This window comes from Nelumbo lutea, chromosome 2, assembly GCF_056320005.1.
Source record: "Nelumbo lutea isolate HS-2025 chromosome 2, American lotus-T2T, whole genome shotgun sequence".
Taxonomy (NCBI): Eukaryota; Viridiplantae; Streptophyta; class Magnoliopsida; order Proteales; family Nelumbonaceae; genus Nelumbo; species Nelumbo lutea.
This window is the reverse complement of record NC_142685.1, coordinates 74,237,608-74,302,514: the sequence shown is the minus strand read 5'-3', so window position 1 is coordinate 74,302,514 and position 64,907 is coordinate 74,237,608. Positions and strand designations below refer to the sequence as shown.

The following is a 64,907-nucleotide window of genomic DNA, read 5'->3' as shown; positions in this document are numbered from 1 at the left end:
AGCAGACAAGAGGTGCAACTTCTGGGCTGGAAGATGAAAAGACTCTGTAACTTTTGGGTCGAACTGATTACACTAGATTAGGAGTTCGATTGGAGACAGCTCTGGGAGATGAAAGGTCACTATAACTTCTGGGTCGAACTGCATGCAACAACAGTTTGCTTGACACCACCCTTCAGGCCTGGACGACTTGCTCTGATACCATGTTGAGCAAGAGCAAGAGAAGAGAGGAGAGGAGAAGGGAGAAGAGAGGGAGTCGAGTGGACTAAAAGCCCTCCAGAATACAGGGGGGCGAGTGAAATACCAATTCACATGTTTGTTGGGGAGCTCCACCTGCACCCAAACAAAGAAGCAAACCATTCCCAAATATTTTTTGTCAAAACACAAGATATTAGTAAGTAGTAACCAGACTCACTAGCAGCTTTGCAAAGAACACACCAGTGTGGAGATAAACAGCTATTGGGTCTTTTTCTTTGAAGTAAATCACCTGTGTCAACTCTTTCCAGGAAAGCTTCCCAACAGAAACTCCCAACCCTCAAAGGTATAGGTTGACACCACACTTCCTTGACAGAGAATGACAAGCCAATAGGAATTTCCTATTGTATTAGAGCTTTAAAGAAGGAGGCACAAGTAAAGGATCCGAAAGGAGACAAAGTCCAAATCCTACTATCTATTTTTGTAGGGTCCAAGAAGACCCCATCAAGAATGGACAAGAGAGTTGAGGTACTATCCAACTATATAGAAGCTTTCTAGACACTTGATAATCTAAAGCATTATTCTTTTTTTTTTTTTTGATAAATGAGAGTAGTTTTATTAATTCAAAAAACAACAGTACAGTTAGCCTAGGAGGAGGCACGAGGTGTTACCTCCCCCAAGGACTGAGCCATAAACACTAAACATACACAAGCCTGAAGCACAGTTACAAAGTGGCCCAAAACAGATCTCCCCTTAACACCCCTTGCTTAGCCAGAGAATCAGCCATTGCATTTGCTGATCTGCTGACCCACTGAAACCTGACTGACATATTTTTTGTCAGCCATTTAACTTTCTTTAACAGATCCCTGTAGCCCCAACAAGCTGTCTCTGGACTTGTCAACCAGCCCACTACTATATTGGAATCCCCTTCTACTATCAAATTATCCACTCCAAGTTGACTGGCCATTTGTATACCTTGTACCGCTGCTAGTATCTCTGCCCTTACAGAATCACCAACAACCACTGGTCCTGAAAATAAAGACAACATGTTGCTATCTAAAGAATTATTCATTTATGAACTGATAAAGAAAATTTTGGGGCCAAATCAGGATTTTCCCTTCAGTTCACAAAAGATTTGGTGAACGCATTCTAGATATTATGATTAAGAATAAGTTTCTTCACTCTTTCTTTATCTTCTTAGGATTTATTAGAAGTTCTCCCATTGCTGCTCATATAGTAGTGCATAAATCCTTACTGTACTTTGATCTACTACTTGGGAGAAAGAATTACTGGCAAGATAAGCTGAAATGCCTTTCATGAAAACTATTTATAAATAGATGAACTTGTGAAGGGATTCAAGGTTCAAAGTATCAGAAATGCAACGAGTTTCGAAAAGGTGATTTTAAGAAACATATTGCTCTGGACACGCATGAATATGGACAAAAAATCAAGATATGCATGGATGTGCTATGGAGACACATAAATTTTAAAAATATATCAATAAAACTAAGTTCAGGACTCAAATTTTAATATCAGAAAACATATATTTTAATACTTTTATGTAAGAATGCTAGAAATGGCAAATGAATTAAAATTCATATGAATTTCATATGAAATTTATAAAGTGGGTAGCTTAAAATTTTAAGCTGTTACAAGTCATGGCTTTAGCTCAGTGGTTTGATCGGTATCTGTATTCTGGTAGTAACTTTTAATGCCATTAAATTTTAAATTTAAGGGTAAAATACTTAAACCTCCCTTCAAGTTTCTCCTAAATGCTAAAACCGCCCCTTTTCAAAATGGACTAAGACCTCTCCTATGGGGTGACGTCATACCTCCCCACAATTAGCAAGATCCATTTGCATATGACATCATAGGAGATGTAAATTTTCTAAAAACCCAAATTTTCCCTAATTTCTCATGAATTTCTTCTACCTCTGTATTAATGAATGGTAAGGCTTCCTTAGATCACCTCCACTCAAAGTTTGAATCACACGAGATGAAGACTGTTGGTTAAGCCATGGAACATGGAAGGATAGACACCATGTGGCTTGGTTTTTTAGTTCTCATATTTTACTCTAAGTCACATTTAGTTGTGATGTAAATGCCAGATTGGTGCTTTAATGCACTTTGGTTCAGTTTTATATGCATTTAGTTAGATTGTAAAACTATATCGTGAATCAAGGTAAAAGTGGAGATTACCTTGAGAATCGAATGTAATGTTCAATAAACATTCTTCTTCCATCAAATAGGACCACCCAATAATGGCTGGTTGAAGGGTGACGATGACGATCTAGGCAACAACGATCAGGAAGGGACAACCAAACAAGATTTTTTTTTTTTTTTATGGTGACAAGAAGGGTATTGCCATTGTTGATGGTGACAATCTAGGCATTGAAGCATCTATCAAAGAAAAAAAAAATCAGCATTGAAGCTTTTGTTCTAACCATCGGTTTGCTCAGATTTATTGGTTAAAGAGTCTTCGAGTCCAAAATTTGAACTTCTTTCTAGTTTTCACTTCCTCTGTCTGAAAGTATGCAAGAAATGGCAATTGATCTTTACTTGGACCAATGTAATATCTGGTGAGAAACACCATATCTTCCTCTTTGCTAATGTAGATGCTAAAATGGTGAGAAACACCATTTCTCCCTTTGATCTGAGAGATCTACTTATTTTGTTGTTTTAGCCATAACAAACCATTGAAAGAGGTGCTCTCAGGAAAGATCAATGTTTGAAGTTGAGGAAATTTCGCTAAGAAGTTGGCAGAGTATAGGCCTACTAAACAATAAATGTCCACTCCCTCTAAGAATAGCCCCAAGAACCCGGTGAATAAGATTGTGCCACAGTTGCATGAGATAAGGAAATAGACGAGACAAACACGACACCCATATGCACTAAGCATGAATTTAGCAGTGGCAATTGGGCGAGTGGGGTCAGATTTGGTTTGGGTTGAGCTTCAACCCAACCCATCTAACCCGTCAACCCATTAATGACCCAGTTATATAAAATTAAATGGGTTGGGCTCAACCCAAACCCATTAATCTTATATTTATGGACTTAAAAAATAAACTCTCTTAACAAATAAGTTGATCATAGTTTGGTGGTAATAGTACTTACTATTTACACAAGTGGTGAAGGTTCAAATCACATTACATGCATACTATTTTTACACAAGAGATGAAGCCATTTGACTATGTTCGGATTTCAGGTTTGACCGAACCACTTAGGTTCAAATCAGTCAAACCAATTTGAACTATCTAATTGAATTATCTTCGAGCTAATCACATCAAGGGTGGTTGAACCTTTTAGATCTAGATTAATCCGGTTGGACCGGATTAGACCAGTTCAATCAGTGGTGGATTGACTTGGGTCAGCCATATCAGGTTTGTGCACGGGTTTGGGACCAAACCAACTGACCCGAAGTAGGTCAACATAAGTAAATCGGGTTGGTCTGGATTCGGATCAGGTTGTGTGGATATTGGTCGAACCAGATGGTCCAGACCGAACAAAGCATGTAGACACCAAATCATCCCGCCCGGAACTGTTTCAGATTTGGGTCAACCCAGATCATCTTGTGTCGGGTCAGGTCGTGCTATGTGAATACTGGTTGGACCGGATGACCCAAACTGGGCAAAGCAAGCGATACCGAACCATCTCGCTTGGGGTTTATTTCGGATTCGGGTCGACCCGGATCTATATATGCTGGATCGGGTCAGACCGTATTGAACTAGTCCGGACTCGGGTCAAATTGATTTGGATTTATGTTGGGTGAAGTGTGTTGATTCAAGACAAAACTAAATTTAGTCAATAATTAATAGAAAATTAATGCATTAATTATAAATTATTTAATTCAAATGAAAAAAATTAAAAAAAAAAGGCCAAGAAATTAATACTTATGCATATAATGGTTAACCCAATGGTTATCCACAACTCAACCCATTTAAAAATGGGCAGGTTGGGTGATGGGTTGATCACACAACCCACCAAGTAAATGGGGAGGTTAGATACTAGGTGAGTTGGGTGGGTTTAGCGGGTTGGGTGAAAAATTGCCACCCCTAAGCATGATGACCGAGTAAATATGTCCTTGGGATTCCTAGGGGGGGCACACAAGAACTCCATTTAGTTGTAAATCGAGTTGTGGCTAGGAGGAGGTTTCTAAGTTGACAAAGGTGGTAACCTTCATTGGCATTATGCCTCGATAGTCCCCAAAGCATGACTACATACTATAACTTGTGCACTTGATCCCCTCAAAAACCTCTGGATTTCCCATGTGGCCAGGAGTAGCCAAGGCCTCTTTGTGAGAAGGGAACAAAGGGCTCTAGGATTGAAAGTATTCATTGTCTCCCCTAGGAATAAGTGTAATCCACAACAAGGAAGGACCGGTCATATAACTATATCCTAGTTCGTGGATATAGCTACAAACCGATTCCCTAACAACTAGTGGGTGATGAACCACAAGGTATGAGGCCTTACATAACTTCGGTTTGGGAATGGTGCTTCTCTTTGTTTGGGTGCAGGTGGATTCCTCCTATGAAGTACAAAGCATATTTGATACAACTACTTTCTCTTGGCCAAAAAAGAAAAGGAGAATTATGTGGAGATGCTTAAGATCCGCTACCCTTTCAACGATTTGGAAGGAGCAAAACTCAAGAATCTTCATGGATAAAGAAAGAAGCAAAGAAGTTTTTGAAGCAATTAAAATAAAAGTGGTGCATTGATTAAAGTCCTTGAAAGATTTCTCTGAGGGTAGTGGCGAACTCATCTGCTCTTTTTAAGGCTATCATAGCTCATAACTGGAGCCATCGGACATCGCTAAGGGGATTTACTAAACTAAAATTTGATGGTAATAGCATAGGAAATCTAGGACCTTTCGGTATTTGAGGTATATTTAGAGATGAAGAAGGAAAAATTATTGAACTATGTTTTGGGTTGGCTAGGGAAGGAGATTCATTGAGAGTAGAAGTCATGGCTGTAATGGAAGGCATACAAAGGGCAAAAACAATGCGCGTCAGCAAACTAAATGTTGAGGGAGACTCAAAATTGGTCATCAACTGGCTACAGGATGAGGGAATGAAATTGTGGATGTACAATATTGATAGGAAGAAATTCAGGTGGCTAACTTAACTAGAAATATGGAAGTAAGGATAGAGTGGGTTAGATGGAGTGTAAATGCCATAGCTGATTCATTAGCTAAGCAAGGGGTGGAGAGAGACTCATTGTTTTGGGCACAATTGTAAGGAAATTGGGGATTCTTGGGGGAGAGATAAGAGGTTTTATCTCTGTTAGTGGAAATTTATTTTTAGTATAATTTCTCACATAACATAATTTACCCAATTATACTAATAATTGGGTTTTTTTTTTTTTTGTTATTTGGGAAAGCCCCCATTTAGGAAATCACATGGATATTGATACAACAACGGATGATTTCTCATGTCCAAGGGTAGAAAAGTCTTTGCATTTTAAGTGATCTTATTCACTGTTAGCAAGGTTTTAAAAGGCTAAAGGTGGAATCGAGGCAGTTGAGTGCCGAAGAGGCGAGGCTTAAGCCTCAAGGCAAAAACTTAAAAATTATGGAAACATAGAAAGAAATAAATAATTGAAATTTTATATAATTATTTGTGACTTATTTAATGTATCAATGGTCTAATAATCATTGATTGTGTATTCAAATCTTTTCAAGATTACTTTTATGAAGTCTAAGCAATGAAAACAATCCCTATACAAAGTGTTGTTAGTTGATCACTTGATCTTGTTGGGGAAACTTTGAATTTACAAACTGGTAGGCTAGATATTTTTTATAACCATCTCTTGGACGGACAAAGTTGTGCTTTCAAGCATGGCTCAATTGTTCAATATAACTAAGGTTAGTTCTTGTAAAAGGGGTTTATTTTTTATTGTCCATCAACAACTTAATAAGACTAGAAAACTTGAAAATGAATCTAGCAGGCAAGGGAACAAGAGTAATTCCAAACCACCCAAAGTTGATGATGATCAGAAATTTTACAAGGAAATGTGGTTGATCTATGATTCCTAGATACTAAAACCATCACAAATATGACAAACAATGAAATGGCTCTTCATTTCCTAAAATGCAAATATCCATTTTATATGATTCTCAAACCAAAAAAGGAAATATGACATTGAATTCCACTATTAGACTGTTTGGATCATAGTAGATTTGAAATTGAGTTCCACTTTCACCTTGATTCTATAGAATTTAAATGACTAATATCCCATGGTAATTTCTAATTATAGTAAAACATGGAAATACAAGGCTAAAAATCCTTGCCCAAACTCCAAACAATATGCCAGAGTAGTTACATAATTTAGAATTTTGGACAACCCCAAGCAATGTGCATGGTTTATTGATTGCATACCTGAAAACTATGCTATTATTCAATTGTGATACAAGAGTCTATGATCAATTAGTCATTGCTCAAAATATACTTGTCCAAAGGAAGACCACGCTAAAAGGTTAAAAACTCTAGTATCATGTTGACATTGAGCCACTAACATGGAGGCAATTATGTGGATTTCATAGCCAAATACCCAAGAGCTTAGGTGACTCAAACTTGCTCAATAAACAGAAATAACATTAAGACTTCTTGCTTTCAAATCTAGTAAATAGTAAGTTTCAACCTATTGTAAGCACAAAAACAATTCAACGATATTTTGATTTAATCACTTGGGATAGTCAGTGTCAACTGTCAACAAAACATATTGGAGATTGAATAATAGTAACCACAACTTGGAATCCTTTTCCTAGGTACGAGGTCAGGGGACCAAGTATATTATGCATCAGAAATTGGTGTAGTTATTAATTTTTTATTTTGTTCCAAATAAAAAAACCATGACGATCCAAATCAGAGTCAAAAGATTCAAAATGATTTATAGACACATTTCCCCATGTGTCTATAAAACACGACAAAACTAGAAAAATAGCATTCAACGATTCATGAAGAAGAAGAAGAAGCCCTAAACACCATATTTTGATTGAAGAATCCAAGACGCCATATTTAAGTTACAATGAGAACTGAGAACACCCCTGAGTTCGGTCCTCTAAGAATGGAGATTTGATTTTGAAGAAGTCCTAAACTTTTGTGTTTTTTCACTTTTTTTTAAACTTTGTTTCAAGCTTACCATTTATAAAATGGACTTTTCCCCACCCAAAAGTGTGTTTCCCCGACTCACATAAAATGAGGTGAAAAGCTAAAGGCATATGCCTCAATCAAGCTGAGGCTTAAACCATGTATATGTTTGGCATCGATGTTGCAGTTGCCTGATGTGTGCCTTGGAGCACCGTTTTTTCATTTTGTTTGGAATCGTTGCTGCCAGATAGGATGTTTTCTGGAGCAACAACAACTTTTTATGTTTGGTACCAATGCTCCAAGAAACGTTTTCTGCACTTCCACCCGTTATCCACTGCCCTGTTGGCAACAATGAGTTGCAGCTCTAGGAAATGCCAAATTTGGCGTTGCTCCAAGCCATGCCTTCCCAATTTCCATGGCATGGCTTGGAGCACCGTTTTCTATGAAAAAGCGGTTTCAAACAGAAGGTTGTTTCTTGGAGGCACTATTTTTTCCTATATGGCACTGATGTGGTGCCGTTTTCTAGAGCAACAGCAACGGTTCCAAACAGACGCCATATGTTTTGTAGTTGAGGCTGTCGAGGCCAGGTGAAATCTGGTCACGTCACCTTGAGGCGTACATCTCTTGCCTTGCCTCCATTGCCTTTTAAAACCATGACTGTTGGTGACCAATAGATCTTGGTACTAATCAAACTTAGTTAGATCAAAATTAGCTAGCGTATAAGATACACCCCGTATGGCAGCCCAAAGATTCACCCCGATAGTTGAGGAGATATCACTATTAACTATCCACGTGGCAACCTTAAAGTGAACTGCCCAAGTCCACCTTTAGTTGGGATATTATAAGTTTGTTTACAAGGAACCAAGTCATTCAAATCTCCCGTGATGAGTCTCACTCATCACCTAAATGCTCTACAATGTAATCTTCAAATGAACTAAATAACAAAGAACACAAATAAGCAATTAAGAATGCCTCTAACAAAAAAAATTCTCTTTTTATTAATCAAAATTTTGTACAAAAATACAAACCGACTTTAAATGAGCACATAGAAATGATATTTCCAACACAAACATGAGAATGAGATCAACCTTCGATAAGGAGAATTAGGGAAAAAAATGCATTAGAACTATCATGTCCAGGTCTTCATTTCCACTTGTCTTAGCCTCTTAGGCAAATAAGTCTTATTCATCAAGACATGCTCTCCATCCCCACACTAACCACACAAAACAAGCAAAGTTGGGATTGGATGACTACTTGACCACAAGACCCTCCAAGACTGTCATTCAATCCAATCTCAATCTATTCCTCTTTGGAAAGAGAGATTTTTAAAGGATCGGCCACTCCCTAACATGTAGAGACATCTTTGGGAAACCTCCTTAATTTAGAGTAATGGAGACCACACCTTGTGCAAGGAGGAATGTATGTAATTCCCTATTCCAACAGGATATCAAAGCACTGATGAGTTTCATCTCCCAACTAACACTTAACTCTAGGGAATAACGGATCTACCATTCGGGTGAATGGCAGTTCAAAAACCATGCTCTTAGTAACGCAAAGAAGCACCTCTGCATCATTAACTTCCATATACCCATACAAATCAACCTCCTCCATCTCTAGGCCAAATGACAACAACCCTCCTATAGAGATAACTAGGCCTGAACTATCTTCAGCAAATGTATGAATAGGCAGGCAATCAACATTCAAGCCCTCCAACTAGGCCATGCAAAGGTACCCATGCCACCATTTGAGCCGCTACTTGTCTAGGAATTCTAATAGGGTGATTTGCATGTTGTGCACCACCTAGTTGATCGAACGGATCTTATCCCTCTATGTGGATCATGTAACCGACTGAGAAATCTTCTCTGAACTTAGCAGGAGCGGTTCCCCAGGAATCTCGGACCCGTTATAGGGAGCACCCAATTCCTTACGTCTATATAAAGGCATCTCCTCCTTGAGAAATGGTACACATGATTTAACTCTCGCATACTCTATCTAGCATTTTTTAGCTCTCTCCAAAACCTTCGGTTTGTTGACTATAACATTGGAATGCCCACCACGGATAAAGCAATTCGAACACTCTAATATTGTCTTTTTGCAGGTCAACCCAGCAAACTAGTCAATTCAGCATCCGAGTCACCTTCTAGCAAGGAACTAACCAATTCGGCATCTGAATCACCTTCCAACAGGGAACTGTCATATCACACATCTTCGAACGGAAATGAAGGGCCTTCACTAGGTGAGCTTGGGCCCTCTAAGATGGTTGGCAAGGGTGAAAAGTAGGGTGGCGCACTCTAAGAATGAGTGCGAGGGCAACAACGTGGTTCCTTAGTGGTAGTCACCCATAGAGACAAATGGTGACAAGGGACGTCCTCGGGTTAAAGGACAAGCAACGATAAGAGTGGAACAAATGTTAGGAGTTTGATTATTAGGTATTCCTTCCCCTGCAACCTTGGGAGGAAAAGGAGATGGACAAAGATTGAAGGATGTATGAAAGATGGCCCCGTGACAAACAAGGTTTTAAAAATCGACCCAGAAACGGAACTGTTCTAGCTACCGGTTTTTTGGTCAATGGTTCGATCGTCCGGGTCGAACAGTTCGGACGGTTTACATATTAAGGCAACTATTTTATATGAGTTCTTAGATTTGAAAAAGGCTGTTGTCGGCTGAGAAAGAAAAGAAAGAAAGAAAGGAGAAAGGAAAAAAAGAAAAGAAGAGAAAGGAAAGGAAGGAGGGAAAAAGAAGGAAGAGGAGGGTGGTTCGATGCTCACCGGTGACGATAATGGCAACGGCGATGGCGACGGCGAAGCGGTGGCAACATACATAGATCTGAGTTCTCATATCTTCTTCTTCTTCTTCTTCTTCTCTCTCTCTCTCTCTCTCTCTCTCTCTCTCTCTCTCTCTCTCTTCTTCCTCGGAAGTCAGATCTGAGACATGAACTCAGATCTGAGTTTGTATGTTTTCTGACGAAGAAGAGAGTTCCTGGGTCAGAACCGATGTCTGTGTCAAACGAGTCAACAGTTTGATCGTTCAAGTCAGCGGTTTTTGACCCAAGAACAGATTATGGGTGAAACGGAACCGGTTGTTTGGACGGTTTTCGGGCTGAACGGTCCAACCGTCTGAGTCAACAACTGTTCAAAAACATTGGTGACAAATGCCCAAATGGTCCCTACCAAGAGGGTATTTATACATGGCGAAGGCAGTCTAAGTGTGGTCACTCATTAATTCTAGCACCTTGTACAATTGTTACCTCAAAGAGATAGTATGGAAGGAATCAACACATAACCTCGTGTCTTAAATGGTTAAGAGAGAACATAAAGGGTTAGCCACCCTAAGAAGGTCAATTCGGGCAAGAATTAGCCACCCTAAGAGAGAAAATTGGATTGGAGGAAGGCGACCTCCTTTAAAAGGGCTAGTAACAAGCCAACCACCTTATAGAGGCCAACTCGGTCATGGACCAACCACCTTAAGAAGACCAACTCGGAGAAATGGGTTATCTATCCCATGGTTTTCAAAGCCAGACTAGACCGGATGGTTAGACTGGAAAAACTGGGAATCGTTTTCGTTGTTTTCTAAAATTAGATTTTTGCCAAAAAACGTTGATTTGGTCAGCAAATCACTAACCCAAGCGGTTGAACCGTTCAACAATTTTGACCGTTTTTTATTTTTAAATTTATTTTTTATTTTTTTTGTAAAGACGAGCTGACTATTCGGTTCAAACAATTGGACCATTCAACCTGGGAACCAGACCCTAATCGATTCATTATCGGAGTCGGTTTTAAAAACCTTGATCTACCCTAAGAGGGCAAAATTAGATTGGAGGAAGGTGGCCTCCTTTAAAAAGCGGCGAGTAACAAGTCAAGCTACCCTAAGAAGGCCAACTTGAACATGGGCCAACCACCATCAGAAGGTGAACTCAGATATAGGTAAGCTACCCTAAGAGGGTAGGGTAAAATCGGGTCGGTGGAAGGCAACTTCCTTAAAAAAGGCATGATTTCACAAGACGAATAGATCATATCCAAATGTGCTATTTAGGAAAGTGAATCCGAGACCCAAAAGGCACGATTTACTAGGGAGTGAAAAAGAAACACTTCCCCAAACTAACTTTATGATAGTTGTTAGGGGTGCAAGTCGGATGGGTTGGACCAGGTTTATGGTCACCCGAGCTTCATACTAAAAATTGGGTTTAAAGTTTGAGCTCGCCTAATATTCCCAATCTGAGCCTAGCACTCATTGTAATTTGATGCACTCAGATTGGGCTCGGGCCCGAGCGGGGCTCAGGTTGGTCAAGGAACTCATTCTAAAATATACATTTATATATATTTATGCAAATATGTATACATATATCAATATAAATACATTAAGTTGGAATTTGTACGAAAAAATGCCTAAAAAGGCAAGAAATGGAATCTAACAGTAAATTTTGCTTCTTTTTTCTTTCAAATTATAAGAATGCCACACTCTCCTACCAACTCTCTCTCTCTCACTCTCTTGCTTTTTTTTTCTTTTAAGTTACAAGAATGCCACTCTAATTTGCTTTTTTTCTTATAAATTACAAGAATACCATTCTCTCCTACCAACTCTCTTTTTTCTTATAAATTACAAGAATGCCACTTTCTCCTATCAACTGTCTCTCTCCTTATAAATTGCAAGAATGGCATTCTCTCTCTTGCCATCTCTCTCTCTCTATCTCCTTATAAATTACAAGAATGCCACTCTCTCTCCAACTAAGGGAGACCTCAGCTCGGCATCTTGGTTGTTAGGGGACCTGCAACCAAAGGTAGTTGAGCTCGAGCCGAGCTCAAACTTCTGAGCCCAAGCTCAAGTCTCTAATTCGAATCGAGCTTGAGCTAGACGACATCTCGACCAAGCTAGACGATACCTCGACCAATGAGGGAGACCTCAACTCAGTACCTCAACAACTGATGAGACCTCAGTTCGGCACCTTGTCAACTAAGGGAGACTTCAGGTCGACACCTTGCCTGTTAGGGAAACCTCAACTCGACATTTTAGCAATTAAGGAAGACATCGGCTATTGAGGAAGACCTTGGCTTCACACCTCGGTTGTTGGGGAAACTTGCAATCAAAGGTCTCACAAGTCTAATCGAGTGTGTACATAGGGTGTCACCTCAGCTCAACACCTCAACAACTTAGGGAGACCTCAGCTCGGCACCTTGTCAACTAAGGGAGACCTCAACTCGATACCTCACCTGCTAAAAAAACCTCAGTTTGACACTTCAACAGCTGAGGGAGACCTCGGTATGACACTTTGGCAACTAAGGGAGACCTCGGCTCGAAACCTTGGCTGCTTCAGAGACCTACAATCAAAAGTAGCTAAGCTTGAACTTCCAAGATTTTGACTTGAACTGGGCTCAAGCTCATGTCTCTAATTCGAATCAAGCTAGAGCCTAATAGTTTATGAGCGAGCCCCTACAACGCAGGGCTCCTCCGCTAGTTTATGTATATAAGGGAATATGTACGTACATAGGTAAATATGTATATATATATGTAATTAAAATTTATATATATATATATATATATATATATATATATATATATATATATATATATATATATATGTATATGTATATGTATGTATGCATGAATGTGTATAATTAGGCCAGGTTTGGGCTACCTAAAGGTTAGGACGGAGCCCAGCCCGAAAAATAAAAAGTGCAACTTTTTAAGCCCGAACCCAACTTAAAACCGAAAATCCAAGCCTATGGACCAATTCGGTCTCAGGCTGGGCCCGCCCAAGTTTCACCCCTAATAGTTGTCTTTTTACATTCACAAGATGCATCTGTCAGGGGGATAAATGTCAAGAAAGTTTTTATAGACACAGAGATCAATTGACGAATGGAAGCCACATGACCACTTTATAGACCACATGGTATCACGTGCAACATTGGGTATTTTCGAAGTAAGCCCCAACATTTGGAAAAGGCAGAATAGGTGTATGAGTGATGACACCATCCTAATAGTCACACCTCAAAAGGACAAACAAATTGACATTTTGACAATGGAAACAAGTGGTTTAAATCAAGGTTTTTAAAATCGAACCTGACAGCGAACCAGTAAGGGGTCTGGTTCTTGGGTTGAACGGCCTATTTTGATAAAAAATGAAAAATTAAATAAATAAAAACCAGCCAAACCATTGAACGGTTCAAACAGTTCGATTGCCTAGTCAGCGGTTTGCTGGCCAAATCAACGGTTGTTGGGGAAATAACGGTTCTAAGGTAAAATGGAACCGATCACCTGACCAGTTCCCAGTTTTTTCGGTCTGATTGTCTGGTCCGATCCGGTTTTGTAAACCATGGTTTAACTATCTTTTGGAGTCATCATTAGGACCTAGTTATGATAGGGATAAGGTCTTGAGGAAGGGAAGGCAGCTCTTTCACAACATGCAACCTCCACATTTGCTAAGAGGCTATAAAAGCCCAGGCACAAAGCAAATTTTTTGGTAAATTACAGATAGGTACCTTGTACTTTGGGGGTAGTGACACATAGGTATCTTGAACTTTCAATTGCAACACTTGAATACCCTAAACTCTCAAAAATAGACACTTAGGTCCATCCATTAGTATTCCGTCAATTAAACATTATACAATTCCAAAAATACCTTTCTCATGTATTTTTTAGATCATTTTCAAGTAATTGAACGTCTCCCTACAACGACATTCTCAAATAGATAGCAAATAACATATTCATTTTTTTTTTAATAATGGTATTCTTTGGTGATGATTTTACTCGTTAGAATGATCTCAAAAATACATGAAAAGAGTATTTTTGACATTATATAATTTTAATGGATAATTAAGTGTTGCAATTGAAAATTCAAAGTACCTATATGTCACTACCCCCTACCCCCAAGGTACAACGTATCTACACAATACGACCCGTGGATTTATGAAAATAAGTGATATACCCTCTTCGATAAGATCTGAGACCTCCGATGGGAAAACATATGATGGAAATTAACCCAAAATGTCTGATAAGGTGGGCCCCCCAAGTAAGCATTATAAATACCCCTCAACTAACAACATTACAACATTACAACATTAAAGAAAGACTACCTACCACCTTACACTAACTCTCCAAGACCTCCCAAAGTGCCTCTCCCTAAATCCGAGGCTTTACTCCTGCTTGTCACTAAGCATCCTAGGGTGAAAAGAAAAAGATAGAAGACCTTGGAGCCAAGCTTCCTACAGAAACTCCTTCCTCCACATGGATCAAAGGCCCCAGAGAAGTTTACAACAGCCTCTAGATTTGTGTTGCATGGCACAAATCATACAACCCCAACAAATGTTTTGGATTCAGGTCATAATGTTTTTAATAAAGCGCACCCACAAAACACTTGTTGCTTCAATTTTGTTTTGCACATTCTAAAGCTCAAAAGCCAAAAAATTTATCAAGATGGGGCCTTTCATATTTGGAAGTTTAAGAGCAAAGGGTTCAGAAGAAAAGTTCACTCGAAACCATGCTAAAGGTTACATCGGTGAAATTTGAAAAATGATTTTATCAATGTTTATTGGAATTTAATCTCCTTACAGAGTAACTTCAAAGGATGTTTAGTTATTAATTACATAGTTGTACACATCTACACATGCACCTTTTAAAATCTAGAAAAGTGGCTTTTCTAAATTTGAAAATTTCCCACCAAAATCTTACTTTGTCTTTTGTTTTCTCTCTCTTATACCTTGTCCCACATTGAAAAGTTACAAGACTTCTCTTGTGTTCTTAACTAGGAATCTACTTACAGTCAGCCCTTATAAGTATGGAGAGGAGAGTATAGAGCCTTGGTACTGTGCAACATACACATACATGTACACACGTGTGGTGCAATGAGATGATTTAAAAGTGCAATTTACTTGCATTTCACACATACTTGCTTAAGGGAACTATATGTTTTGCAAGTCTAGAATCTGGATTTACATGTGAATCTAAGATGCAAATTTGGAATCACATTTTCTTTTTGTGATCCTTGCAAAGGTATTTGCACAAACTTGCATAAAGATGTCATAAGACACTTTTAGGAGTCTCAATCATAATTGTTGATTTAATCCAACGGTCATGACTTGATTGGGTATGATTAAAGGATATTATTTAAATGTTAACAATTATTAACTATTAAATAACTGTAAGAATCACTTGATTCAAAATGGTGACTGTACAAAGAGCATCTTCAAACAAACTTGAAACATTTTCATGGTAACTCTTTAGAATCTATAAAATGGGTGCAAGTCAAGCCGTTATGCACACAATTTATATCACATAATGCTCTTGTCTCTTAATCCAAATTACTATCTCCCACGAGGTTTCCTTAGAGATTCTTCAACTTTATTAGTTGTAATTTCTTACATGAGGCTCTATTGTATCTTGGGATCAATTTGGAAGGAGCACAAATACAAATATATATGGTGCAAATACATACAACATAATACAAAATACAAGGTTTTGCACTCTAGATATTTGCATTTGTACTCCTTCCGAACTGAGCCTCGGGAACAAATTTACTTGCAACCTAACAGCAAACTCAATCACTTGAGTGAGGGAAAACTAACGTTCCAAAAATAGTGTCTTTAAATATGTGCCAGAGCTTCACATCCAAGTTCTTAACAATACATCAACAATTGTTGTTTTTTGTTTAATTGCTATCCTACCTAGCTATTTAGTTGTAATTTCTTACATGAGGCTCTATTGTATCTTGGGATCAATTTGGAAGGAGTACAAATACATATATGTAGAGTGCAAAACCTTGTAATTTGTATGTATTTGCACCATACATATTTGTATTTGTACTCTTTCCAAACTGAGCCTTGGGAACAAATTGACTTGCAACCTAACAACAAACTCAATCACTTGAGTGAAGGAAAATAACGTTCCAAAAGTAGTGTCTTTAAATATGCCTCAGAGCTTCACATCCAAGTTCTTAACAATACATCTTCAACAATGTAGTTTTTGGTTTAATTGCCATCCTACCTGGCTATGGTCAATTCAATTATCCATTTGCGCAAAAAGAGAACATAAAATAAATGGCCAGCATGTCCAATATTTGAATGATGAAATATGCTTCTCATGAAGAGTGAATTAATTCTTACATTTATAATAAAGGGGATGAACATGAAAACAATGCAAAATTTTTGGCATAAAAATATGTTCTGCCATATGATGCTATTAAAGCAATATTGTAGCTAAAGTTACAGTTTTAAGCATAAAGTGGTCTCAGGTGCAACATTTACAGCCTACAGTGCTTTTTGGAGTACAGTTATAACAAAATCACTTCTGAGGAAGTGAGGAGAAAACAACCATTTCCTACCTTTCACGGAGAGCAAGAGGAAACTTATAACCATTCCAGCTCCCACTCCAAAGCCCACCATCAGTCCATTCCACATGACCATCATATCAATTGCAAGAAAAGATTCAGGTTCCGTGTGTTGAAATGTCGACAGAGGATTCCCTTCAGCATCAGTGCATTTTGTTGACAGTGGCAGCCCACATAATCCCTCATTTCCTTGGAATGAAGCTTCTGTAAACGTCTGAAATTGATTGCCTCCTGGTATCATCCCCACAAGTTTGTTCCATGAGAGGTTCAGGAATGAAAGAAACGTTAGGCTTCCTAGTTGTTTAGGGATCTCTCCACTCAGCTGGTTCTGTGAGAGGTCTAATGACTCTAGCTGTATTAAGTTCCCCATGGATGAAGGTATTTGTCCTATGAGAGAATTGTGTGACAAGTTGAGAATATGGAGTGATGTGAGGTTCCCTATTACCACTGGGATCTCCCCTTGGAATCTGTTGTTTGACAAGTCAACGCAAGTGAAGATTGTTAGAATCTTCACCAGCTCCATTTCTAGCCCTTTATTTGTTAGCGTCACTCTGTCCTGATAGTAAACTTGGGAGAATTCTAGGAACTTGAACTTCAGTGTCTCTATCTTGTGCTCTGATTGGATCTCATCTTCCTCCACTGTCATTGCTTTCCAACTCAAAAAGATTTCCGAGGACAAGTTGCCCACAAAATCATTGGAGGACAGATCAATGATTTGGGACTTCTGATGGGTCCATGGAAATGGTTGGATCGTAGAATAAGGACTCTTAGCTGGAGCAAGCTTTCCAACCAAAATGGGAAGGTATCGTTTATTTGATTGTTCCCAAGGTCCAGAACCTCTAGCATTTTGCAATTGCCAAGAGTTGTAGGAACTGACCCTTCTAACACATTCCCATTGAGATCAAGTGTCCTTAGACCACAACCAACTGGAAATGTCTGAGGTATACTTCCCTTGAAGTTGTTATGCCCTAGGTTCAATACTCTTAGGGTCCAAGTGATGCTACCAAGACAAGTCGGAATCATGTGGCTCAAGTTGTTATTGGATAGGTCAAGAACTTGAAGGTAGCTAGCATTGCATATTGATGTGGGTATTTCTCCATGAAGTCTATTGTTTGAGACAGAGAAGAAGATGGTATAAGAAAGGTAAGAAGAGATATTGGCTGGGATGGTAGAGGTGAAGTTGTTATTCGAGTAATCCAAATAGACAGCAGAAGATGATAGAATTGGAAGTGGCCCTTGAAGCAGGTTGGAGTGAAGGTCGATAGTGACCAAACCACTGGAGTAATTAGGATTGGGCAATGGTTCCTCTAGATGGTCCAAGAAGTTGCAAGAAAGATTTAAGTGAACAAGTAACCCATACCAACATTCCAAATCCAATTGGGTACTACCCCATGAATTTTGTTGTTAGAAAGATCCAAAAATCTTATTATTGGTTGGTTTATTCTCAGGAAACTGGGGAATTCTGTTAAATTGCACGAAGCCAAACTCAGTACACCAATCTCAGGAAAAGAGGACAAGCTAGCATCACTTACGCTGGTATTGACAGACAATCTATTGTAGGAGAGATCAAGGGACGAAAGGTTCCCTAGCTTTTGAATATTTTCTAGATGTACAGTCCCATTGAAGTTGTCGAAAGAAAGTAGAAGTGTTGCAAGATTCTGGAGTTCAAAAAATGATGTTGGAATTGGACCTTCCAGGTTATTGCTGCTCAAATCGAGGACAGCTAATGGGGACAAAGATGCATTAGATAATTCACTCAGTGGACCGACAAATTGGTTGTGGGCGAGATGTAACTGTTTAAGTGATGGAAGTGTAAACAAAGATGAAGGTATTGTTCCAGTCAGTGAATTGTTTCGCAAGTGAAGATTCTCAAGCTTTAGAAATCTGTTCCAAGTAACAGAATGGATAGAACCTGTTAAACGATTATTGTAAAGGAATATTTCGGCCAGATTCTCAGGCAACCCCAACCATGGGACTGTTCCACTGAAGTTGTTAGATGAGAGGCCCAACGAAACTAGTTTGGTAAGTCTAACCAACGAAACTGGGATCGCTCCGTAGAAATTGCACGACCAAATCTCTAAGCTGGTCAAGAATTTGAGATTACCAATGGAATCCGGTAACTCCCTGGTGAAACTCGTTCCTGAGAGTCTCAACATCCTAAAAGATGCACCCTTTGGAAATTCAGGCAAAGAACCACTGAGTTCTGGATTGACTGATACGTCAAGGGTCTGTAGAGTCCTTAGCTGCAAAATCTTCTCGGGAAATTTCCCTCTCAACCCACAAGAGCTAAGACTCAATGAAGTTCAATTTGTGAAATTTGCCAAGAATTCCGGTACCTCTGCAGAGATATCATTCAAGTCAAGACGGAGGTCAGAGAGAAAACGAAGATTTGAAAGAGAAAAATCCAGAGGCCCAGAAAGATGGCAATTAGATAAGCCCAGCACTTGCAGGTTCGGAACTGAGGAAGATAATGCTTGGGCCCAGTAACTCCCCGGTGCAGATATGTTTACTCCATCAAGACTCAGAGCTCTCAACTCTGAAAGGTTCTGGATAAGCTCTTTGAGACCTGGCTGTTCAAGTTTCAAACGTAGTTCTCCAACGAATAGGGTAGAAAGGTCAAGAGAAACCAACCTTGTGAGCCGTGAGAGCTCAATGGGAATTTGGCCACCGAAACCAGAATTGGATAGATTGAGAGTAGTCAAATGGAGAAGCCGATCAAACCCAGATGGAATCGGAGAGGAATTGAAGGCGTTGATAGCCAAGTTCAAGTTCTGGAGGTACCGGAGACTGAAGAGACTGCTCGAATTGTCAATTCCACCGGATATAAATTCACTGCTGAGGTTGAGACCAATAACATGGCCGACATTATCATCGCAGGTGACACCTCCCAAGAACAGCAATCAGTGTTTGAGTCCCAAGAAGAGATCTTCGAAGGAATAAGACCAGGAGAGAAAGAGAGGTTCGCCTTTAACTGAAGCAGCAATGAACTCTGTTCATCAAGACATCTTGCGGTGGCTAAAAAATTCCCATTTCCAAAGAAAATTGAGAGCAGAAAAAGTGAGTAAAGCAGTGAACGAAGTAGATGACTCATTAGAGATCACGCTCGTGAGCAACGTCTAACTGATTATTGAGAAGCAAGGAGATTGGAACTAATTTAGTCATTTACTTAGACAGGAAATAAGATTGAAATAGAAAATTCTTAGGTGGAAACGCGTAGACTGCTGTAGTCAATTACTATTGAAACAGAAAATTCTAAGGTGGAAACTTGTAGACCACTGAGGCGACAGAATTCTACTTTGAATGCACACCGAAATGTGCCTGGTCAAAAGAGGTTGAGGTCTAATTAATCCTAATGTACAGGCAATTGCTTATCTTGGTAGATAAAAGAGGATTCAAACAAAACCATACCAATTTACAGTCTAATTTACCTTGATTCATACAAACCTGTACCACCCTGGAACGTGAAACCCATCATAGAAAAATGCTACGACTGCTGTAAAAGGTTTGAGTTGATGGTATCTTTCAAGTGACTTCTTGTATATCTGTCATTGTGCAGCTTGGAGAAAGTCTTCCCCACGCTGGGTGCAAGGTTCTAAGTATCTAGGGGGTATTAGCCTGTATCGGTACATTTTTTTTAAGTTTTATTATTTTTTTTTTTTAAACAAGTTCAGGCCCGGCTACCCTCTGAACCAGTGACTGACCTGATACAACCCCCCGAGGGGTGTATCAATAAGCCATCGGCATGATATGTATCAGACGATATGGGCCAATGCGTATCAATACTTTGAACCTTGGCTGGGTGTAATTCTTAGTTGGTAGTGTATTTTTTCTTCTTTTATCTCTTAAACTGCTGCTTTTGAATTGAGAAAAGATTTTAGTGGGATGGAAAAGGAAGGGACGGGATGGGATGAAAGAAAGGGAAATGGGTGGAAATTTTTCAAGTTCCATTGTTTGGTTGCAAAAGGGAAAATAGTGAGAAAATCAACTCTAATAACAATTATCTAATTAGTTAATAATATTTTTATTATTTTATATTTTATTATTAATTTTTAATTTTGAATATTTTATTAATTCATCTTATAATTAATTATTTAATTAATTAATATTGACAATTAGTTGATTAACTATTAATGAAGAAATAATATTTTAAACTTTAATGGCAATTTTATTTTATTAATATTATTATGAAGCAATTAATAATTTTTATTTTGTAATAACAATTATTTAACATTTTTATTATTTATTTATCCATTAATTACATTAACTATTTTGTTGTTAATTATAAATTAGTTAATAATATTTTTATTATTTTATATTTTATTATTAATTTTTAATTTTGAATATTTTATTAATTCATCTTATAATTAATTATTTAATTAATTAATATTGACAATTAGTTGATTAACTATTAATGAAGAAATAATATTTTAAACTTTAATGGCAATTTTATTTTATTAATATTATTATGAAGCAATTAATAATTTTTATTTTGTAATAACAATTATTTAACATTTTTATTATTTATTTATCCATTAATTACATTAACTATTTTGTTGTTAATTATAAATTAGTTAATAATAATTTATTGTTATTTTGTATTTTTGTTATTAATTATTAATTTTTTAAATTAATATTTAGTTAATTAATAATGATATGTACTGTTCATTATAAAAGAACCACTTGCAAAGACATACGGAATTGAATTGCATACACATTCAACGATATTACGATATAATTGCACCTCTACACATTTGGAAAACGAAGACAGTTTCATTGAAATATCATTAAATACAAAGAATCAAAATTTTCATTTGGGGCCATGCTAATGGACAGTACTTTTTCTTTCTACCTTTCTCAAAGTTTACAGACAAACCAGAACAACTCCGTAAAGGAATCTATTAAGTCGATCAGTTCTTGAATCTGATGCTACGACTGATTCCAGCATTGATTCCAGAGGCTTCCCCACCATAAGATCCACTAGGCCTCTTGATCTCCCGCACCTGCCCTTTTCTTCGTATCACTGCCTTCTGGTGCTTCAACTGCAAGATAACCGACCGAAAAGAAACAAGAATTAGAAAGAGCAGAGGATTCATAATCTGCAGCTTGATCCATTGATATTCTGAATTCTCTAAGTTACCTTGTATTTCTTCCTTGGATTCTTGGTAAGCTTCTTTCGAGCACGAGTGAGTCCTCTATTTTTCTCCATCTGATGTCAGGAACATGGACCAATGGGATTTAAATGTAATAGAAAAATGGAAGTTCTAAGCAAGCAGATAAAGAAGATATTCACTGACCTGATATGTAATCTGTCGTTTACCATCCACCACCCCTGTTTCTGACAACGAAGGTACAGTTGGAGTTCTGCAGTAACAAAGGAGGCAACAAATCAAAAGACACAAGTAAGCTGAGAGACTAAATGTACGGGAAAGCTAACTAATAGGTTCACTTTCTTCTTAGATCAACACTCAAGAAGATATGATCAAGAAACTTGTCCTGAAAATAATTTATCCAAGACATTTGAGCCATTTTATGTTGTTTAAAAGCTATAATGAAATTACAAAGTTGAGGCAATTAATACTTAGATGCCTGACCTTTCCAGAACTAAATGTGGATAGATAAATTTGAATTACAAGTTTGACATACTGAATTTTCCAAGTTCATACCATGCAAGGGTGTAGAAAACAAACCTTGAATACAACTCTGCTTTAGCAGAAAGCTTTGCAGCCCGTTGCTGCTTCACTTGCTTATAGAATTCATCTTCCGATTCTTGTATTTGATCCTCCTCAACATCTGTATCCATTGGTTCAGTTTCCTCAGCCCTCTGAGGTCTGAGATCATCATCATCCACAGAATCAACTCCTGCTTTTGCCAAAACACGGAGTTCATGCTTCCTCCGCCTTTCTCCAATGTCTTCCCTCTTAGGTAAATCGGCATCTCCAGAAACAATCTTAAAAAATAAAATAAAGAAACATTGATGGAATAGTTTAAGCTTGTCAAGAAAATAATGATTAGGTCCTATACCATGATTAAGAAAATAGGAGAAAAATAGATCAAAATATACATCAGGATGTCCTTGTACAATTCATTTGTTAGCTTATGGGGTATGTGGACAACCTCAATCATGAATCCCACATAAGAGGCAATCTAAATAAATGAATATGGCCCTCTAATCAGAGTTCTCTGGGGCAATTAGTAATGTCCTTATACGATTCTTTGTACAGTCCCTTGTACAAAGAATCAGTAACACGGTATCTTATAACAAAACTAGTATGTACAACATTGCCAATGTTTTTAAACCCAGACCAAAGAACGAATTCTACCCTGGTGACAGTTTAACGGTTCAACCCTCCAGATCAAATGGTTCAGCCCACTTCATTGTAAGTGTTAGATTTGAAGAATCATTTGTTAAGATCAAGGGTCCACATCGAGGAATAAAAACACATATTGCCACTATTATATAACCTAGGAGGTTATAATCGTAACCATATTGTAAATCATAAAGATCATATGGAAAAGTGACTTATACCTATTTTTAATTCATGTCTACCATATATGTACCAAAACCAATAGAGTTTACCACTTGTAAAATGGTTCTTTAACCTACATACCATGCAAGATAAATTCAGTATGATTTGTAAAAGGTCTTAAATAACCTAAACAAAACATTTTCAAACAAAGGCCTTAAAAGAAGTCTCAGTTAACAAAAGTTAATATAAACAAAGTGTAATGTGATGGACTAGCGGTGGTCTGTGGAGTTCTGAAAGTTGGGAGTGATGCTGCTGCAAGGAAGCTAAAGGCTCTGATGAGTGAGAACTGAAAAATGAGTGCCTCTACGACTCACGGTAGAGTGCAGTGAAAGATGGAAGGCCCTATAGGAGAAGTTGCAAAGAGATCATGAAGATGGGAAATTAGGGTTTGAAGATGAAGTCTCCTGAGAAGAAAGGGTATTAGCTCCAAAGATCTGAGATCTGGAAAGGTTTTCAGGAGATTTATTGTCGTTCCTTGGTGAGGTGGTCTGCCACAAGCGATAATGGCATGGGTGGCACACAAGAAAATTTGGTACCAAACAGATCGTTTTTCCCAAGCCCTCACACATCATCCTGCGACATGCTATTGCCTTGTTCTTTGCTTCACTTACTAGGGTGTTCCCAGCATTTTTCTTCGCAATCTTTTAAGAGTTCAGGCACCTGCTTTGAAGGGTCCTGAGACTTAGGTTGCTACTTCACAGGGTTCTGTCAATCAATATTATTGGGCATGTCCATGCCCTAACATAAAGAAAAGGTAAAAAATAAAAATGATTCTTAATTGAATTGATTAAAATCACATGAATCATATAAATCATAAGATTTATGAATCAAATAAGGATTCAAATAAAAACATAAGATTATTTGTAGAAAAAGGACTCAAACACAAGGTTCAAATTGAAACCCTTGGGTTTCATGATTAAAATCATGAGTTGTATCATAAATGGTAAAATTCTGACAACCCTAATTATATAGAAAAGGAAGACATCTGTCCAGTGGGCAGCTGCCCATTACCATTTCTCTCTCTCACTCTTTTCCTCCCTCTTGATTCTCAAAATAAATTTTCACCCCATTTTTAGCTCTCAAAGTCTCAATTTCTGAGATCACCTCACCAATTGTAGGCTTCCAAAAATTAGTTTTTGCCAAATTCATTGACATGAGGTAGACCTTGCTACCCATGGGACTATCGTTTTCTCATTTAAAAATTCAAAAAAGCAGTCTTTTATAGTTTTCTCAAAAAGAAGAAAAGACCAAAAATCAACTTAGTTTTTTTTCAGTTTTTTATGGTTATACAACAGTGCAACCTCTCTTACCATTTCATGTTTTATTTCTTTTTTATTGAAATTTTCTTTTCTTCGTTTAGCAATTCATGTTGGGTAATGATTTCTTCTCTTACCTTTTCTAATTTTAAATTTAGTAATACAAAATATTATGTGACTGATTGAACCACAACCTGTCAATGGTTGCAACAAAGAAATAGTTTTGACTGACTGGACATTTTATTTATCCAGCAATAATTTGTAGACATTTAACAGGTTCAAGATTAAATCGAACTTCTCTTCTAGGTGACAGCTCGAATGGTCCACCTATGTGGATTAACAAGTTAAAAACACTGAATCTTGAAAAACATCAAGGATGAGCATTTAGCAACTTTATACATGAATCTTAACAGTATTCTGAGTGCATGAAATATGCTACTGCTTGGCCAAAAGAAAGTAAATGTACACATCAAAATGACAATGGACATTTCAGGCCAATCAGACTGGTAGGAAACTAGTATAAGATAAAAGCAAATGTTTTATCTCTGATTACATACTTGTAGACCAAAGCTACTAGTTGTTGGTCCCTTTTTATTCTCTTTTTTTATTCTTTGTTTCTTAGTAGGCATAGTGAGCCTCTTAATGCTGTTTTATTTTATTATTAGTGGTAGCTGACTTACAGGGGGACTTCTTGTAATTTTACTTGTTATTAGAAAAAAGTAAAAATTGAGTGTGGTTTCCATCAGTTCCCATGAGCCTTTTATTATTAGTGGTAGCTGTCTCTTTATGCTGTTTTATTTTATACAGGAAGTTTGTTTAGAGAAACAGGGTTTTTGAATTCTAAACAGGTTTGAATAGAGAATATAAATATTACTCGTAAGCAAATTCTCACCAAGAAAGACGTCTCACACTCACAGGTAAACTCACTTGTAAATAGTGAGGAGACTAGAAGGAAGGTTATGGTACAGATATATGCTCTTGATCACACTTGCTTTGGTCACATCTAGAGCTAAGGTATCTCAGAGTAAGGGGAATAACTCAAACCACTATGGAAGCGAGTGTATGTGATTACTGTAAGAAGCATAAGCATAGATGTGACAATTGTTGGAAGTTGCATCCTCACTCAATTCCAGCTAGATTTGAGAAGGCGAATAAGAAGGGGAGTGTAAACACAGCATCATCTACTGCAAATCCAGTTGCTAATGGTCCTCTTCCTCGTATTCCTCCTTACTCTATGAAGTCTCTGGTTGTAGTTAAGGCTGAGATTGACAAATACAGTAACAGATCATATGACCATTACTATAAGTACTCAAGTTTCCCCTTATGTTGCCACTACTGGTAGGTCCATTTCTTGGATTATGGATTCAGGTGCATCAGACCATATGACTAATATTTCCCCTTTATTTAATAATTATTCTTTGTCTTCAGGGAGGGAAAAGTTTCTACAGCTGATGGGTCTATTGCTCCTGTTTCTGGGAAGGGTGAAATTAGAGTAACTGTACTGACCGGTTGAGCTTATCATCTGCCTTGCATGTTCCTAAGCTTGTACAAATCTACTTTCAGTTAGTAGTATTCTCTTTTTTTGAAGATTTATAAAAATGAAACCTTATTAATGATTAAAAGATACAAGTGTCTTGGTTGACAAGATTTCACCACCCAGCAATACAAAAGAGAAACTACAATATAACCATACTAAAACAAACAAATCTCAAAACGCGTTCAAAATTAAACTGACAAACTAGACTAGAAATTTGAACCAAAATCTTCTTTTTTCTACTGTCTATAAATTCTGGAAAATTAAAACCCAATCAACGAGCTTTGAGCTGATTGTTGCCGCTACTTTCAGTGTTGAGTAACTGAGTTTGAAAAAGCCTTCCATCGGAGGGATCCACATCTGAAGGATATTCAGTCTACTGGGAACCGAGACTGCTATCTCCTGCCAATTTTTCACGATGGTCTCTATTAAAACATCTTCAAAAAGATTCATTGTTTTTACCCTTGTGCTACCCTCAATGAGATTACTTCTATAATTGTGTCCCTACTTCTTTCTTTTTCAGCAAATATCCTTTGGTTCCTTTCCTCCCAAATAGTCCAAAGAACTGCTGCCTTAGTGCATCTCCACAAGATCTTCCCCCTCTTTTTGATCCGGCAACCAACTACATAAGTGAAGAGGCTACAAATGCTTGACGGAGGAGTCAATCTGGTTCCTCCGAGCAGAGCTATAAACTGCCTGTTTCCCACTGCAATCAATCCAGATCTTGATTTCGAGGGTCCAATTCCCAATGAAAGCCAAACAAAAGGGGTTCAGGCTATTCCAGCAACTCATATTGCGTCTTCTTCCTCCCAAGGTTTGGATTGTTTTCAGGTTCAGTTTTTGGTTACTAACTCTGTTTCCCCAAGTCTTGTGTGTATCTGGCCTACAGGTGAATCCAGCCTAGCTATAAAGTCTGCCAATTCATTTGATTCGGGAGAAGTGACAGAGGTAGTGGGGGAGATAATTTCAGAAGCAGAAGAGAGATAACTAGGGGACAAAATTTGGGAGTTGATCTTTCAGAATGGAAGAGGATCTGAATGTGAAAGAGGGTAGGGTTGAGGAGGAGATTATTCAACTTCCCAATACAGTGGAGAAAAGTGGATACAGTGGAAAATCAAAAGGACAAAGGAAAAAGAAGAAGGGGTCAGGTAAGAAACTAGAAGGATAGGAGAAGGTGGAAGAGAAGGTAGGAGAGCTTTCTAAGAAGAGGAAGAAAAAGCTGAGTGAGGTGGAGAGGTTGAAGAGTGGAGTGGTTTATGATAAAGTGAGTGGGGATAGGAAGGATAGAAAAAAGGAGTAAAGAGGGTGGTTTGGTTGGGGCAACCTGAAATGTTTGTCCATGAAGTTAATAAGCTGGAACGTAAGAGGTTTGGGGAGTTCAAAGAAAAGGCGAGTGATCAAAGACTTCTTGAGAAGAGAAAAGCTAGATGCGGTCTTAATACAAAATTAACTGAGGTGGACAAGAAATGGGTGAGGGGCATCTGGTCAACAAGAAATTTGAGTTGGGCCTTTGCACAATCGTGGGGAGCTTCAGGGGGAATTATTACTTTGTGGAGAAATGAAGACTAGGAGTGTGAAGAAGAATTAATTGGGAACTTCTCAGTGTCAATAAAATTGAAGAGAAAGGAAGATGGGTGGGCTTGGGTGTTAACTAATGTCTATGGTCCCACCTCTTACAGGGAAAGGGAAGGCTTCTATGAAGAACTAGCAACCGTTAGGGGTTTGTGGGATGACCCTTGGTGTTTGGGTGGGAATTTCAACGTAATAAGATTCTTGAACGAGTCCAATAACCCCAATCGTAGGATTACATCTAGCATGAGGAAGTTTAATATCTTTGTGGAGAATTTTAAATTGCAGGACCTCCCCCTCTTCAGAAAGCAAATTTTACCTGGTCAAACTTCCAAGAAAGCCCTACCTGTTGTCGATTAGATAGGTTCCTCTTTACAGTGGATTGGGAAGCTGAATGGGGGATTTTAGGTGTTACAGCATTGTCAAGACCTATTTCAGATCATTGCCCAATCAGGTTGTCTCAAGAAAGACTGGATGGAGGCTCGTGCCCTTTTATGTTTGAAAACATATGGTTACTTCATCCAGAGTTTCTAGCTAAGGTAAAAGAATGGTGGGAAGTGGACCAAGTGGAATTCTGATGGAAGGGGTATAGGTTTTACAAGAAATTACAACTCTTGAAAGCTAGACTCAAGATTTGGAACAAGAACTGGAAGATCTTCTTAGGAAGGAGGAGATAAGTTGGAGAAATGGGCCAAAGCAAAAGCCCATGTGGAGTGTTAGTGGTGTTATTAAAGGCCCAAACAGGTCAGCGGGCCCGATCCAGTTTGTTAAAAAGGCACATGAGTCTTTAATGAAACACGTGATGGGGGTTTTGACTAAGATAGACAGCGTTAACGGTCTATCATCGTCCCCAATCACGAGACAGGGGGAATGCGCGCAGCGCCGGAAACCAGAGAAGAAGCGGGCTTTACAGTGGGTTTCCCGACGAAGTCTGAAGGAGCTTAGCCCCTTGCAACGCTCCTTAGAGAGGCCGAAGCCAAGTTTCGCTAGGGGAAGAACTGAAGAGAAGAAAGAGAAGATTGAAGGATGAGTGCAGTGCAGTGAAGGCGATGATGAATCGGAGGACCTTTCTGTTGGTGGCACTAGCGTGGGTAGTGTAAACAACGAAGGTAGTTGTGCTAGAGGGACATGGATGGGTGGAATATTGTAAGCTTATTTCAGGGTGAAGATTGCAATCGGCTTATCTCATTCCTAAGGCCACAGAGTGTGCAAGGTTTATCAGAAGGGGCAAACCGGGAGAACCGGAAGTAGAGCAGGAACACGCCATCTAGGGGTGAACCAGGGGTAGAGTGGAAAGAATACCAGGTTGACCAAAAAACAGAAGTACTTCCCAACCAACTCAGGGAGATAAATGTTTACCAACCTCCGGAACAAGAGAGGGAGGCCGAGAGCAGTCATTTTCTAGCTTGTCCATCAGTCCCAGATAACCATGTGATTTCGGTTTGTGCTACTAATGTGTCTCCTGTGTCTTTGGTTCCAGATTCCGTTTCTGTTCCATGTCATGTATCCCATGAGTATGCAGTCGAGCCAGTAGGCGGGCCCTATGAGGAGGGGGAGAGGGGAAGGAAGGAATGTGGGAAGGTGCGGGAAAAAAAGGTATAGGAGTGGAAAAGTGTGGGAAATCATTGAAAGAGTGTTTAAGGAAGTGGAAGGGAAGCTGATCTGGAGGAGGGAAGGGGAGGAAGGAAGAGAGGAGGGGTTAGTGGAGAGGAAGGAAAAGATTGAGGGTAGAGATGGAGAGGATTACGGGAGAGAGCAGGGAATGAGGGAGGTAATGTGAAAGGGGGGAAGGATGGAGAGGAAAGAACAGAGGTGGGACCAGAGGAGAGGAAGGGCAAGTGGACAGAGATGAAGGGGATTTTGTAGGAAGGGTAAGGGTGGAGGAATCGGTGAGAGAAGACACGATAGCAGAATTTGTAGGGAAGTTGGGTTGTAGGCTGGAAGATTTGAATGAGTTGAAAGAAAGTTTACAGAAAAGGAAGGAGCAGATCATAACAAAGAAGAGGAGGTTGAGTGAAGTAGAGAGATTAAAGAGAGATGTAGAAGGAGACAAGAAGCTCGAGGTAAAAGGAGATAGAAGGAAAGGGGGAAAATAGTGGGTAGGTGGCAAGGGGTTTCAAAAAAAGAAGCGGAATGAAGATTCTTAGTTGGAATGTGAGGAGAATTGGGAGTGCAAAGAAGAGAGCAACAATAAGAGGTAATAAGACGGTATGACCCAGACATTGTGCTGTTGCAAGAGTCTAAGAGAATGGAGTTTAATGACAAGTGGGCAAGGAGTGTATGGAAAGCCAGGGGGATTAGCTGGGTGGCGGCCCCATCGTGGGGTGCTTCCAGGGGGATTGTAACAATGTAGAAGAGGGATGTGGTTGAAGGTCTAGAGGAGTTGATCGGAAAGTACTCGGTTTCCATGAAGTTTAAGCAACAAGAGGATGATTATATGTGGGTGCTCACAAATGTTTACGGACCGAATGACTACAGAGAGAGAAAGGAGTTGTGGGAGGAACTGGCTGGTGTTAGAGGGTTGTGGGATGGGCCTTGGTGTATGGGTGGGGATTTCAATGTGATTAGATTCTCGGAGGAGTCCAATAAGGTTAACTAGAGGGTGACAAAAAGCATGAGGAAGTTTAATAGTATTGTGGATGCCTTTGAGCTTAAAGAGATTCCCCTAGCACATAAGGCTTTTACATGGTCAAATCTCCAATCTATACCCATTTGCTCTAAGCTGGATAGATTTTTGTTCTCTTTGGATTGGGAAGAACATTGGAGAACCTTGGCTTCTAGAGCCCTCCCAAGGGTGACCTCGGATCACTGGCCCATAGTGTTATGTAAGGAGGAAAGAAGGTGTGCAGGTCCTACCCCCTTTAGATTTGAAAATATGTGGTTACTTCATCCAGGGTTTCCTAACAAAGTGAGGGAGTGGTGGCATGAGTGTAACCCGCTGGTGGAGTGGGAGGGGATGAAATTCTATAAGAAACTACAATTCTTGAAAGCAAGAATCAATGAGTGGAATTTGATGGAGTTCGGGAGGTTAGAAGAAAGAAAGGGAGACTTGATGGATAAGATTGAAAGCCTTGACTCTAAAGAGGAAATGGGAGAATTTGGAGAGGAAGACAATGATCTCAGGAGAGAATTGAGAAGACAGTTAGAGGACTGCCTGCACAAGAAGGAAATTAACTGGAGGCAAAAATCTCGGTGTAAATGGTTGCAAGAGGGAGACAGAAACACTAGGTATTTCCACTCTCTAGCAGATGGCAGGAGAAGGAATAACTTTATTTCCAAATTGGTAGTAGATGGAGTTGAGTTAGTACAGCAAGAGGAGATTGCCAGGGCCTGTGTGGAGCACTTCAAATCTATTCTAAGAAGGCCTATGAGTAGAAGGGTGTGGGTAGAAGGTCTAAATTGGCCAGATGTAGGGGTGGAGAATAGGAGAAGGTTGGAAAGAAGCTTTAATCTAGAAGAGATCAAGGAGGTTGTGTTTTCTATGGGTAGAACAAAAGCTCCAGGGCCAGATGGGTTCACAATGGCTTTTTATCAGGATTGTTGGGATATCTTGAAAGATGATCTCTTGCGGGTGTTTGAGGAGTTTTCCAGGAGAGGAATTGTCAATCCGGGTGTGAACTCTACATTTATAGCCTTAATTCCAAAAAAGAAAGATAAATCTCACTCGAAGGATTTTAGGCCAATTAGCTTGGTTAATAGCTTGTATAAGATCATTGCAAAAGTGTTGTCTTTGAGGCTGAAAAAGGTATTGCTAGATATCATTACACACTATCAAGGAGCTTTTGTGAGTGGAAGACAAATTACAGATCAGATTTTAATTGCTAACGAGAGTGTGGAGAACTTTAAGAGGGATAAGAAGAAGGGATTGGTCCGTAAGCTGGACTTGGAAAAGGCTTATGACTTGGTGGACTGGGATTTCTTGAGGAAAGTTTTAACTAAATTCGGGTTTGGGGCTAGATGGTGTCAGTGGATCATGGGTTGTGTCCGGAATTGTCATTATTCAGTACTAGTGAATGGGACAGTGGTAGATTTCTTTCCAGCCAATAGAGGTATAAGACAAGGAGACCCCCTTTCTCCTTTCTTGTTCATTCTAATTGTAGATGTTTTGGGGAAACTGATTCACAGAGCAGATTCTAGGGGGATAATTAGAGGTTGGAGAGTTGGGAGGGTGGAAACCCCCCTCACTCACTTGCAGTTTGCTGATGACACGATTCTGTTTTGTGAAGGAGGTAATGTGAGGTTTATTAGGAACTTAAAGTCAGTGATACAACTATTTGAGCAAATGTCCAATTTGAAGGTTAACCTTGGGAAAAGTTGTGTAGTGGGGGTGAATTTGGAGGAGGGAGAGATCAGGGAGAGTGCTGAAGTGCTGGGGTCGGGGTGGCCTTTGAACTACTTAGGGTTACCATTAGGTGATAATCCCAAGAGAGAGAGTTTTTGGAACCCAGTGATGGAAAGGTTTGAAAAAAGACTGATATCTTGGAAAAAGAACTACCTCTCTCTTGGTGGGAGAATTACACTAATTAAGGCCATGCTTGCTAACTTACCCATCTTTTTCATGTCGTTGTTTAAAATCCCAGTGAAGATTGCTAACAGATTAGAGAAGATAATGAGAGATTTCCTGTGGGAGCCGGGAGAGGAGAAGAGGGACCATAGAGTTAGCTAGGAAATAGTGTGTAGGAGTAAGTCGTGTGGTGGTTTGGGGCTTGGGAGTATTAGGAGAAGGAATATGACTCTGTTGGGGAAGTGATTGTAAAGGTTTCCTTTGGAGAAGAAGCTATGGGCTAGAATAGTGGCAAGCATACATGGGCTGGAGCACAATGGATAGGACGTTGAAATCAGAGCTAGGACCACAAGCAATTCTCCTTGGAAAGTCATTCATGACCTGCTACCAGTTTTCTTCCCTAATATCAGGTATGACTTGAATTCCGGTAACTCCATAAAATTTTGGGAACAAACCTGGGTGGGGAGCGCCCCTCTAAAGGATCAGTTTCCGTCTTTGTATGCTCTTTCTGATTTGAAAAATGAGTTGATCTCGTCTTTCACCACCCCGTCCTCTTCCACTTCTGGGATTGGGTGGAACTGGGTCTAAGAAAAGATTTGAGGGACCCAGACTTCGACAGTATTTCGAGCCTTATTGCACTTTTTGATAACGTTGTCTTAGACCCCACTAGGGCGGATTCTAGAATTTGGACACCTACCCCCAATGGCATTTTCTCCTGTGCATCGTTCTTCAAAGTCTTAAGTTAGTCCACCAGACCTACCCTTTCCCATTTCCCTGTTGGTGAGGTTTGGTGCAGAACTATACCCCCTAGGGTTGGTAGTTTTTGTTGGGAAGCCTATCTGGAAAGAATCAACACTAGTGATCTACTCCAAAATAAGAGACCCAATATTTGCTTGTCACCTCAGTGGTGTGTTCTGTGTAAAGCAGATGGGGAGACTGGTTTTCACCTACTGGTGTCTTGTCACTTCGCAAGGTCAATTTGGGATTGGGCCTTCTCCTTATTTGGATGCAGTTGGAATCCCCCATCAGACATGCAGGGCCTTTTCTCCCCTTCCTTTTCCAGGTGGCGGTTAAAAAGGGGATGGGCAATGTGGAGAGGACTAAGGGCAGCAATATGTTGGACACTGTGAGAAGAAAGAAACTCCAAGATATTCTCAGAAACTCAGAGAGGAGCAGCAGATCTGAGGGCTATCATACATATTAGGGCGGTACAGTGGCTGAAATCTTTGGAATTATTCACAGATTACATTGTGGATGACATGTTGAACAAGTGGGGTGAAATTGCAAATTGCACGTAGACCAAGTCAGTAATGAGAGTGGCTTGAACCCCCCCACCTAGCGGATTCTTAAAATTAAACTTTGATGGGTGTAGTAGGGGAAACCCGGGACAATCGGGGATCGGGGGTGTTTTTAGGGATGAAAATGGGATCATCTTTGCTATGTTCTCAGGCCCAATTGGAGTGGGTGACTCCCTTAGAGCTGAGATCTTTGCGGTTATGGAAGGAGTCCAGAACGCTAAGGAATTGAACATCAAGAAACTCATAATTGAAGGGGATTCAGAGGTGGTAATAGGGTGGCTGACTAAAGATCAAAATAATTTATGGAAGTACAACAATGAGAAGAGGAAATTCAAGTGGCTGGTGCGGGAGATGGAAGTTAAGACATGTTGGATTAAAAGATCGGCTAATTCCCTAGCTGACGGTTTAGCTAAACAAGGGGCAGAAAGGGATTCATTGTTTTGGGCTAAGCTGTAACTTTAGTGTCTTTGTCGTATTTTTCCTTTCTTGAAGCTCTTTGTGATTCTTGGAAGATAAGTGTGTTTGTCTTCCACTTGTAAATTTTCTACTGATGAAGTAATGAAAGTGTTATTGATCAAAAAAAAAAAAAGTCCAGGTGCAAATGGCTACAGGAAGGGGACATCAATATAAGGTTTTTTGTTTCAAAATTGGAGTGGGAAGGGCAATTGCTGACAAGGAAAGATGATACGGCTCAAGCTTTGGTTAATCACTTCAAATTAGTGTATGACAACCCAGGGAGACCTAGTGAGAGCTTAGAGGACTTGGAGAAGAGGGTGGAAGATAGTGTCTTATTAGAATCTTTGGAAAAAAAATTTGAGGCCCAAGAAGTGAGAAATGCAATCTTCTCCATGGATCGATCTAAAACTCCTGGACCTGATGGTTTTCCGATGGCCTTTTATCATGATTGTTGGGAGATAATTAGAGAGGATTTGTTGGAGGTTTTTGAAGAGTTCTATGAGAGAGGCAAATTTAACTTGGGAGCAAATGCAATTTTTATTGCCTTGGCTCCTAAGAAGAAGGACGCTCTCCAACCAATGGATTTCAGACCTATAAGCCTAGTGGGAAGCATGTATAAGATCATCTCTAAGGTCCTAGCGCTAAGATTAAAAAAGATCCTCCCATCTCTAATCTCACCATTTCAAGGGGCCTTTGTAGAAGGAAGACAAATTGTAGATCAAATACTTATTGCCAATGAATGTGTTGATGTGAAGATGAGGAGAAAAGAAAAGGAGTTGGTTTGCAAATTGGATCTTGAAAAGGCATATGACATGGCGAACTGGGATTTTTCATTAGAGGTTCTCAAGCGAAGATGGTTTGGGGAGAGATAGTGCAGTTGAGTAAAGAGATGCATTTCTTCATATCATTTCTCAATATTGGTGAATGGTGTAGCTAGGGGTTTCTTTCCTGCAAAGAGGGGCATTAGGCAAGGAGATCCATTGTCCCCATTCCTCTATACCCTAGTAGCTGATGTGTTGAGTGCCATGATTTCGAGGGCTGATGCTAACAATTTAATAAGAGGTTGGAGGATTGGTAGGGAGGAGTTGGTGGTCACACACTTACAATTTGCATATGACATCATCTTGTTTTGTGACGGGGAGGAAGGGGAATTACGGAACATAAAAAGTCTAGTGCTTCAATTTGAAAGGAAGTCCAATCTTAAAGTGAACTGGGGAAAAAGTTTTGTGGCGGGGCTCAATTTAGGGAGAGAGGAGGTGGATTCCCTAGCTAGGATTTTGGGGTGTGAAGTAGGGGGCTGGCCATTACAATAATTGGGGCTACCACTGGGAGGGAACCCAATGGTTGAGAGTTTTTGGTACCCTGTGATTGAAAGATTCTCCAAGAGGTTAGCAAATTGGAAGAGGAATTACATCTCTTTAGGGGGTAGGATAACCTTAATCAAGTCAACCTTGGCCAACCTACCAATTTATTTCCTGTCTATCTTTAGAGTACCAATGAAAGTAGCTAACCAGTTAGAGAAGATAATGAGGGATTTCTTGTGGGAACCAAGGGATACTAAGAAATATCACTTAGTGAAGTGGGAGGTGGTTTCTAGGAGTAGGGATGATGGAGGCCTTGGGTTAGGAAATATAAGATTAAGAAACACGGCTTTGCTGGGGAAATGGATTTGAAGACTACCAATGGAACAGGACAGACTTTGGTCTAAAGTGATTGTTAGTATTCATGGATTGGAAGATAATGGCTGGGATGCAGGACTCGACCCTAGGGCTTCTCAGTGTTCTCCTTGGAAAGCTATTCAAAGTATTTTGCCTCTTATGCTTCCATATTTCAAATTGATGTCTATGCTGGAAATATAGTCTTGTTTTGGGAAGATAATGGCTGGGATGCAGGACTCGACCCTAGAGCTTCTCAGTGTTCTCCTTGGAAAGCTATTCAAAGTATTTTGCCTCTTATGCTTCCTTATTTCAAATATGATGTCTATGCTGGAAATATAGTCTTGTTTTGGGAAGATGTTTGGATTGGTGAAAATTCCCTTAAAGATAGATTTCCTTCTATTTACTCCTTGTCTGAAAACAAAAGAAAAGTGATCTCTTCAATGTTTGTTGATAACTCTAGAATTTGGGCTTGAGAAGAGGTCTAAGGGATTCTAAAATGGGGATGGTTGATGATATGATCACTTAGTTAGGGGAATTCTTTCTTGATCAGTCTTGTAGAGATAGCAGAATTTGGAAACCTTCCCCTTCTGGTTTTTTCAATTGCTCTTCTTTCTATAACATTTTGCTTCAGACCTCTAACCTTGTAGGGAACTTTCCTTCAAAGGAGGTGTGAGGTAGCCATGTACCCCCAAAAATTCAGGCCTTTTGCTGGGAAGTGGCACTCCAAAAAATCAACACCTTGGATTTATTGTAGAAAAAGAGGCCAAATATGTGCCTCTCCCCCATGTTTGTTGCCTCTACTTGGGTGACAATTTCACATTTACTAATCTCATGTCCCTTTGTGTTCTTTATTTGGTCTTGGTTCTCTTCTCTCTTTGGCTGCAGGTGGACTCCCTCCTCGAGCGTGGTGAACCTCTTTGATCAAGCTTTTTACAGGCAACCAACGGCTCGTGGAAGGATTATGTGAAGAGCCACTAGAGCTGTTGTATTGTGGCCAATGTGGGAGGAAAGAAACAATAGGATCTTCAAAGGCAGTTGTAGATCCAAGGAAGAGGTTGTGGAAGGAATATCTACTAAGGTTATCCATTGGTTGAAATCCTGTAATCTTTTTAAGGATTTCTCAGTTGAAGACATTTATAGAAGTTGGGGTATTGTGGCATCTACTACTACTTCCAAAGCTATGATACAGGAAGTTTGGTCCCCACCGGCACAACAAAGGGTGAAACTGAACTTTGATGGAAGCTCTATAGGTAATCCAGGCCCATCTGGTATAGGAGGTGTTTTCAGAGATAATGAAGGCAAGATAATGGCTCTGTTTTCAGGTCCAATAGGAGTTGGAGATTCCTTAAGAGCGGAAATCTTGGCACTACATCAAGGTGTAAAACTGGCCAAACAATTGGGGCTACAACAGATTGAGATAGAGGGAGACTCCAAGTTGGTAATTAGGTGGATGCAATCAGGGCAGCTAGGAATTTGGCAATATAGACAGCTGATACGGGAAATTCTTAGCATAACAAGGGAGGTGGGTGTTTGGTTCAAGTGGGTAAGGAGATCAGCAAATGGTTTTGCTGACGCCCTAGAAAAACAAGAGACTGTAAGGGAGAGTCCTTATTGGGTAGTGCTGTAATATTTGATGTTTATTGGATCAACATTTTCTAATAAGGGTTGACTTCTGTATTTCAGTTTAATTTATCTCCAATGAAAGTTATTGTTTCTGATAAAAAAAGGATACAAGTAAATGAGAACAAGACTCACCATCAGCTTTACAAAGGGTGCACCAGTGCGGCGACAAGCACCAAAAAGGTTTCTTTTTTTAAAGGAGATCACAGGTATTAATTCTCTCCAAAGCTATTTCCCAACAGAGTGCTCCAACCCTAGGCGGGACTGGTCCCCACACTTCTTTAGAAAGGAAGGGAGAGGCAAGAGTAACAGAAGAGTGGACCAGGGCACTAAAAAAGGAGGCACAACTGAAAGAGCCAGAAGAAGAGAGGATCCAAATTCGGGAAGCCCCCTTAATCGGATCTAAAAAAACCTTTTGGAGAACCTGAATCAACAACCACACCAAATCCATCTCAGAATCTCTGAGACCTCATCAGAAATCCAAATCCCAATTAATCTGAAGTCCTGAGCCAACAAAAGAAACTAAAGATGAGGCAGTTAAGTTTTTGTACTAGAAAGGGAGAAAAGGGAAGGAAATTGATCTTTAAGAGTTGTCTCCCCCACCCACACATGCTCCCAAAACCTCACCATATTTCCAGAACACAAATTGTACCTGACGAATGGTAGAAAACAAGGAAGAATGGCATGGATGGCTTTCCAAGGTGTTGTTGCTAAAGCTCTAGCCGAAATTCCAGTGTCCCAATCATCTACCATTAGCCCGAGAATGCTCTTTATCACTTTTGTCCACAGTTTGTCTTGGTCCACTGTAAATCTTCATAGCCACTTACCTAGTAAGGCTGTATCCCTCTTCTGAATATTCCCAATTCCTAGACCCCCTAGCTTCTTACTTCTAATCACCAATTCCCATCTCACCCTATGATCCCTCCTCTCCTCACCTGGTTCTCATTAAAAATCCCTCATTACCTTCCCTAGCCTTCTACAAATCCCCACTGGCATTCTAAAGACCGAAAGGAAGTACACTGGCAGATTTGCTAATGTTGATTTGATCAAAGTGATTCTCCCACCCATCGATAGATAATTCCTTTTCCAGGAGGCAAGCCTTTTTGAGAATCTATCCACCACCGGGTTCCAAAAATTCACACTTATAGGATTGCCCCCCAAAGGTAAACCCAAATAAGTCATAGGCCACTGACATACCTCACACCCCAAAATCATTGCACATTTATGAACTTCTTCATCTTCCATGTTGATACCTGCTACACAAGTCTTATTGAAGTTGACTTTCAATTTTGTCATTTTCTCACCCAACTCAGATCACCTCCCTCATAGAATAGAATAGTATCATCAACAAATTGCAAATGAGTGAACAGGTACTCTTTCTCTTCCCACTTCCCAACCTCTCACCGAACCCCTCAAATCTGCTCTCTAAAAAAGAATACCTAGCACTTCTGCTACTAGAGTGAACAAGAAAGGAGAAAAAGGATCCCCTTGTCGAATTCCTCCGATGGCTGGGAAGTGGTCAACCACTATGCCATTAACCAAGAGTAAGTAATGACAGGTACTAATGCAACCCTTAATCCACTTACACCACTTATCTCCAAAGCCAAAATTCCTCATAACTTCCACCAAGAAATCCCAGTCCACCAAGTCATAAGCTTTCTCTAAATCAAGCTTGCAAACCAATGCTTTCTTTCCAGATTTCTTTAGCTCCTCTACACTCTCATTGACAATAAGAATTTGATCCAAGATCTGCCTATCCTGTACGAAGGTCCCTTGATTTAAAGAAATAAAAGAAGGAAGCACTAATCTAATTCTTCTTGATAGCACCTTGGCAATGATTTTATAAAGACTATGAACAAGACTAACGGGCCTAAAGTCCTTGGGATGTAATGCTCCTGCCTTCTTTGGGATCAAGGCGATGAAGGTAGAATTTAGACCTGGATTAATTACCCCTGTTAAAAAAATCATCAAATGCCTTTTGGATATCCTCCTTCAGAATGTCCCAATAGTCTTGGTAGAAAGCCACAGTAAAGCCATCTGAACTTGGTGCTTTAGATCTATCCATTGAAAATACTGCTTCCTTTATTTCCTCCAACTCAAACCTTCTTTCTAACCACCTTTTTTTATCCTCCTTAATTCTTGGCCACTTTAACCCATCCACACCAAGTCTTCTAGAAAGAGGATTCCTGAAGATCGACTTGAAACAATGGCACTAGCAATTTCAAATTGTTGATCAATTGTTTCCCCTTCAACTTCTAACTTTGATAAGAAATTTTTCCTCCTCCTATCATTGGCTAAGGTATAGAAAAATTTTGTATTTCTATCCCCTTCCTTCAGCCATGTTTGCCTAGATTTCTGCCTCCAAGAGATCTCCTCTTTAAAAAGAATGTCCTCCAGTTCCTTTCTCAGCCTCCCTCTCTATTGCTCTTCTCTTTCTCCAAAAAAAACATCATTTTCTTTGCTATCCAGCATCTCAATATTATCAATTACCTCCTGTTTCTTCTTTTCTAATCTGCCAAATTGTTGATCATTCCAAATCCTGATCCTTGCTTTCAACTCTTTAAGCTTATGCTGAAACTTCATACCCTCCCACTTATCACTAGTATTAATCTCCATCCACCAGACCTTTTCCTTTTCTCTAAACCCTTGGTGACTAAGCCACATGTTCTCAAACCGAAACGGGCTGGACCATTTCCTCTTAGTTCAACCTTAGATAAAGAGATAGGCTAGTGGTCAGAGGTTAACCTAGGTAGAGCCAAAGAGGTCAAATCTCCTCAGTGGGCTTCCCAATCCACTATAAATAAAAATCTATCAAGCTTAGAGCAGATTGGGTTAGATTGCATATTGGACCAAGTGAAATTACTACTCCCAAGAGGCACCTCCTTCAATTCACAATTGTTTATGAATTCATTAAACTTCCTCATACTTGTGGTTTCCCTTTGTCTCATCTTGTTAGACTCCTCAACAAATCTTATTACATTGAAGTCCCCTCAAATACACCATCGTCCATCCCACAATCCTCGTATATCTTCAAGCTCTTCCCACATTTCATTCCTCTCCCTATACCCATTAGGTCCATAAATGCATGTTAACATCCATTCAAAACCATCCTCTTCATTTCAAAATTTGGGAGACACTGTAAACTTCCCTATCAATTCCTCTTTTCCCAGCAACATGTTCTTCCATAGTACTACCATACCACCTGAGGAACCCCATGACAGTGACATTGCCCAACCAATGCCCCTAGACCTCCATATACTTCTGGCCCATCTGTCATCGAATGTCGAAAGCTTAGTTTCTCGCAACAAAACAACATTCAGCTTCTCCTTCTTCAGCAATTCCTTTATTAGGGCTCTCTTCCAAGCACTCCCTAACCCTCGAACATTCCAACTGATCATTTTCATCAAGTCACTTCGCTTTTGTATCCCTTACCTTGGCTTCTTGTCTTACTTGTCTCCTCTTCTCCTACCCTTCCTCTCACTAAACTCTCTATCTCCCTCCACATCAAGCTTTAACCTCTCCACCTAACCCATCTTCCTTTTTCTCACCTTCACCTCAGTTTTCTTAGTCCTTAAGTAGGTTTTAAGGTCATTAGGATTCTTCACCTTACAACCCAACTTGTCCACAATACTTTCTGTCCTGTCTTCTTCCTTTTTGTCTGCCATCAACCTTTCCCCCCTGTTCATTTCTTCCTTCCTCTCTGTGTTTATTTTCCTCTAACTCCTTTCTCGTCATTTTTTCCAAATGTTGTGCAATTAAACCCCAAATTCTTTCTCCCATCTCTTCAACAACTACAGTCTCACCCCCAGTATCCATGACAGTCTTTGTTGCATCCACGGCCTACCGCAAAAGGAGAGGTTGGGAACCTAGAGAGTTGGCATGAGATAGCGAATTCACATTAGTACCCAAAAACAAATTAATTTTCGTACCTGGGGGAAGGATTTTTCTTTCCTATCGCAAGAAGAGGAGGAACACGGTCTTTAATAGGGTGGACCTGCTAAGAACCAAATTCCGGGAAGGAATTCACTTGCGAAAAATTTCTTGTGCTCTGCATCTTATCCCTGCCTGGCAAACCTTTCTTAAGCCTTTGGGAATCCTTGATAGTCTCATTACCGCTATCCTACTTTGAGGTTCTAATTGGAAATGGGCCATCTAGATTTGTATCAGTGTTTTCTAGCCTCCCACTCACACAAGCTTGGGCCATCTAGATTTGTCAATTCCTTCCATTCCTTGTATAGGAACCCAATACAAAGAGGAACGTGAACCAAACTTGGCAACAACAGGAGACTGTTTTGCTCTGTTGGAGAAGATGATAGACCCAAACTTTTGTCCCCTGTATCTTTCATTTTACCTTCTCCCACATGACTATTTAGTGAGTCACATGAGCCATAGACCCACTCTGACCTCTTCGACGGGTCGGATCAAGCCACCTCTTGTGTAATCGAAGCTCCTACCGGTCCACAACCCGAGTCCAACCTAAGTCCAAACCAAACTATTTCAATGAAGGGTTTTTTCTTCATTCCTCCTAGGGCAAATTCGATTTTATTTCAAATATTTACTAGTTCTTGTTCGCCTTCCCCTTTCGTCATATCCACTCCTTCCTCCATTCTCCTAATGCCACTTGAAACCACATTTCCAGCTCATCACCTTCTTCTAGCTCTCAACCTCCCTACCACATCGACGCTTCGACTGCCGTTGCAAACCATAGGCACCACCTCCTGCCTTCCACCAAGAGCTCGCAATACCTAGGGATTAAATATGGCTTCACCCCAGTGATCCTCATTTTCACGGCGAACAAGTTATCAAAACTATAACCTTCAAGCTTGCCACCTAGAGCTGTTACAATTTTTTCAAACACTTCCTCCTTCCAGAGATTGAACGGTAGGCCCGCTGCAACCTTCACATCAGCTATAAGGTCGTCGATTTCAATTTCATTACACGACATATTCCACCGCTCAATCAGTGCCAAGCCTTCCCCTGTTTTAACCATTGTTAGTTCCAGCTTCTCTTCTCCGACATCTAGTAAAGCCCTACTTTCACATTGTTAGTGCAGTCGTTACTTTAATGTGAAGCTCTTTCTTCACCGACTCTAGAACCCCTAGCAGTCGTTCACCTTTTTCTGAAACATAATAGCACATCTATTGGCCCAGACCCCTTTCTCTACCTCCATCGCAAGTTTAGTTGCAAACTAAGAACTCGCAACAACCATAGAGATATTCTCTTTTTCGAAAGGGTCTGGGGTCCAAGTTTCGAAGGTTTGTTCTTGTTATGCTTTCACTGTCTCCACTTTACTGCCAACCTTAACACCCTCTTCGATAAACATCAAGAAATTTTGCAGGGAATTTGTGAACAACTTCCACCCCCTGCTTTTCTTGCCTTCTAGCAGGCATTCATTTGTTTCCTCCCTCCTTGAAACTCTTCTATTACTGTATTGAACCACCCCTTCTAGTTCCATCTAAGGATTGCTTCATATTCAGTCCAAGGATGATATCGAACTTCTCCATCCTTGCTTCTTCACTGATCGTATAGGTCCATCAACGAAGCCTTGTTGCCACCGCAAAGCATCTCCAATCAGGAAAACAGTAGCCCTTCTCTCCTCCCTTATCTTCAGAGACCACTGTCCTTTGATTCTTTCTTCTTCCAAGACAATTTTTTTAGCTTCAATCTGCAACACTCGTCTCCACTTGGTTGCTTTCACGAATCTTCTCTCCGCCATTATCAGACACTTCGCTTGAAAACCTTTATGTGCTTATCCGTCATTGGAATCCGCCGCCGTCACCGGAGCTGGCCACCCAGAAAAGGGAGGTCATTCAACATACCATCAGAGCTTCAAAGTCGAGTCCAACCGAAGAGACATTTGGTTTGCATATCTGAATATGTTAAGGACGAAGAAATGGCTGAGCTCTTAGAGATTCAATCATAGTCATTGTAATTCCCAAAACATTTTTCTCACAAAATCTTCCCCTTCTATAAAAGATAACCTTAACATCTTGCTTTCTTGGACCTTGGTTTCCACTATCTTTTCCATCTTCACAATTTCTTCTATTTTTCTTACTTTATCAACGTACTTGCGCCTACACTCCACAACAACAAAATAGAGTTGTAGAATGTAAGAACAGACATTCTTGAGGTATGTCAGAGTATTATGTATAGCTCTCATCTTCCTTCTCACTTTTGGGGTGATGTTGTTCATAATGTCGTTTTCCTCATCAATTGGGTTCCTTCTCAGGTCCTCAAGATTAAAACTCCTTTCAGTACTCTATTCTAGAGATTATATGTTTCCTAGTTTCCTTGGCCCTCATAGGCCCAAGTTTGATCCTAAGCCTATTAAATATGCTTTCCTAGGTTTTGCTTCTAACCAAAAGGGGTATTGTTTTGATCTGATATTGGAAGGAGATATTAGTCCATGGATGTGACATTATTTGAGACTACTACTTCTTCCTTGGCACCTCTATTAAAGGGAAACTACTTCATTCATCATTACTATGGTCGGTCCTTCATCTCCTTGAAATCCAATGTCTTCTACTCCTACCCGTGAGTTGTGGGTTTCCCAGCAAAAGTCGAAGACATCATTTATAGCACAACCACGTCAAGACTCCTTTGAAGATGAATGTCCTCTACTGTTGACCCCACTCCTTTCACTATTTTTAATATGTTTTGAAGGGCTTCACAATGGGGGGTAGCCCATCCCCCAACCCAGGTGCAGGTGGAATTCGATCCCAAGTCTCCGCCATGACCAGCAGGAGACCTAACCAACTAGCTGGTTGGCACCTTTCCCCATTCCTTTCACTATTACTAATGCCTCTGATGTTCCTGCTAGTCCTCAGCCAGATTCTCTTAGATACAGGTTAACACCCTTTCTAACCTTGATCCTCCTATGCCTTACATAAGGAGAAGTGTTGTATCATTGTTCATCCCATCGTTAATCATGTTTCTTATGATGACTTACCTCCTAAGTATAAATCCTTCCTTGCAAGTTGCACCTGTTGTGTTTGTATCTATTCCAAGGAATTACTAAAAAAGTAGAGCAACTTGAATGGAAAGCTAATATGGAATGAGAATTAGGATATTGTTCAGCTACCATGAAGGAAGACACATGTAGGTTGCAAATAGATGTTTATAGTCAAATACAAGGCAGATGGTAGTATAGAAAGGTATAAGACGAGATTAGTGACTAAAGGCTATGCTCAACTTGTGGGATTGACTATGAGCAGGGGCGGAGCCAAGTATATTGGTGGGCGATCCTTGCCACCCCACCGCCCCCCCCCCCCAAAAAAAAACACCTTTTGTTAAAACCATTATTTATATGGTTATTAAGTGGAGGTAGGGCCAAAAACGTAATAAAGTAGGTCCTTGGCCCCTCCAAAACTCAAATTAAAATGTAAAGGATCACCCTCTAACACTTCTCCAACTCCTAAAATAAAAAAAAAAAAAAAATGTTATTTTTTCTGTAAAAAAAATCTGTAGTAGATCTAAACCATCTCAGGCCATTTTCTCCAAACCCTAACCTCTTCTACTCCCAATCTCATTTTTTTGTTTAACTTGGCCCCCAAAGGAAAATTCCTGGCCCTGTCACTGACCATGAGGAGACCTTTTCTCTTGTTGCTAAGATGGCATCCATCAGAATTCTGTTCTTGCAATTCATTATTCTTGGCCTCTTTATCAACTCGATGTCAATAATACCTTCCTCAATGGTAACCTTCATGAGAAAGTATACAGGGGCATATCACCCGGTTTCTTCAGTCACTTGCCTTGGGGAAGTATTTGTTAGGTTAAGGCATTATATGAGATTAAACAGTCTCCCCATGCATGGTTTGACAGGTTTAGTGGCACATTGAAATTTGGATATACTACAAGGACTCAAGATCAATAAGTGGTTAAATTTCAGAAACAACGTTGTGGAAGGGGATTCAATGGTAGTGGTGAATGGTTGGCAAAAAGAGCCAAGGATTACGACACTATAGGAATAACAAAAGGGAGATAAGGAAGACAACCAAGGACTTAAATTTTACATTGTATCAGATTACAAAGTAAGCAAATGGCATGACTGATGTATTGGGAAAACAGGGGGTAAATAGAGAGAGATTGTTTTGGACATAATTGTAATGTTTTTTTTTTTTTGCATGAGTGGGGTGGTTAAAAGATGGTTGTCTCAACTTTGTAAATACTACAGGTGTTTATATTTCTTGATAAAAGTAAACATTATCAATAAAAAAAGACAATGGACTAAAATGCATATCCTTCAGCATGAACCATGCCCCGCCCATTTATTTATGACAGGCTTCTACATATACAAGGCACAATCTTCATTAAAGATGATGGAATCAAGTCATCATGTAATTTCGCTTGAAAAAATATGAAAACAATCTTCAATAATGATCGATACCTTGGCTTTGTTGACCTTTTCAGTAAAAATTTGTTGCAATTTAAGCAACGAACCTGCATGTCCATTACTTAAGCCCTGCATTCCCCCTTCCTTATTGATAATCTCATCATCAAAGTCATCCAATGTTTCAAGCTGCCTGTCCAGTTAAACCTTCAAAGTTAAATGTGAACTATGATTCCCTCAATGCAAAACAATGACCACAGATATGAGCTCATCAATAATAAATACCGGTTTGCAAATTTCTCAACATGCCCGTGATTTCTGTCAAATTTTGGTAGAGAACTGAATTTTCCCTGCTTCAGTTTTTCTTCAAGCCTTGCTCTTACTTTCAGCATTTCCATACTTTGTAAGCCAATTTGATCATTCTGCTTTCCATGAGTCAATAATTTATCAAATGCAAGTAAAAAAGGAAAAGAGAAGGAATTGAAACGTTTTAGTTTTTTCTAATATCCTATGACTAACCTGCTGCTTATGTTTCTCTTGCTTGCTACCATGATCCTTCAGCAAACCTACCTTTAACAACTCAGTTGTATTATCAAGCTGCAGTTTTGCCAGTAATTTGAAGGATCAGTTCAAAGGGATGCCACTGAAATGTATACATAAGAAATTGACAGTGCTATTGCTCATAGACAGGATTAAGAAGGATGATTACCAATGCTGCTTGATTTGACTTAACAGAAGCAGAAATATGGTGCATTTCCATTTTGGGGGGATCAGATGCTAACGCAACATTTTCTTTGACCATATGTCCTACTGATTCAGTATCATCTTGTTTAAGAAACCCTTCGATTCCAGAAGGAAGATTTCCATCAAGCTCTTTCACCTACCAATGGAATATGTATCATAAATCTCCAAGTTGAAAGGACCATCAAATTCTTTTCAGATGACCATGTTGCATGTAGTGATGTAGAACAAAAGAGGCTCCCAGATGCAAGGGAAGATAAGAAGCCCCTTTCAGTGATTTATTTTTCCTTTTTTGTGGGTAAATTACTTAAACATCTCCTCTAGTTTCTGACAACTGCTTTAACCTCCACATTTCAGATAAACTACACAAGCTGATCCCTTCCGTTAGTTTGGCATTAAGATGTTTAACAGAAATAGATGATGTCATTGTCAAGCTTTTAAACATACAAAAATCCAATTTTTCCAGGGATAAGAATATTGAAATAATGCAAAAGCACAAAAAATATCAATGAAACAAAAAATAAATAAAAACAATTATAGGAAATTTCTTCGAACAAAACCCTTTCTCTCCACTCTCTAATAGCAATTATTATTAGTGTAACTTTGTTTAAATGGAGATATAAGGGTAACTTCATAATTTAACACTGTCTTTTTTTTTTGTATTTAATTTAACACTCTGTCTGTTCAAACTAATGAAAGTAGTCAGTCTGTATAATTTATCTCAAATAGGAGGGCGGCTTTTGGGGAGATCAAAGTTCAGGGATGATTGTACATTTTAGTAGTAGTCAGAAACTACAGGGGACGGAGGCTTTTGGTGGAGTACTCCTCCCAGATGGTTGGAATCTCATGTATCTAATTTTGCTGGTTAATATATGTGGCTCTTACATATCAGAAAAACATAGAATGGATCAACTTGAAATAAACTCGATAGAAAATATTATTTTCTAATCTTATGGGATGGCCCTTGGTGTTTGGGGAGAGATTTCAACGCTATCAGATTCTGCAATGAATTTAACAATTCGCAAAGACGGGCTACAACTAGCATGAGGAAATTTAATGAATTTATTAACCTTTGTGAATTAAAGGAGATCCCTCTGTTGCAAGCCAATTATACATGGTCCAACTTTAAGTATAACCCTCTGTGTTCAAAATGGGATAGGTTCCTTTTCAATGTAGGGTGGGAGAATCATTGGACGGACTGGGTGGCTAGAGCTCTACCTTGAGTTACCTCAGATCATTGTCCTATATCCTTAGGCCAGGAACTAGTAGGGAATGGGCCACAACCATTTATATTTGAGAATATGTAGTTAATTCATCCAGACTTTGTGCATAAGGTTGAGGAGTGGTGGAACGAAGAGTTAAGATGGGTGAAGTGGCAAGGAGTAAGATTCCATAAGAAATTGAAAAGGCTGGGATCAAAAATAAAAGAATGGAACAAAGACACCTTTGGGAGGTTAGATGAAAAGTAGGCCCATTAGATGTGAATCACCCTAAAGAGAAGTTTTGCCCTCCTTTATTAGTCAAGCCCAAGGAGCCTTTGTACAAGGGAGACAAATAACTAATCAAATCTTGATAGCCAATGAATGTGTGGAGGAAATGAGGAGGTCTAGGCAATTGAGTTTTGCTTGTAAGTTGGACTTAGAAAAAGGCTTATGATTTGGTGGATTGGAATTTCCTAACAAATGTTTTAAGGAATTGTGGGTTTGGAGAAAGATGGGTGCAATTGGGTGAAGGGTTGTATTAGCTCTTGTCATTTTCCAGTGTTGGTCAATGGTGTGGTTAGGGATTTCTTTCTAGGTTGTAGAGGCCTAAGGCAAGGCAACACTCTCTCGCCCTTTTTGTTCACCCTTGTAGCTGATGTTTTTAGGTTAAATGGTTAATCACAAAGGCAGATAGGGAGGATGTAATAAAGGGTTGGAGAATAGGTAAGAATAGAGTCTTGGTAACCCACCTCTAGGCACCTTAGAGCTAGAGCACTCCATCTCAAGGACCTTAGAGCTAGAGCACTCTAAGCATTCTGCAACTGAATCAATATCCCTAACATCCATGTTGATATCCACCACACAACTCTTGTCCAAATTTATCTTCAAATTGGACACATTCTTAAAGTGTTTTATCAAGCCTTTTAGATTCCTCACCTTACTCAGATCTTCCCCCTTCACAGAAGATTATAATGTCATCTTATTCCTCTCCATCCAAATAGTCCAAAATACAGCAGCAGGAATCATGTCTCAAACAAGCTTACCATTGCTAGATTAACCCTCAATGTACTAAATGTTTAAGAATCGAAGAATGATACTAGGAAGACCCAATTAAGATGCAAGTTGGCCAGTCAAATAGTTCCCAATTAAGATGCAAAAAAAGATGATCTTCTGTTTCATGTTTAAAGCATTGCAAATGGGACAAATGGACAACTAAGGGAGGTGACAAGGATATCTTCCCTGCTGAGATTGTCTTTGGTAAGGCACTTACCCAAGGTTGCTATCCAGACCAAGAATGCAACCTTTTAAAGCACATTTCATGCCCAGATGCGGATCACAACAAAGTGCTTCAAGCTCTAAATAATTCAAGCATGTGCAATACTCAATGTATTTGTCTATCTCCTAGTTGCATTCCTTCAAGTAGCTAGTACAAGAGTATAAAATAAATTAAGAAAGGTGTGTGTCTGGGTTGAGCAGAAGCAAATACAATTGTGCACCTAGGTGTTCCTGAATACCTCTATCTTTAAGTTTTCTCTAAAAACATTAGGATTGAATTAACTGTAGGATACCTCTATCTTTAAGTTTTTTTTTAACATTAGGATTGTAATTAACTATAGGATACCTCTGTCTTTATCAGGCACAGTGAAAATTTAGATTCAATGCACATCAAGAGAACACTTCTAAAATTATTTTAGAAAGAATATGCAGACCTTATCCAACAAGTACTTTTTTTCTCTTATTAAAAAAAAAGCATTCTTTTTTTGGAGGGTACCTTATCCAACAAGTTCTTGATCTCTACAAGGCGAGCAATGACAGGATGATCACGAACAGGATGGCCCTCTGACTTGAGAAGAAGATAAAATCCAATAGCTTGGCAATATGTCAACAATAAAAGCTGCTTCACCTCCAAATAGTGAATACCTCCTTTAGTATTTGTTTTGCTCTCTCTCACCTTCAGAAAAAATGGAAGTGTTTAGCAATATGGAATAACAATTTAAAAGAGTATAACACTGCAATTATGATAAAAAAAAAGAGTCCACTAAAGAGGCTCAGGGCTCTTCTGGGAGGGCTTAAGCTTTGGTTCAGTTGCTTCAGCTGAACTGCTTCGAAGAAGCCACTAAAAGAAGCTTCAACAGAGATCCATTTCAAGTGATTGGAAAATGGTCGGTTTGATCTCTCCAGATTTTTCACCATTACTTATAGGCCTTCTGAGTAAGCTCACAAAACCAAACGCGGCAATGTAAAGCCAAACAGGTAATAAAACAGAAAACAGCAAAACAAGATACTTTTTTCAATCAGGGATATCTGACTTCAAATGCCTGTGCTGTAATTGATGCAACAGTAGGAAGCAAAACCAAGGAGATTTCTTGGCCAAAACTCAAGAAACAACTGGATGTCCACACACACAAAGAATATAATCATCACAAGGAAAATAATACCTTGTTTAGGAGTGGAGTCACTTTGTTTTCAAGTTGATCAAGTGCATCATTCAGTTCTGACAGTAAACCAATTAATTCTGGAGCAGAGCTGTATAATACAATAAATTATAAAACAAAAGGGGAAAAAATTGTAAGCCATGGATTTCCTAAATTGGTGCCAGCAATAAATATAACACATTACTTAAAATCTTGAAATGTGTTGTGCAATGAATAAAAGGTAGTCAGACTACAAGGCCAAGCACTGTTGAAACTAGATGAATAAGAAGATATCCGGTTAATGACCTCTTGACAAGAACAATTGAACTGTTGATCCATTCAGCAGGTTACTGGTCTTCTGTTTTTTTCTGAATTTTTTTATATTGATGACATGACAGGTTGAGCTTGTCTTACACCTCAGGTCAAAAGCTCGGATAAAGGAGTGTTGTGTCAAATTGACAGCCAACATAGACACTTCTGCAAAACTTTTATGGTCATGGATCCGGAATTGTCTTTTTGTGTAGCCAACCTCGTATAGATGGGACAGGTTGACTTGTTGACCCAAATGGTTGAACCACTAACCCATTGAGCAAAGAGTGTATGGTACCCATGATCTTCTTGATTAGCTCCTTAAGTAATGGAAGGATATTCTTCAACAAAACATGACAAAATGAAGAGTGGTGGAATATATTGTTGTAAAGGTTTGTCATTTGTCAAAGACTCGAATGTCTTTTTTGATAACTTAACTAATCTCTTTGGATTTGGCTTTATGGCCTAATAGAATCAGCCAACTATAGCACCTTCTTAATACGTCGCATACAAGATAAATTTTGGTGGGTGCATCAGGTATTGGGGAACTTATTTCAGGTATTGGGGAACTTATTAGAGATTGCAATGGGTTCAATGTTACCTTACCGAAGGAGGGTGCATAGATCTGAAAATGGTCTCGATGTTACCATACCCAAGGAGGGTGCGAACAGAAATCAAGCATTCTGTCGTTGTAGCGTATGTATAAATTGGGGCGGATCTAGGATTATCAATGGGTTGGTATGGTTCTACCAGACCTACCAAACTGAAATGAACCGATTACATCTGTTCTGGTTCTGTGATTTTGTCCCGATTAATAATTGGGTCGGTTCTGGTTCTATTTTCCGAACAGATTCAGACCCCTGAACCGATTATTTTCCTAATAATACATAAAGGTTTCCTAGTTTTCTTGTAATTTTTATTATATTTTACATCTAATAGTAAGTTTCATATATAATATATAAGATAGTTTTAAAAACACTTGAAATTTACTATTTTACTTTCATTTTATTACGGTTATATTATCAAAAATCAAGTTTTAAGTTACTTATTTATATAATAATTTTAGCTGCCGGTATAACCAGGTCAATTGGATCGGACCAGATTATCCCGATTAGAAGTCAGGACAGTTTGGATATACTAGGAAACCTTGTCCCCACCCAGACCCAATTCAATGACAGCCCTAGGCAGATCCCAAAGCTCCTAGATAGGTCAAAGGTTATGGTGATGATACCACCATGGGGCTGCATGGTGCTTCTACATATTTATTTGCTTAATTGATGAAAACCAAAGTTACCAATTAAAAAACGAATAAATTCCCTGTTAGTTGTAATAGTTTTAGGAAACTTTTAATATGAATCTTAGTTTGTTCTAAAGATTTTTATTCAATTAAGAATTTCAAAAAATAAAATCTTTATCGAATGCTGGTTGCAGCTTTGTTCTTGGGAAGAGAGTGGCCACTAACACCTGTCAGCCCAAGATTTTACCATCATACCAAGAAATAGGCCCCTCAATTAAGAAATTCAAAATTTGTATCTACCATTTATGGTAATCTTATAAGTTACGATTTATATTAATCTTGAAAGTTATCAGTAAATCATGCCTTACTTTAATAAATACTGGATTGGGTTAGGATCTGTCTTGAATTTAGTTTAAAGTGTTGAGATAGAAGTTCCATTTATATAGGACTTTTTTCTTAGTTTGTAAAAAAGGAATATTGCAATGGAGAAAGAAAGAAGGTTGAATTTACAAACAAAATTACATGTAGTGAAATCAAGAGAAATAGCCCAAACACTATGTGACGTCTAGGCAGGAGCCTCCACTTTTTAGTACTCGCCTCACCCAAACACCATGTGAAAAATTCAAGAGGCACACACCCAATGAATCAAGTGCATAAATAAAAAATAGGGGACAAGGTGGGTGCATAATTGTAAGGAGGGTGCTTAGAATTTGTTCAAATTACTTTGAATCTTTTGTTTTGCTGTCCTACCATTTATTGGTTAGTTTTACTAGTACCAATAGGACCTGTTAGGCATAATCATTTTTTATTTTCACTGGTGAGAATACAAACAAAATAATAACCGATCATTGAGTTAGCTAGTAGGGTTATTCAGAGCACAACGAAGAGGAAAGACAGCAAGCTTTTTGAATCATTTTATTGGACAGAAACAGATGCTCTGCCCCCTTTCTTTTGTTCTCTTAAATTTCTTGTATTTTTTCAGCTTTTTTCAAATCATTGGTGGTCTAAAACAGGGGGGACAGAGCCCCTGCCTTCTTATTTTGGTTTAACCAGGACAAGGAAACTAGACAGCACACACTCTAGATGATTCCTTCTCCAATATATCACTAGTACCTGGTACCTGCCATGTTAGCTCATTACATGACAGAAAATAACTCCTTTGCAAGTTTAAAATCCCACAGTTGATACTAAAATGCCTTTTTCCTTGGAAATCCTTTAATCAACTCATTCAGATGGATACCTAGATTAGCAAATAACTTGGCATCTCTCTATCCCAACAAAGGGTGAAGATATCTGTATCATAATAGGGAGGCCCAGTTTGCAGTCTACAGGTTGATAATATTGCTTTTAGTTTTTGCTTTTGATGGTCAGCTACTTGCTATGAATTGTACGCTTATCTTAATCCTTTCAAGCATGGATATCATTTTACCCCTCTTTAATAAAATTTCATTGATCATCATTACTGATTGCCAAAATAAAAGAAAAAAACCTTTCAGTTAATACATGTCCAATGTTAAGATGGCATGACTACAAATTAGAAAGAGAATAGTTACCTATATACGACATCCATTTGCTCCTCTTTCGACAAAGCGTTGACATCTTTCTTCACCTCCTCATAAGCCATGTCTGTCTCATCTTTAACATCTTTATCAGCATGAAGTTTTGATTTGACTTGGCCTTTAACAAAAGTATCCTGCAGAAATACAGAAAATGATTTATGCTAATCATGAAAAAATGGAAACAATTCACCAATGTTTAGACAACTATATCGACTAGTTCCTCTTTGCTTTGTCTTTTAGTTGATAAATTATATTAATATAATTTTTATCAGTAGTATTATTAATACAATTAACATGTACTAGAATAGCTACTCATTTCATTGTACTCAGTAGTCAGTACCAACTACCAACGGACTTGGAGAAAAAAGAAGCAGCAGCCAAACTACATAGCTAAATGGGAAATACAAAAGGAAATAAAAAAATAAAAAAATAAAAAAACCTCCAGATTTTTCTGTTCTGCATCAGAATCACTGTGATCTTGTTGAATATCTTCAAGGCCAAAGTCTTCCACCGAAAGAAATTTTGCTCTTTCTTTCTGCAATCTCAACACTTCTGCCTCCTCTTCTGCTGGGAGTTCTTCATCGCTTGATTGTAGCTTTAAATCAACAGTAAAACCAGCTATTAATTGTACTCAAGATTTCACTTAATACCATGTATGCGTGGTATGAACAAAACAAAATGAAGTTATTATGTAACAAATAGAATTGTAATTTTATATTTTTTTCAAAACAAAACTAAAATATGACAACTATAAAACTCCTTACCTCATAATCAACATTATCTGCACTATAATACAAATTCTTTCTTCTACCCCATACTGCCTTTTTATCTTCCTCCTCTTCAACATCATCATGCATTTCATCCTCAACTCCACCAATCTTTTGCCGTAAATACTTCTGTTGCCTTGCAACTTGAGATGAATTTTTTATTAATTATGTTAGAAAAAGTATTAAATTAATGCAGTTTAGGCACCAGATAAAATATTGTCAACTGTAATACAACACTGATTGTGATAGAAGAAGAATCACGTCTACTATGAAGCAACACATGAAAGGAAACATTCACTAACCCATCAAACATATATTGTAAGTACTTAATAAAATCGTATTGCAAATCAGAAAGAATACATGATGATATAGTATTACAAAAGCAAAACGAATCTCACCAAACATTAGGACTGAAACAGAATAGTGCACCAAGGAAATAAAATCAATACAAAATATCCATGCTTTACAAAAGTTACAAGGAGATATGCATATCTGAGCATGTGAACCTTAACTTACTTTTAAAATATCCATGGTTTTGCAAATCTAGCATGAGAGCATGTTCAAACTTATACTTGCTCTTATAAATAAAGGTGACTTTTAATACTTTTTCCCACATTTCAACTCTTTTAATTTAAACAAACAAGTCATGCTCAAGTCAAAGCATGAACTCAACTTAAGATTATTTTTGTGGAAACAGGAAAAAGAACCATTTTAACAGCACCTCGTTTGCTATAAATTTCACTTAGGAAAGGGGGAGATGAGAGCATCATAATATGTCTATCATTTCATATATGAATACATACATATTCATGTATTTTTATAATGTATAATATGGACAGATGCATCTATAACAAGGAAACAAAACATGGAAAAGGTCCCTGGTTGAGTCATTAGTGTAGTGTCTTGCACAAAAGTACCTATTTATGCCACATGGAAAAAGACAAGTACCAATCAAAACCATCTAACTAAAGGACCATCTGTGATGAATAATTGCTGGTTGATTTGCTTAGTGTAGTGTCTTGCACAAAAGTACCTATTTATGCCACATGGAAAAAGACAAGTACCAATCAAAACCATCTAACTAAAGGACCATCTGTGATAAAAAGAACCATTTTAACAGCACCTCGTTTGCTATAAATTTCACTTAGGAAAGGGGGAGATGAGAGCATCATAATATGTCTATCATTTCATATATGAATACATACATATTCATGTATTTTTATAATGTATAATATGGACAGATGCATCTATAACAAGGAAACAAAACATGGAAAAGGTCCCTGGTTGAGTCGTTAGTGTAGTGTCTTGCACAAAAGTACCTATTTATGCCACATGGAAAAAGACAAGTACCAATCAAAACCATCTAACTAAAGGACCATCTGTGCTATGGCCACATCTACGCTCAATACACTTCTTGTATAAGAGCCTTGCCTAACTAATAGTGGCAACCTGAAAATATCAGTTAACATGTGCCTGTATATTCTGGCTGAAATTTTTCCATGAATAAAAAATGGAATGAGATCATGAATACACCCTTCAAGCCCCAAAATAAGTCACTTAGAATCTTGACTAAGCAAATCAACCAGCAATTATTCATCAAAAAAAAATCAACCAGCAATTCAGCAAACCTGCTCCCTGTACTCATCAAAGCATTAACCTTACTATTTAGGCTCAGCCACGGCAACTTTATTCCACCATTGCATGTTATTAAGAAAATGTCCTTAAAATTATTCATCAAAAAGAATGTCTTTAATAATATTGTACATCTTTAGACAATTTCTCAATTTTTTTTTTGTGATAGTGCCCTCAGTAATATTGTACATCTTTAGATAATTCCTCAATACCTCATGCATATCCTATTTTTTAAGGTATCATATTAAGAAAGCAGCAAAATACATCAGAGGCTTGTGTACATCAAAGGGATTGAACAATGGATATAAACAAACAGGCAAAAGACATGATACAACATTATTAACGAAGCAGATGACTTTCCTTGTCAAGAAGGCTATCACAAGGAACACCTATACATTCTTTGTTCACCATCAACTGACAAGTGGATACAATCCAGAGTTCTCCCAGAAGACACAAGTTGCTGCCTTCCAAAACAAAGAAAATCAAAATAAAATTACAATTGAGCCCAGAACAAGTGATCCCTGTTCACCTCTTGCTTAGCTAGTAAGTCTGCCAGCCTATTTGCCGACCTCCTCTCCCACTGAACTCTCACAGTGAGATTAGAAGTAAGCCACTTAAATCTCCTTATCTCTCCCCTAAAAGACCAAGCTGTTGTCTCTGGTTCTTTTAGCCACCCAGTTACCACCTTAGAGTCACCTTCAATGATCAATCTCCCAAAGTTCAACCCTTTAGCAATTTGTGCACCCTGTATAGCCGCTTGCGTCTCTGCACTAACGAACTAACCGCATCCCCCACACCATTTGGGCCGGAGTATAAAGGCAACAATCTGTCCCTCTTCATTCCTAAACGCACCCCCCAATACCAGAAGGTCCAGGATCAAGGCTGCCGCTGTCAAAATTGAGCTTTATGAAGCCTTCTTCTGGGGGTTTCCAGTCAACTACAGGTTTGTCCTTAGCTGAAGAGGAGTTTTGCCACAGATCCCAATTTCTCCATATGTCATCAAAGGATGAAAAGTGAAAATAACTCCAGAGTTTTAGCCCAGTTAATAGCCCTTATTAACAGATATTCCCAAACAGTAGCTACATCCGTTTTATCATCATTGAAAATCCTGTCATTTCTTTCCTCCCATACTGTCCATACTAAAGCAGCTCTTACACATCTCCATAACACTCTTCCTCTTCTCTTAGGCCACCTAAAAGTTGTTGCAGTGGCATATTCCACATATGCCCAAAAAGACCAAATTTTTTTTCCCAAAGATTTACACAAAAGGGCATAAAATTAGAAGATGGAAACAGCTCTCTCCATTTGCTTTGCAAGAGACACACCAGTTTGGGGAGATGCAAAGGTTGGGCCTTTTCTTTTGCAAGGTATCTTAAGTGTTTAATTTCCCAGAGAAGCTTCCCAACAAAAGGCTCCAACCTTGGGGGGAATGGACTTAGACTAGACTTCCTTCCAAAAGAAAGGCTAAGGGTTGGGGACTGAGCACAGCTAAGTGAAAAAAGAGGCACAAGAAAAAAGACCCAAAGAATTCGGAGTCCAAACTCTAGCATCAAGTTTAGAAAGGTCCAAAACAACAGAGTCTAGAGTTTTTAGCAACAAAGCAGCCTGAACAAGTTCAGGGTCTCTCAGATCTCTTCTGAAACCCAAATTCCAACTAAAGCCTGAGGACTGGGAGAAAGAAACAAAGGTTTGAACGGGTTAGCTTTTAAAAAGGGAGAGGGAATACAAAGATGGATAAAGGTCCCTCAATCCAAGTGTCTTCCCAAAAGAGAATCCTATCACCAGTACAAAGGCCATACCTGATAAGGCTGAGAAATTGAGGAAGGATACCATGAATAGCCTTCCACAAAGCGTTTAGTGTAGCCTACCGAGACACTCCAACATCCTGACGATTTCCTGCATAACCATGAATACTTCCCACAACCCTATGCCACAACCTCCCTCTCTCTAATGGCCATCTCCATAACCATTTACCTAACAAAGCTTCATTCTTCTTCCCAATATTGCCTACCCCAAACCCCCTTGCTTCTTACTTCTACAGACTAAATCCCATCTCACCAAGCAATCTTTCCTTCCTTCACCAGGCTCCCACAAGAAGTACCTCATGATCTTCTCTAATTACCTCCCTTTTTGGCATCTTGAATACTGAGGAAGAAAACTGGAAGGTTTGCTAAGGTAGACTTAATTAAAGTAATACAAACCCCTAGAGACATAATTTCTCTTCCATGCTGACAGTTTCTTGGCACGTCTTTCAAGATTTGGGTTCCAAAAGACTTCCTTCCCATGGGTTGGCTCCTAATGGCAAACCTAGATATTTCAAGGGCCACCTAGCAATAGGGCAATCTATGGCTATTGCAACCCTATCCATCTCTTCCTCTCCCAAGTTCAATCCCACTACACAACTTTTTTCAAAATTGATCTTTAACTTAGAGACAAATTCAAACAATATAATCACCTGCTTCAAATTGCCTTATGAGAATCAGCACTCTCACAGAAAATAATTGTATCATCAGCAAACTGCAAATGTGTGACAACCGTACTCTCTCTCCCAACCCTCCATCCATTAAAAAGTCCCATGCTATCATCTCTTACTAAAATACTACTAAACACCTCAGCTACCAAGGTAAATAGGAAAGGAGAAAGGGGATCCCCTTGCCTCAAACCTCTAGTTGCTCTTACTAAAATACTAATAAAGAAAATTTTTATTCCAGAATAGAAAAAAGTAGCATAACATCCACCATCCCTGCAGGAGACCACAGGGCATGGGGGAAACAGAAACTAAAAACAGAGAACAAGCAACAAACACTCAAATATCATACAGACTTTATTCTTGAAGCATTTAGATGAGCAACGTTCTTGAAGCACTTACACCTCTCTTTTTGCTTTGTCTTTCTCTCATCATGCTTACTACCATTCACATTAGTTGCATAATATTAACACGAATAAGTGAGTCACCTCATGCAAATGAATGTAAAGCAGTGAGAGAAATCAAAGAAATGGTGTCCCACTTCTATTTAATATATTTTATTATAAATATTATAATAAACAAGTTATTTTGGGGCAAGGTCGGATGACAATCTAATAACAATTTCTCTAGCATACAATAGGCTAGTGGTGCCTTCCTCAGCTAGCATAATGCTAGGCATCTTTGTATGTACTCTTTTTCATTTTCCCAATATGATAAATTGATGTTATCTACCAAAAAATATATTCTAATAGACAAGTATAGAGGGTTTTCCTCCTCTGTATTATGTTAATATGTAATGGGAAACATGATGAAATGGAAACCCACTTCTCTTTATAATGTTTTATTATAAAAATATCTTTAAAGTACATATAAGGCATAAGCCCTTCTAAGTGCCTTCAGGCTAGAGACGTATGCCTCAAGCATGTCTGCACCTCTTCTGTATGCCTCCACACATTTTCTTAGCATGACACCTGGAGATACACCTCCAGCACCTTATAAAACACTGCATTGCACTCATCTTTATCTAAAGTGATTAGATACAGAGATATAATATAATTTTTCTTATTACTAATAGCAAGGAACCATTTACGGTCCAAAGTTAATGACAACAAGAGTGTTTTCTTCATCTTAACTACAAAAGAACTTTATCTGAAACTAATTCTGCATGTATAAACCCCTTGACTATAACTCAACTAAAGATATACATTTAATAATGAAAAATTAAATGAGAGACAAGATTCGGTGAGGGCTGCCACACATTGCCCAGATCAAGACCACCACGAAACTTGTGTTATTGCACATTTAAGGCTGTGTAGTAGATTAGTAAATCTCAAAGTCTTGAATTGAGCTGCCATGTAGTGGAGGTTTTGAGATCCTTTTCCATTAAACAATATTTAGGTAAAATCAAGGGAGAAGTAATAAATGCAAACTGTGATAATAATAATAACAACAAGTTTAATAAGCCATTTCACTCACTTTTTGCAGCAAGGCCTGTAAGTGGAGTGTCATCATCGTCATCAACATCATCGTTATCATCCTCCTCATCGTCCTGAAAGCAATTACACAAGTAAGAAAAACCAAACAAATAAATAAATAATACATGGCTCAAACTAGAGAAGCTCTAGAATCTGATAAAACCTGAAACAATGAGCTCAGATTTTTTTTTTTTTGATAAATGAAACAATGAGCTCAGATTTAATAATCAAAGTTCATCTACCTTATTATTGCTATATGACACATGGCCCTTTTGGGAGGGCTTCAGCATTGATTGAACTGCTTTGAAGAAGCTATCAAAACTAGCTTCACCGGAAAGTTAATTTCACAGCTCAAGTAAGCTTTTTTTTTTTTTGCTTTCCAGGTTTTTCACCAAACAAAGCTTTGTGGTTTTCCATGTGAGGCCTACCTTGCAATGCCAAAAAGCCACTGCATGAAAGCCCTCCCAAATGGGAGGACTTCAGCATTGATTGAACTGCTTTGAAGAAGCCATCGAAACTAGCTTCACTGGAAAGTTAATTTCACAGCTCAAGTAAGCTTTTCTTTTGGCTTTCCAGGTTTTTCACCAAACAAAGTTTCGTGGTTTTCCATGTGAGGCCTACCTTGCAATGCGAAAAAGCCACTGCATGAAAGAACTCCCAAATGGGCACACAATGCATAGAGAAGCTTATAACAAGCATCTAACCATTACACCTCAACTCAAACTCAGGGAAAATGAAAGCAAAACAAAAAAAATAAAAAAGATATTACAGAACCTCCACATCAAAGACAGGCTCTTCATTATCCTCATCAGATACCCCAAGATCACCATTGACATCTAATGGGACTTTATCTCTCTGTTTATGAACTGAAATCCACCATGCCAAGCAAAACATCATTTTAGTGGAAAAAATAGATACCAAATAAAATTCTTATATAACTTGATTGAAAATACAGATGCAGATTGAAAGATATAACAGCCCAGTAATTATAAGCAACACAACAAACTAGAAGAAAAAAGTGAGGAACAGAAATTTTTTAACCGCATAAGGTGGAAAATTAAAATTAAATTACAGGCATCTATTTCATCATCCATATCTTCCTCCGCAAAATGTTCATCTCGGGCTCTCTTAGGGTTTCTGTTGTCTTTGTGTTTGTACTGCTGCTTCCCCCTCTTGCCCATTACTTTGATCTTTGTAAGTAGATGATTAGATATCAGAGTGTGTAGGCAGACACTAAGAAACAATCTTCAAATTATGATGGAGTTGCAGGAATGAAGAACTGCAGCAATGAAAATGATTAAAAAAATGACATAGGTGACCATCAAAAAAATGATGAGAGGTTAAAATAAAGCTACCAATATTTGATATTTCAGTAATCATCACTCTGGTTCCTCTTACTGTTTGGTGGTTTTCCTCATAAACCTTAACAAAATTATAAACCCTAAGTGCATAGAAAAATGATCAACATCAACTCATCCTTAATGCCTAAAACACACAACTTAGAATTTGAAACATGACAGTTTGACTCCGCAAGATGAGAAACATGGATGTGAACATTCAAAAATTTGGGGTTCACTTCATGGCTTTAAATATTTGGAGCCACCACCCATTAGAACAAAGAAATAGGGAGTGATGGGTCTCCCGGATTCAGCATCGAAAACATATTCTGAAACCTAGTGGCTCCTCAGCCGAGGAAGAGGCCATCTGGGTAAGTTGAGAGGGGGAAGGTGTTTGAACCCATCTCCCTTGCCAATGTGAATACCATTTCACTATCTTGCAAAAAAAGAGTAGAGGCACAAAGCAAAATTTTGTTTTCTAGTAGGGTGTGAAATCTCTTCCCATGAATCCCATCCTCTTTTTTATCCAGATTGTAGTCTCCTGCTAGTGGGTTTTCAAGCTCAACCATTCCAAGGATTTGGCCTCTTTATGGAGGCTGTACCATATGAAACCCGCATACAAACTCCAAATCAGCTGACTGAAATAAAACCCAATAGAGCAGCAGATAAAAACCCTAGAGTTAGCAACGTTCTAAGTTAAACACAAATCCAAACGACCAAAAGAAATACCCAGCCTGACCTAAACGAAATTCCAATGGCTTCCAAATTAAAACAAGTTCAATACATAGGAGTGCCAATAGATATCCATCAAGGCATGGGTTTGAATTCCCACAAAGCACATGAGTTTGAATTGGGCACATCCAAACTCTCACAATTGGAATTCCAACTTACACTTGGAAAATCTCAGACATGAATTTGTTTGGGTAAAAGAGAAACATCTAGCTGGAAGACAAAAAAAAAATCGTATCTCCAAGATTTTCAGCAGCAAATTCTAGGCAAACAGCTTTTAACTCCATGGCATGGTAACAATCAGCCAAGGCTAGAGTTTTGGCAACAGAGTTCACAAATATTTTTGCAGAGGTAAGACTCACACATCGGTCTAAGTCTTGCCAAACCATACTTGTCTGCTGCAGCTAACAACTATGCTGCTAATGCCTCAGACAAAGGGGACAGACAAGATGAATTTGAAGGAACTAGTTCTTCATCATCTATAAGTGTATATAAAGTGCAACAGTGCCTTAAAAACCTTAGGTTGTGGTTCAAAAGGCTCTCCAGGGCAATGTTGCCAAAATCTTACTATTTACGATACGATTCACGATTTGATTTGAATCGTGAATCCCAAGGGTTTCTATTCGAATCTTATGCCCAAATCCTTTTCTGCAAAATCTAACAATTTTTGTTTGAATCCTATAATTTGATTCATAAATCTTACAATTTATATGATTTCTATGATTCAAATAAATTCAATTAAGAATTAGTTCTTATGTTTTTGCTTATATTTAGTCTTGTCAAGGGAGATTTTCCTTTAAACCCTTACTAGTGAGGGATAAAATAGAATGTCACGTAAAAATCTGAGTACGGATATTGCAAGTGATAGGATTATTATATATTAATTGTCTATTATTAACCAATTTCATAGAATTGTTTTACCTTTTTTCTTCTTTTAATTTGTCTCTGCAAGTCATAGTTGTGAACTGGTTGATTTTAATTGCTCTCAAGAAAGAACACCCTAGAAAAAATAAAACAAAGAAAAAGAGTTGGATCAATTAATGGTGGGGAGGACTGAGAAGTAGGAGGAGAAAGAAGAACAACACACGTCCAAACAAATGGAAGGAGATGTTTCATCATTCAGTAATCCCTTCAGTGGTATCACCCAGTTCTGAAATTTGCGGCTCAAGGTCTGTTGCGGCCGTTATGGCTTTGGAATGACTCATGATCCCTCCCTCTACACAGTTCCTAGACCTGAGCCTTCATTCCATGCCATTAAAACCAACCAAGCCATGACAGCAGGAGAGACCCCTTGACACACAAACACACATGAGCACAGTGATGATAACTCATAGTCGCTTTTACTGGGTAACCCATGAGAAGTGGTTTACTCATGCGTTTTACTCCATGAGAGATTTGCCTTCTGAATTCTGATCACTTTCATAATTCAAGCACACACAAGGAGAGAGAGAACTTGTCACAACTCACAACTATGTTTCTAACTTCTGAACTTGGTCATAACCATCCAAGGGTCAGGACTGGATAATCATGCTGATTGATGAACTCCAAGCTAAGGTGTTCCTGGTGGGTCCAACTCCAATCTGTATTCTGTAGAAGATTAAGATTAAGGAGGACTCAACAAACAGGTTAACTGTCTTACAAAATACAGTTTCCGGTCAAATATTGCCAGCACTGCCCGTGCATCTCTTAAATACATGTGTTTGTCCCGCCTATCGGGTCAGTTAATTCCATATATAAGGTGTCAACACCCTCGTAACGAGGCCAAAGAGTCCAACACTTACAAATTAAGAGTTTATCTCCCTCTTGAGTCTCTCCATTTCTTCTTCTACAACCTTTTTTCTCTTTGCCAATTTTGGAACTGATTACTGGAACACAAAGGTGAATCTTTTGTTTGAGTTTTCTTCTATGTTTGAATTTCTTTAATTGGTTTCTCAGAAACATGAAAATATGTTATTGGGTTCGATCTGCAATGCCATTGTTCTCTAGATCCATATTTTAAGTAAAACAGACAAGTCAGTAATTTTAGGAGGAGCAAAACTGCAAGGGGGCGAAAAACTATTTTATTTCTCGCCTGTTTAAATCAAAGTTTAAAATGTCAATGTCGATGGAAATGTCGCTTACCAAAATATAGGACATATGTCAGAAATGTCAAGGGAAAACTTTGTGGAAATATTATGAAATATGTGGAAATACGCAATGATATTTTGTAAAATGATAAAAGAAGCATTAATACATATCTCTACTATTATCTTATTCCCAACCATTACACAAAGATAAGAAACTAAGATCAATAAAAAATTAGTAAAAGATGATTTACTGATTTATTATGCATTTTGATGTTTTTACAAGTTTATCCAATATTTTCTTTTGTTAATGTTAATTCTGATTTATTATAAATTCTAATATATTTATTTCACACTAGTAAATAAAAATACATTTATTCTGATTTTTTAAATATTAAAGTTATAATACATTATGTTTTATCATAGTTTTCAAGGCGTCGAGGCGAGGCTGGACGACCACAGGGCACCCAGGCGCCTAGGCGTTGGAATTTTAAAATATTAATTTTCTTGACTTTTTACTTTATCTATGCTTTTGTAAGCTATTTTATTGGTTTTGTGTGCTAACTAGCAATCATGCACACTAACTATTAACTCTATAAATCATTCAAATGAGTTTAAAACTATAATTTCATATAACTAGCAAGCATGTACACAGTACACTAGCTATACACTAACTAGCAAGCATGTACACTAACTATTAACTGAAAAAATAAACAAATAAGTGCAGGAACTATGAAGGGAGGAGGAGAGGAGTATAGAGGCGGAAGAAGAAGAGGAAGAAGAAAAAGTATAGGGGATTAAGGGCAGGGAAGAGTATAGACCCTTGTTTTTTCAAAAAAAAAAAAAAAGGGACTGAGATTCTGAGACTATCGACTGAGAACAGTCAGGGGCGGAGCCCCTGTTTTTTCAAAAAAAAAAAAAAGGACTGAGACTAGGACTAGCGACTGAGAACAATCAGGGGCGGAAGAAGAAGAAGAATGAGTGGAACTGTGAAGGGAGTCCGCCCCTGTTTTTACGAAAAAAAAAAAAAGCAAAAAACGACTGAAGCTGGGCTGGAAGAAGAAGAAGAAGAAGAAGAAGAAGAAGAAGAGAAAAACTTACCTGCTGAAGCTGAGGTGCGATGGAGTTGGGCTGGGGAATGAAGTCTTCGGTTCTCCTCCCTCTCCAATCGAACCGAAAAAAACCCTCACGCATGTAACGAAGAAGGAAAAGGCTTTGTATTGTTCTCTTAATAATAAAATAATTATAATATGTAACCGGTTTTATTTTAAAATAATAAAATATCAAAATAACAAATTAAAAAAAAAATTATTAGATGTATGTCGAGGAGCCCATGGAAAACCGCCTAGTCGCCTAGGCGGGCCTCGACGATTATGTGTTTTATTATAAATTTAATAAACTGATAGTATTAAGATTATGATAAATTCTGTTTTTTTATGAAATGTAATGAATTTATTATGATTTTTAATATTAAATTTATAATAAATTGTGATTTAATATAAAATTTAATAAATTTATTCTGATTTTTTATATTTAATTTAGAATATGATTTATTATAAAATTTAATAAATATATATTGATTTTAATAAATATTTTAATAATACTAATTAGTTAATATTTTATTACTT

The 64,907-nt window shown here is 38.6% G+C and overlaps 1 protein-coding gene and 1 pseudogene across 2 annotated transcripts; both read right to left on the bottom strand.

Moving 5' to 3' along the window:
* Positions 1–16,325: 16,325 nt before the first annotated feature.
* Positions 16,326–20,588, bottom strand: LOC148871531 (receptor-like protein 7; annotated as a pseudogene). Its single transcript, XR_016107048.1, has one exon. The product of XR_016107048.1 is annotated as a receptor-like protein 7 (transcript).
* Positions 20,589–21,346: 758 nt separating this feature from the next.
* Positions 21,347–64,509, bottom strand: EMB2777 (Sas10/U3 ribonucleoprotein (Utp) family protein). The gene is made up of 17 exons (XM_088969701.1): positions 64,381–64,509; positions 60,223–60,429; positions 59,925–60,016; positions 59,152–59,224; positions 53,574–53,719; positions 53,249–53,404; positions 52,804–52,943; positions 49,729–49,816; positions 49,062–49,241; positions 46,057–46,227; positions 45,867–45,944; positions 45,633–45,769; positions 45,405–45,540; positions 22,284–22,543; positions 21,891–21,957; positions 21,734–21,802; positions 21,347–21,635 (listed from the first exon to the last, which is right to left on the bottom strand). The coding sequence occupies exons 2-17, from the start codon at positions 60,329–60,331 to the stop codon at positions 21,504–21,506; spliced, it is 2,034 nt and encodes a 677-aa protein (XP_088825827.1). The 5' UTR covers positions 60,332–60,429; positions 64,381–64,509; the 3' UTR covers positions 21,347–21,503.
* Positions 64,510–64,907: the final 398 nt, after the last annotated feature.

Coding starts and splice junctions, on each gene's coding strand:
- EMB2777 (XM_088969701.1), bottom strand. CDS start 60,331: ATGGGCAAGAGGGGGAAGCAGCAGTACAAACACAAAGACAACAGAAAC. Junction 45,770..45,866: donor AAGAGAAACATAAGCAGCAG/GTTAGTCATAGG, acceptor CATGGAAAGCAG/AATGATCAAATTGGCTTACA. Junction 45,541..45,632: donor GTTGAGAAATTTGCAAACCG/GTATTTATTATT, acceptor TTAACTGGACAG/GCAGCTTGAAACATTGGATG.